The 72,089-nt window shown below is 37.0% G+C and overlaps 4 protein-coding genes and 1 pseudogene across 5 annotated transcripts; 3 read left to right on the forward strand and 2 right to left on the reverse strand.

Annotated features, from left to right (window-relative positions):
• Nucleotides 1-1,759: 1,759 nt before the first annotated feature.
• On the reverse strand, nt 1,760-3,173 carry LOC103437518 (HVA22-like protein e). 2 transcript variants are annotated; one of them, XM_008375995.4, is made up of 5 exons: nt 2,876-3,173; nt 2,758-2,784; nt 2,488-2,610; nt 2,207-2,411; nt 1,760-1,993 (listed from the first exon to the last, which is right to left on the reverse strand). In XM_008375995.4, exons 1-5 carry the CDS (start codon nt 2,920-2,922, stop codon nt 1,973-1,975), a joined length of 423 nt encoding a protein of 140 aa, XP_008374217.1. In that variant the 5' UTR covers nt 2,923-3,173; the 3' UTR covers nt 1,760-1,972. The 2 variants fall into 2 exon arrangements, with proteins under 2 accessions (XP_008374217.1, XP_008374219.1); XM_008375997.4 differs by having other exon boundaries at nt 1,760-1,984; nt 2,876-3,064.
• Nucleotides 3,174-4,951: 1,778 nt separating this feature from the next.
• LOC103437519 (palmitoyl-acyl carrier protein thioesterase, chloroplastic-like) lies at nt 4,952-7,500 on the forward strand. Its single transcript, XM_070823666.1, has 6 exons — nt 4,952-5,515; nt 5,742-5,875; nt 6,045-6,158; nt 6,263-6,440; nt 6,712-6,780; nt 7,075-7,500. The coding sequence occupies exons 1-6, from the start codon at nt 5,102-5,104 to the stop codon at nt 7,336-7,338; spliced, it is 1,173 nt and encodes a 390-aa protein (XP_070679767.1). The 5' UTR covers nt 4,952-5,101; the 3' UTR covers nt 7,339-7,500.
• A 17,441-nt stretch (nt 7,501-24,941) lies between these two features.
• On the reverse strand, nt 24,942-27,350 carry LOC103437526 (heavy metal-associated isoprenylated plant protein 7-like). The gene is made up of 5 exons (XM_029103820.2): nt 27,121-27,350; nt 26,723-26,993; nt 26,437-26,642; nt 26,227-26,314; nt 24,942-25,650 (listed from the first exon to the last, which is right to left on the reverse strand). The coding sequence occupies exons 1-5, from the start codon at nt 27,127-27,129 to the stop codon at nt 25,193-25,195; spliced, it is 1,032 nt and encodes a 343-aa protein (XP_028959653.2). The 5' UTR covers nt 27,130-27,350; the 3' UTR covers nt 24,942-25,192.
• Nucleotides 27,351-52,383: 25,033 nt separating this feature from the next.
• LOC103437586 (UDP-arabinopyranose mutase 1-like) lies at nt 52,384-59,333 on the forward strand (annotated as a pseudogene).
• A 773-nt stretch (nt 59,334-60,106) lies between these two features.
• On the forward strand, nt 60,107-61,047 carry LOC103437525 (probable WRKY transcription factor 43). Its single transcript, XM_008376006.4, has 2 exons — nt 60,107-60,403; nt 60,729-61,047. The coding sequence occupies exons 1-2, from the start codon at nt 60,138-60,140 to the stop codon at nt 60,913-60,915; spliced, it is 453 nt and encodes a 150-aa protein (XP_008374228.1). The 5' UTR covers nt 60,107-60,137; the 3' UTR covers nt 60,916-61,047.
• Nucleotides 61,048-72,089: the final 11,042 nt, after the last annotated feature.

Below are 72,089 nucleotides of genomic sequence, written 5' to 3' on the forward strand. Positions count from 1 at the left end.
TATATTCACATGTAGTGAAGGTCGCTTATAAATGATCGCGTTAAGTTTAATTCCTAGCATGAGTGACATGATGTCATAGTTGCAAGTGCTTTGTCAATGCTTATGATTTTCATTAAACGTAATAATCTTTGATTGTATCTCTGTTATGATGTCATGTAGAGAACTTTTGAAGAATGTTTTGGGTTGTCGAATGATGTCATCCAATCCAATAATACAAGGAAAATCTGAGGGTTAACTAGTGATGTCACGGTTAATTTGGGGCATTGTCGTTTATAATTCGATGAAAGAGTAACTGGAAATTGATTCATTTGCATACATGTCATGTGTGGAGAAAGAGCCTCTAGCTAGCTTATCATCCATCTAATTCAACCAAATTCTTCCAAAATCTGTCTTAAGTTTTAGTTACTTGTTTTTATTTTAAATTCATCCAAAACTCAATCCCCCTTTACTTTAATGTGTCTAATTAGTCAGAATCCGTTTTAGTTTGTGTTTTTAAGTGTTTTGATTCAAGTAAAAGTCAATTTTCGTCCAAAGTCATTCCTAGTGTCTAGTTTAAGTTTATTTGGTTGTTTTAAGTTGTTTTGAGTATTTTAAGTTTGCTTTGAGTCTTGTGAGTCTTGTTAAGTGTTTTTAAGTTTAGTTTTATGTTTTTGAGTCAGTTTAGATGTTATTAGCAAACCCTCATAATCCCCGGTCCAGAACGATCCCTACTTATACATATACTACAATTGTCAAAAGATGGTTTAATTTGTGTGTTAAGTTAATTTTCGCATCAATTGTTAGAGTTGGGGGATGATTAGTGACAGTGGCAAAGTCGAAAATTGTCTGGGCAAGGCCAAGGCTACCGAAAAAGTAGCCCCCTAGTAGCTGCCTCGCTGATCGGTCAAATCTAGGCGGAATTAAACGGAGCTAGGCGGCGCTACGAGGGGTAAAACTGGTTTATGTGAAAAACGGAATTTGAAAAGTTTAATTGCAAAACAGTGGATGCAATACTCGAAAATGATGAAGATGCAATGTGTAGAAATATGACACGTTCACCTTCTCGCCAACCGATGTTCTACAACTAAACTTTTTCAAATTCTGTTCTTCACATAAACCAGGTTATCCCCGCCTAATTCCACCCAGATCCGACCGACCAAAGAGGTTGCTGCTCGCATTTGGATTACTTTTCTGGCGAGATGAGGGACGACCACCCCTCCTTGCGCATCTGTAGCTTCGCCCGTGGTTGGTGGTAGCTATTGAGTAGAAGAGAGAAAAAGAGGACATTGTGTTTCATGAGGTTTGGTTAAGGCTGTTGGTTTTCTTAATATTTTTGTTTTTGTATCATTTATTTATTTTTTTTTAATTTACAATAAAAATTATATCCAAGTTGATACTGTTTAAATGAAAGCACGCTTAATAGGTGAGTCCCATTTTGTAACACTGTCGAATTAGATGTTAAGAGTCAAAACAACATTTACCACACTCGCATTTTAAGAACACGTTAATTACCAATTTCATAAAAAGATAAAATTAAAAAAAAAGTAAATAAACATTGAATTGATGGTAACCGAGTGTTTTTTAAAATATGGGCTAAGTTTATACCACATCAGCACATAACATTTAGTTAGATGATGAAATTGAGCAAAAAATTAAATTAATAGAAGTCAAAAACCGCTTAGTGTAAGAATCTCGTTACCCAATTCTTGTAACGTAAAATATACTTCAGCCAAGTAACTTGGTTGGTGGGTTACTCTCGGTTAAGTTGCATTAGCAAAGATTTGAACACAAATCATATATTACACACTAATTAATGATCAGTAATTACAGATGAAGAAGGAACACAAGAGCATCAAAGTCATCAACTTTAGAAGTTGAACATGGGTAGGGTTAAAAAGTTGAGTACAAAAGAAAACAAAGGGTGAAGAAGTTCCAGTCAATGCACCCATCCACACCAGTCAACTAGGGAAATTAGATTGCTTCTCTGCCTTTCTCAATAAGCCTCCTGCTCCCCCTAGCCATCAACCAAATCAAGGATTAATTAGCATAAATAATAGTAAACATCAATCTCAAAAGGTGTAAAAGAAGAAGAAAAAAAAGGCACAGTTGAGAATTAAAATGAAAATTCAATTTTCTCACTCCATATCTTTTTATGGGCTTTTAAATTGAATAAATCAAACGAGAATTAACGAATGAAATATTATGAAGCTTTGAATTTAGAACTCACATTCTTGGGGGTCAGGAACTGCATAAACTTCTTCTTTGCTTTGCCAGTGGGGGATGTCTTGCCGGATTTCGGATGGTCTTTCAACCCTCCATACTTTCTGACTTGATCTCTCACATATCTCTCATACAAGAAAGCTGCCCCCTTGAACTGTGGCAGCACCAACCATGCCACAAACACAAGCTTCACATCATACCAAATTGGTAACCTACAAAAATTCCATCCCCAACAAACTTAGTTTGTGGTATCTAATCTTGAGTTAAACTTTCTTGATTTGTTCTTACCACTCAAGAGCTGGTCGTAGCACCATCTCCATGAGAGTGAGGAAAGAGTAAATAATCCAATAAGCAAGCCACTGCTCATCATCTAGTTTGGATGTGCTCTCTATTGCTACCACTGATGCATATCTACAAATCATATATACACACACATACATGCACGTTATAACAAAAACCACATATTAAGAACAACAACTTCTTCGTCCCCTTATTGGGGTTCATCAAATTAATCAAAAGAAATAAACTTCAAGAGAGAGAGAGAGAGGATCTGCTTACAAAGGGTAAAGCAACGTCAACACTGGCCTGCAGAAGTTGTCAAGAAAATAGCGGGTCAGACAACTGCTCGACCCAAAAGAAGAAACACAAATCAACACAGGCAAGAAAAAAGTTTTACCCAGCAAGTGTGTGAAGTTGGGTAAGAAAGGTCCAAGCTTTTCCCATTTTTTCTTTGTGGGTTCCAACAAAAACACCAAGAAGTTGAAAACTGAAGCAAAAAACAAAATAGGGATTTAACTGGATTGGTTGCAGAAAAACGAGTCAGTGAGAAAAACGGTTTATTCAGTTGGGAAATCCAGAGTTAATTGAAACGAAGACAACTGGTTCTGCATTTATATACGATGGAAGTAAGGGGACACGTGGCAAGAGAAGAGCAAGTATCGGGTCCTGCCTTTAGCGTGTCGAAGTAGATTTCCAAAATACAAGATCCGAATCATCAAATTTTAATTTAATGGTTAAAAATTATTATAATTTAAAAAAAAATTATTAATTTTCTGTTTTAACCGTTAATCAAATTTCAAAACTACGGATCATCTAGTTCTTGAACTTGAGAGAGAGAGAGAGAGAGAGAGAGAGAGAGAGAGAGGGGGTATATTTCCCGCCGCCCAGTCCAGTACGGTGAGGTTAGTCAGGTGCGTGCGTGGCTGGAGGCCGTGGGGCTCTGCCGTTACATCAAATGACAAATGGCCTTGTTCTTTGCTCCAGACACAAGCCACGTGGTGGTGTTTTGTGGGTTTTCCGTAGTTTAATCGAGGTCGGTCACACGTGCCGGAGGATGAGGATCCAAATCTAATCAAGTGTTTAAATTTTCCCCCTTTTTTTTTCAGGGCCGGTTGAGGCATGAGACGGATCATCCAAGGTGGGGTCATGATTATATTTATCTTAGAATTATAGAGAAGCCAAGGTCCATCGATGATCATTATTGTGTCCCCATGTCGGTCGTCAATCGAGAAATTGGTTCCATACCAGTGTTAATGTGTTATCCCCTTTTACATTGGATCAGGAAATATATATTTTAAATAGGAAAACATACTCTGATTTCAAAACAAAAAATTTCTTAAAACGTATTACTATTCGCATACTTTATATTATCCCCTTTTAAGAAAGATGTGCAGAAAGTAAGAAAAAAATGTGCTGATAACAACACAACTCTTCTTAAAACTCAGCACCATGAATTTTAGGTCTAATACCAAAGGCTCTAATTTGCTACATTTATGGGTCACACTCGTATGATCTTTAGACATTATTCAACATCATGGCATTATCTTCAACCATCTTGAGGTGTTGGAAAGACTTGATTGAAACATCAAACCAACTCTATACCATAGTGGTGGAGATAAGTGTTGTTTTTGTACCACGGAGAATTCGAATCATGTCGGCTTCATAATCTAACAAATCTATCGTTTGACATAAAAAAAAAAAAAAAAAAACATCAAACCAACAACTTGGGAGCTAATTAAAGGACAACAAAGTATTCTCCTGCGAACCCATCGCTTCTCCTCGAGGATGCTTAATTTGAACTTGATACATAAATGAGAAACGTGAACATGAAGGCTTTCATTTATCCCACATGGAGGTCCAACAATCAACAAGCTTAGTGAAGCCTTCTCTCAAAAGGCACCAACATATGATGTCCAATTACACCATTGCAGGATTTCCAAAAAAAAATAAAATAAAATAAAATTACACCATTGCAGCCTTACCTTACCCAATATTTTGGGTTAACTCTTATTTGGGGTTTTGATGCCCAACTTGTATCACTATTGCAATTGAGCTTTATTGACGTGAAAATTTTATTACTTGACCGAAAGCATCTCCATCAAAGTCAAATACTCTTCATGACTAAAATTGGAAGACAGATTACCAACACAACGATTTCAAAGGCTTATTATTTAGAGGCATACCATTTTTAGAGCATATCATGATAGCAAGACCAAATTAAACAACATGATTAGTGGTAGAGTTACTTATTAATCCAAAATTACTATTGTCCAAATAATATATTATTAAAAACTCCCTTGTAAACATGCACAAAAACACCATTCAAAACATTAGCGTGCAAGCCACTGGTGCAAACTTGCCCATTTCTCCCCCACCCATAGAAGTGGTTGACCTAAAACTTTCAAGGACAAAATGTTCCCTTTTTAGCTTGATTCTTTGTCCTAAATTGTATAACTAAATATCCTATTCCTTTCAATTAATGGTTGCACCTAATACTAATATCTGACAATTTTTTCTTTGATCTTCCACAAGACCGTGCTAAAAGCTTCGCCACCCTCTTTTATCAAACTTGAACTTTGTTGGGTTTATTTGTTTCCAAAATATCTGATAACCCAAATCATCAATGGCAGCAAGAAGTAATAATATCGCCACGCTACGCCTCCCTGGGGACGTGTTCAAGGTGTGGAAGAAGAATGAGACGGGGACGAAATTAGGGTGTTATCCTTCAAGGCATGTAGCAATGATCACGAGAAAAAATGGAAACTTTGTGGTGAGGGCCGGTGCCGGTGGAACTCCTAGAAGCGTGCAGACAATCAATGGGAAGGTCAATGGTGTTCATGTGGCAGAGGCTAAATTATTTGGAAACAAGAATAGTATAGAGCTGATTAATGGTGACGGCGATTCACCTCCTCATTCCTCTTTGCATGGAAAGTTTGTGGAGGAGAGGTTTGTTTATAGGCAGACGTTTATTATTAGGTCGTATGAGATTGGACCTGACAAAACTGCCACCATGGAAACCCTAATGAATCTCCTCCAGGTGCATTTTTTTTAGTTTTTGCTTTAAGGAACAAAAAGTTTACTTATTATACAAATAATGACGTTTTGTCCTTAATTAATTTGGAGATATTAATCATGAATTATTTGGTTTTATATGCACCTTCATTGAACTTAGTAACCTTTACTGTACTTTCATTGAATTTAGTAACCTTTATTGTACTTTCATTGAACTTAGTAACCTTTATATGTATGGTTTATGGGGGCAGGAGACAGCTCTAAATCATGTGACAAGTTCCGGCCTTGCCGGAAATGGATTCGGGGCTACTCGTGAGATGAGCATCCGGAAGCTCATTTGGGTTGTCACACGGATTCACATTCAAGTACAGAGATATAGTTCCTGGTATGTGACCAATAATGATAAAATGGACTTGAGAAAATGTGGTTCCTCTACATTACTCATATGCCTGTATTGTAGAAATATGACATATGACTTTAAGCTTAACTGAACTTTATGTGTACAAGTTCAAACCTCTCACACAGGCCGATGTGCAAAAAATGCTATGTGACAGGGGAGATGTGGTCGAAATCGATACTTGGGTGGATGCAACAGGCAAAAACGGAATGCGAAGAGATTGGATTATCCGAGACTACCAAACTCAAGAAATCATTACCAGAGCTACAAGGTCTGTGATCTTTTGCTTACTGTAATTGAACCAATTATATTAACGTTTTATTCCAAGTTTAAATATCTTCTAATCACCTGATTTCGTACATTATCTTCATGCAGCACCTGGGTGATCATGAACAGAGAGACAAGAAGGCTGTCCAAGATACCTGATCAAGTCAGGCAAGAGGTGTTACCATTCTACCTAAACAGATTTGCAATTGCTACAGAGAAAAATGATAGCGAGAAAATCGACAAGCTCAACGACGATACTGCAGAGAGGATCACGTCAGGTCTAGCAGTAAGTAGAAAATTGACCAAAAAAAAAAAAAAAGCAGTAAGTAGAAATATTAGGTCAACAAACTTTTGAGTTTACATTTCATTTCATACAATAATTGTTTAGTATAATATTGGGAGCAACCTCTCCATAAATGAGGGTAAGGCTAGCCGACATTCACCTCTCCCAGACCCTGCGTAAAGCGGGAGCCTTGTGCACTGGGTACGACCTTTTTAATTGTTTAGTATAATAGATTTTTGATATTAATTAACTCCTTTGCCTGCAATTAATCCAGCCAAGATGGAGTGACATGGATGCCAACCAGCATGTTAACAATGTGAAATACATTGGATGGATTTTAGAGGTATTTCACTAAACCTAATGCACAAATCTTGAAATCACCGAAAGATAAGTTAAATAACACAAGCTAGTGGATGATGTTCTCTTGCGAAACTTGCCTAGCCAAACAAAAGCTTATGTTGTCAGACTGTGAATCTGGGTCACATATTCAAACAAGAACCCACTTGATCAATGGTTCAGATTCCTAGTGTGAAGTCTAGACAGAAAGTTTGGCAACAAAACATTTTGCATCTTTACCTTAACTACTTTGTTACATACATAATGAGTGTTTCTAACACACTTAATTTGGGTTTAGCAGAGTGTGCCCATCAATGTGTTAGGAGATTATGATCTCACAAGCATGACATTGGAGTATAGACGTGAATGTAGGCAATCAAATTTGCTAGAGTCCCTAACAAGTACAACATCAAGTTTGGCTGATGACTCCAACTTCAAGAACAACTCCATCAATCGTAGACCAGACCTAGAATACACACACCTTCTTCGGATGCAGGCCGATAAGGTGGAGATAATACGAGCACGAACAGAATGGAATAGGAAACAAAAGCATGAACTGCATTGACCTCAATATTTGCAGCAGTTTCAGTTTGTTACCCTCCACATCAATTTGTTTTCAAGCTTTTTGGCTTCCCATCTGGGTTTCCTTGATTTTTATCACTTTTTTTCTTTAGCGTGTTGTATTATACTATTATTCATCAGGCTGGAACAATATTTTACAAGTGCACTACATGTTTGACGGTGCAGTGCTTAGAGGGTTTTGTGCTTTGATAAATTATATAGTCCTTACAGGGAAAGATATTTGTTTGCATGTTTATGAGAAGCCTTAACTATTGAAGGGACATCAATGGATATAAGGCCCTAATCTGAATCTGATTAGTCAAGACTACCATTCGAGTTGAGCACAGAACCAACTCAATGATAAGGCCCAAATCTCCCATCTTACTTCCTTGCAAGGTTTGGGTTTAGAAGCCTAACAACTACTTAAAACAAGTGATTAAAATAAAACCTAAAACAACATACTATTAGTAATACAGCCCTAATTATATACATTCTTTCTTTCTTTCTTTTTTCTATGAAACGGGTTGAATATATGTACAGTGAGTATATCTTTCTTTTACTCGAGTAATGGTCTACAGTAATTAATTTAAATTAAGTGAATTTAACATGAGTGCATATGAAGAGCATATTGTTGCAGTCAATTTGTCTTAAACCCTAATCTGGCTATAAATTGAGTTCTGTTCTGGTTATCTTTGGGGCATGCAAGAGTTAAACCTAAACTCAACTTGGAAAATGATCGCGTTTGAGTTGGTTGGCTTTTTTTTTTCTTTTTTTTTGGACCAGTTTTGACCTATTTTTAACTCGCCTAATCGAGTTAAAGCTCACGTTGGGTTCGGCCGGGTTACCAAACCTATGTTACACCGCTAATCTGCAGTTGTTTCAATTGACGAAACAAAATGGTTTCTTTGATGAAGTATATATGACGGTAACGCAGACCAACCAACCAGGCAATCCTAAAACTTCAAAAGAAAAAGAAAGGTGGAAGAGGAACATGAGATGGAAAAAGAAGGTCAAGTAGTACTTCCAGTCGAGCAAAACCATTTTTCTTTTATGTTTCTCCAACTTTTGCACAACAAAAACCCTTTTTGCAAGCCAACCTCAAAAACGCTCCAACCAATTTTTCTTGATTCGTCAACAGAAATCTGGAGTCCTTCTGTCCACAATAAGAATACTCGGTCAAACTTTACAATCAATGAGCGCCAAGAAAATAAAATTATGATATTTTTGCAGCTTAAGTAACATGTGTATGTGAATATCCCTATACTTTGTAACATGTGATGACCAAGAATGATTAGAGAATTAATATTAACTCAATAATGTTCCCCACCTTCATCTTTATATATATATTTGGATTATCGATGACATTAAACAATTGATCAAATCGGTCATTATATTCCATTTGATTCCAGGATTATTATTTTACATGCAAGTTTTTAACCTTTTTCGAGCAAGGTGTTGTGGAAGTGGGCAGACAGGTGTTGTGGAAGTGGGCAGACAGTTCTGGAGTCGACAACTGCTTAACATATTTTAACAACGGATATATATTACGATATTAAACAAAACACTTAAAAATATAGTACTTTGCCCATCTTATAATTCTCGCTTTTTCTCCAAGGGACCCACCATTCGTAGAGCCACGCATCTTTTAAATAATTTAATGGAACACTTCGTATTCAGTCTTTAGTTGATAGAATTATTTGATTGAAATCTTGTTAAATTTTCGTTTCTGATTAAGGTCTACGGATTTTGTACACATCAACATTTTACTATTCACAAAGTTTCAATCATAGAGCATTGGTAAACAAGGATCTTGATCAGAAACTGAAATTCAATAAATCATAGAGTATTGGTAACCAGCTAGGACTGGATTCCAATTTCTCCTAATTTAATTGGGTTACCCTCTCTGTTGCATTAGATTTTTTTTATAGTCTAATAACCGATGCTCAACTTTGCTCAAAACATTAACTTTTTCTTTGAGGAGAGTAGACGAAGAAAGCAGGAATCTTAATCGAAGAGGGCCAAGTGTTCATGCACAAGTTTGAGATCGTGGATGTTTTTGCCGAGTTTGTTTGTACCATATATGATTGAGTACGAAATTATTGAATATTATACTTGAACTAACCCTAAATTGAGGGCCACTCAATAAGAGACTTCCTCCAGCTTGGAGACCAATCATGAACAAGAACACAACCACATTAAACATCTTCAATTCCGCATTGGCGAGCTCCGCGAAGTCCTCCAACTTCACCTCTGTAAAAGGAAAACCACTAATTACTCTCTTTTACAAGTAATTGTTAATTACTAATCACCACTAATTATCACTAACCAACCACTGTCCACGTGGCATCTAAATATACTTTGCTAATTTAAACATCGAAAATTCTCTTTGGCCAGTACTATGTCGTTGTCCTTCGATACTTATCTTCTTCTCCTTGCCAATCACTTAGTATCTTCATTTATTAACCACAGCACACCTGCGAATGTCAATTTTACCACATGTATTTTTTACAGCCAAAAGCGTTTATATTTGTGTTTGACAACAAATTTAAAAGAGTTTCTTGTTCCTAAAAGCGTTTTTTGAATAAGCATTTTTGAAGAAGGATCAAATGTAATTTTACTGTCACGCATTTAGATTATTAATTATTGTAAAGTTTAACAATGGTCAGTCCGTGAGAATAAATCTAGTATGTGTGGTAGCTGTTAAACATTTTACTACTTTATAGGGAAGTACATGCCTACAACTAGGTTCGGGGATACGTGACATTAAACGTATATACGATAGTGACAAGAATCCTAAGAACACCGACACAATATTCCTGCTTAATTAGTACGTGATTCAGATGATGTTGTCCTTCAAATCATGTTTTTGTCTAATAAGACATTTTACCTATGCTATTAATGTATTTTAAACTCGTTGGTCTCAGTCATTTTTTCGGAGAATGCTTTGATGCAATTAGCAACCAAATTATTAATGATGAACGATTATTCAAGGCATTTATCTACAACAGATCATTCAAACAAAATGCCGGGTGTGGTAATTTGAGAAATTTTAAGTAAAAGAATTCGGGTAATCATCAAGAGGATTGAGATTTGAGGAATACTAGCAATCTTTTAATTAAACAATTCTTATTCTACTTTACTAATTCTGGTCTCGTTCTACAATGTTGCACTATGACTAAAATCGTCTATTTATTAATTTATCATTTTAAAAGTAATTATTTATTATTGTGAAGAATATGAACTTCACATTGGCAAATGAGGGACATTGTATTTGTTTATAAATAATTAAGTTACTCACTAATGTCAATTGGTTTCATGGTGAATCTTAACTTTTTTTTTTATGATATCAGACCAATATGTCTCATGTATGAAGCTAAACAGGGCCGGCCTTGAGGGTAGCCCGAGTAGGCGACCGCCTAGGGCCCCCACTTCGGGAGGGGCCCCCAATTTTTTATTTATTTTTTATATATAGGGAAGTGCTATTGACACTCTAAAAATCTCATCATACATTCTTCACAAGTGTACTTTTCTTTCTAAATATAGAAAGTTTGGAATGTATAATGAGAATTTTAAAGTGCCAATCATACTTTTCTATATATATTTATATATATAATTTTGTAGTTTGAGTAAAATATCTAAATATGAAATTATAAATATTTTTTTGGAACTTGCCGTGCAGCGTTTTGGGTGGGGTGGGGGCCCAAAAATATTTCTTTTTAAATATGTGTGTATATATATAACATATATAAATATATTTTTAGAGTTTGAATTTAATAAAATATTTAAATATAAAAGCACATAATTGTCTTGAAACTTGGCGTACAAAGTGTCTTGGGTGGGGTGAAACTTCAGCACCAATTCAACTTTTTTTTTTGGGAATTTAACGCACAGCATACTGGTAGCAAGTCTGCGCTTGCGAATTGGTTCTTTCCCACTCCACTTACAGAGGTCAGGTACCCGATCAATGCTTCTCTTCTCTTCTGCTTCTTTTTTTATAATTTAATTTGTGAGTGATGTGTTTGTAAATATAATTAGGATTTTCGATTCTAGGGTTTATGATTTGTTTATTTTAATGCATATTGTTTATGCGAAATCAGAGTATTCAAACTTGTGGATGCACTTAATAAAGTGGTTAAATCCCTTCAAGAAGATAAATGGATTATGGGTGCACTTAACAAGGTTGGTTACTTTTGCTTCCTAACTAGTTTTGGTTCAAGATAATTCGAAGTTTCGATGTTGAATTTTACTGTATTTTTTATGCGCCTCGTTTTGTGTTGTGTCATTTGTATCAAACTTTTGTGTTGGGTAGTAGGTAAAATTTGAATTTTAGTTTGTTTCTTTGTCAATTTGTTGTTTACAGAATATTGAATTTTAGTTATATAAACTTAATTAATACATTTGCGTCTAAAAACACGAGACGAGTAATATTTAAGTAATGTTTGCATATCTTTCTTTTTTGGATATGAATTCTAATGATTTTTGATGTAGAAGTGAACTTTTTCATGTATTTAGCAAAATATTTTCTTATACATATAAATGTACAATGAGTTGGGTGTCAAAGAACTTTAGGGCCCCCACTCGAAGGCTCGCCTAGGGCCCCCATTTTCTCAGGGCCGGCCCTGAAGCTAAACAACCACATGTGTTCCACGTCATTCAATTCGTATTTACGTGCTAGACTTGAAAATTAGACGCACATAGTAAAAATAAAATTTCACATCATATAAAAGAGGAATCTTTTCACTTCAAATATTATCCTTTTCACTTAAATAAGCAAATTGTTCATCTGTTCAGAAAGGATAGGGTATGATCGCTGCTTTACATTCCAGTTTAACAACCTTAATTAATAGTATGTTTTAGTTATTAGATTCTGTATATAGGACTTGGATTGTCTGCCATTCCCATCTCATACCCTCCTCATGCCTTCATATTTTTGTGGTCATGGTTGAGCTATGTTAACATTTTATATTCCCATTATTTTTTATCTTATTATTTTGATAAAAAAATTAATATAAAATGTTAACGTGGTTTAACCGTGACCACAAAATATAGAACGGCATAAAAAGAGTATGTAAAAGGAAGGACAGACAATTCAACTCCCTGTATATAAGCATGCGTAGCAGTCTAATTCGTGTCCTTAGATTGTGAATTCAGTATTAAATCTTATTTTCCTCAAAAGTAATAAATAGATTGCGCCCATCGCATCACATCGCATCGCATCACATGGTCCACAATAGCGGGCTGGCTAAGTGGACGGGACACCTCTTAATAGCGTCACCACGTGAAGACAAATGTCACCGCTTGTGCGACTGTTGGACGCCATGGAAACGCACACTGGAACCCTTCTTCTGGGTTCTTCGTCCATGCGTGCAGAACCCCGACCGTCATTGTTTAACTGTGAACGTCGACAAGAGAAGGGTTGGACGAAGGGTGTATACTATGAAGAGATCGGCACATGAAATTTTTCTCACGTCATGAATGTTGGGGGATGCTCAGCACTATTTTATAGAATTGTCACGGGTCTATTATTTAACTATAGTTACTTATACATTAAATTGATATAAAAATAATAATTTTAAAAATATCTATTAACAAAAAAAATTTATTATCTGAAAAATGGTAAAGAGATAATTTGTTCTCTATCACAATATAATGTAATTTTACAAAATCCACACTAGTTGTATATAGTAAACACACACTAGAATTCATAGTGGTGAGCAAAAATACATTTCTGTACATATTACTGTTCATGCATGTATGTAGTATACTGTGTATGACCATTTTATTTATTTTCAAAATTATTTTGCGTAGCTGATGGTCAATGAAAAAGCTGTATATACTTTCACATAAGGCTGAGTAGCTATTATTACTCTCATACCCTCAGTCTCACTCTTCCATTAGCAGTTTACTTTTATGTATTTTAGTATGCATTTGTTTTTAGATCAATATATTGGTCATTTAAGAATGTACTTATACGATAGTCTTTGTAATTGTGTTCTCGTGTTTTAATGGAATCTATCACTTCTTGCAAAACTTCACTTGTCAAGTTTGAAATAAAATTGATGCAAATCGAGAGATAAAGGGCTAGTTTGATATTGCTCTATTTAAAAATAATTAAAAAAAAATGATTATGTTCTGCTGTGGGAATAAACATGTGTAAAATAAAGTTTGATATTGCTCTATTTAAAAATAATTAAAAAAAAATGATTATGTTCTGCTGTGGGAATAAACATGTGTAAAATAAAGTTGTGTTAGTGTTTGGTGAACTTTTTTTTTTTTTTTTGTAAAAGTCCTTATAACAAAAACTAGTGTCAGAGTATTTGGTAAATTTTTATATAAATTGGTGTGAATATGTTAAAGGACTAAAAAAGAGAGGGTATTTAATGTGATATATAATTGTCCAAGAGAATAATGTAGATGCAAAGATTGTAATTTTAAAAATATGTAAGTGTATATTTGCCATTAGAAAATTTCATTAAATAAGCATTGATCACTATGCTTTAAAAAAATAAAAAAATAAATTTTTTTTTTAGAAGCATGGTAGATCATGGTTCTGATTTTCTATACTTTCCTATTGTCATTGGCAACAATCTTTTAAAAAAGTGTTTTTTATTTTATTTTAATTTTTATTTTACCAAACACATTTGATGTTTTAAATTTTTCAATAAATTACTTTTTTTTGAAAAAACTACAATCTCAAACTAGTCCGGAATAGAGTGAAGATGAATTGCATGTCGGAAATTGGCAACAAAAAATGCTCTACAATTTGGGCTCCGTTGTCCCATTCGGGCCAGTAACTTGATGTTTCAAAGATAATAGCAGCACGAGTCCAACACATTGTTTTGCTATTCGGAATAAGTTATTTTGACCAAATTTTTAAAATTTATTATGTTTTATCAGCAGTTTAAGTCATTTAAGATATTAAATATATATATTTTTTGTTTAATTTTTTTTTTTTGGAACTCCTAGAGTCTAGGGGTAATTTATAAACTACGTATATGATGTTAGGTTTAATTGAAAATTAAAAAAAAATCTGGTTATAAACAGTCTATGAGTGAAATAAGACAACAAAGAGGACCACGAAAAATAAATAGAAAAAAAAAACAAAACAAAACCGTTCAAGCTTTTGGGTTTCACGTGGGCTGGCCAGTAAAATGTTGGGCCCATCAAGTGGACCCCTCACCAACCCATCATGCTCCAAGTTCCCAATCCATCCATGCGAATAAGACACAGCGCTACACCACGCGCTTAGCGTACGTCTGGGTTCCAATTGGGGATGTAATAACCTAATAACGAAATATTCTAACCCCATCACGGTGAGGCTGCAGCTGCAGAACTACAGTCTTCAGTTTATGGGCTGCTTCGTATGACAGAGAGCGGTGGCCCCCATAGCTCCAATTGCTTTATATGCATTACGTAATGGAAAGAGATCCTCTCTAGATATTTTTCACCAATATCATCGGATCAAGTGATTCGAACCTTTAAAATTTCATCCAACGATCCATTTATTTTGATTTCTCAAAAACTATAATAATTTTTGGCCGTTTAATGAAATTTTCAAGTCCCGGATCACTTGATTTAATGACCTTGTTGGAAGAGATCCTCTTTCTGACCAAAAAATAGAATTTCATCCAACGATCCACCTGTTTTGATTCTATAATGATCTCTTTGACCAAAAAAATGAATTTTTTTGAATTTTTTTTAATGGAGCAATTATTTTATTTTGATTTTGGTTCTAATTTGATAAAAGAATATTATCACTTAAAATTTATTTTTTTTAACAAATAATATATTAATTTACTCTAAATATATTTAAACTATGATTTTTCGTGCAAATGCAATACTCTTAAAAAACTAAACTACAAATCAATTACAGCTTAAATTTTAAGATGGATTGTTTTATGTAACATTATTAGTCTAAACTACACAAACAGAAAAAGGAATATTTTAACTTGGGGACAACGAGTTGAAAAACAAAATCCTATTAAATTTATTTATTTTATTAAATTTTATTACAGAAGAAGAGTTTGAAATTATCATAATAATTTTAAAAAATAGGTAATTTCCAATCCTAAATATATAGTTAAATACCTAACATCCTCTTCACTAAGATGTTGGATCGCATGCAAAGATAATCAATTATTTAATTGCATGATACATTTTTTATATTGAATAATTACTCAACATACGTAAAATATTATGGATGTCTAATCAACAATATTCTTAAATAGTTTTCATCACGGATGATTAAAACAATATTGTCCATATAATCTTTACGTTGAAATTTCTGGCTTACTATTCCAAAGTTGAAAATGTTTGTACCTACACGTTATTTATACGGTGTGAGAATCGATATTACAGATGTACAACCCCATAAAGTCTTAACAAACTGTTAATTATAAAAAATAAAACAAATCAAATAATTGAGGTGCATGCATGTAGTTCCAAATTCAAATAGTATGAAACCTGCTTGTTAATTTGCTAGCAGCCAATTCATGTTCATCCGCTTTCTTGAAATACACGAATCTTTTATAGAAAGTGATGTTACTGTTATCCGATGTTGCAGTGCATGATTCTTTGCAGATGTCGTCGTCTTGATTGATTGCCTGAGTTGAAAGGCATCGTTATAAACTTTGTAGTGAAGATATACAAAGTTTTCATGTGAAAGGAGATAGAGGAGGTTTATTTAACTTGAATGTGAAGGATTGGATATGCCCTTCTTCGTATGCATCGCTTGTTACAGTAAGATAAGTACAAAGAAAAGTGGATTAACATGTCAACTCTCGATTTGGTCCCTCAGTTATTATATGAATGAAAAATTAAGTCTCTAATTTACTTTTTCTTGAAAAAAAATAGGTCCTCAACTCATAAAACATATAAATCTTATCTATACTATTAGATTCAAAGATATTCTCTCTAGTTTTTTAACATTTTAAGTTACATGTCTTGCATGTAAGACTCTTCAGAAGATAATACATTATTTTCTCGCCCATAAGACCGTTAGATATATTACAACTCTAAATGACAATTTAAATACATTATTATTATTATTTTTTAAATAAGTCCTTATAAAAACTACCCAACAATTCTCAAGAGTGTATCACATGCAAGTCACATGAAATAAATTGTATGAAAAAATAGATAAAATAACTTCATTTCTAATATTAAGAATAAATTAACAATTTTTTTATAAGTTTAAGGACGTCCTTAAAAAAAGACTTTAATTTATCGAGAGTGGTGATTCAAGGACTACGTTATTTTTTTTTTAATAAACGATATTATCTACACTAAAAAGCATGGGGTAGACTAAGCCTCACAATGGACTAGCAATCATGTAATTCAAATTCGTTTTTAGCGAGAATCGAACCTAATAGGATCTCTCACTTACAAGTGAAAAGGAATATCACTAAACCGTAGTACTATATGACTATCAGACATTAATTTTAAAAATTAAAAACTCAAAACTATCAAAAAGTAAGAGACAAACTCTCTAAATTATAATAAAATAATACAAAAGATAACAATCCTAAATGCACAAGTAACAAGATTAACACCTACCACAACAATATATAGGCTTACAAGAAATTCTGATTGAAGACAAAACGTGAAAATAACAAACTTCTAAATCTCCTCAAAAGTTAAAAATACCTAGTTTAACAATCAAATTTGACTTAAATAGTACATGTGTCACATTACAAAAGTGAGCTTGATTAGTGACGCCACTATCCTCAAACTCGGAAGATAATTGTATCTTAAGGGCTAAATTTGAGTTTGAAATATAAATATGTAATGCTCAATTTTGTTGCCGGTTTGTATTGTTTCGTTGTCCATTCTGTCGTTTGTTCTACAGTTTCTTCCCACGCAGAGAACTGAGGCAGTAAATTGAAGTGCACACATGATGATTATATATACACACGGCGCCACATATAGTAGTACATAATACGTAGCAATACCAATGTATAAAGTTATTACGTAGACTCCAACACGCAAGTCCCAAGCCCATGCTTGATGCTCTCTCTCTCTGTGAGCGTTGTACCATGTTGACCACTTTCCTCCCATCTCTCTCAATAAGATAATAAGATAAGAGGAAGAAATTGCGGCGTTTAGTGAAAATTACAAAATGTGAATCAATCTGCATCATTCATCATCATGATCAGATTCATCACTGATGATCATCCAGTAAATAAGTACAATAAATACTCGAGCTCACCACATCAATGCAGATCAGTCAGTACCCACAAACTTTCTGACACAAAATTTATCAAATCTAATCTTTTTTTCTTTCCTTTCTCTTCCTTCAGAGGTCTGGTAAAGAAAATAAAATTTAGCAGTGACTGCACCCAGTGACTAAAGTGTAAAAAAGTTATGGCAAAGGATTATGAGTGCCCCACTAATGTCCTTGGTTGGTAGTTGCCCGTAGTTTGTGTTGCATACTTGAGATAGAAGTCCGAAATGTCATGGGTTTTAGATTAAAACCAAGATACACCCATTTGGAAATATGCTTTTCTAGTAACCACTTCATTCTTCATTATAAGACCTAAATTCTTTTAAATAAAAATGTAAGTGCTTCGTGAAAAAAAAAAACACTTTGATTCTTAGAAATTGATGTTGAGAGCATGAAGCCAATATTAAGAAACTAAGAGATTTTGCATGTGTTTATAAGTAACTGGGTTACTCTCTATATAACTAATGAGTTTTATGGTGAAACCTCAACTATCTACATGGTATCAGAGCCTAGTTGTCCCATGCGTGGAGCCTTACGGTCATACGTGTTCCACATCACCCAATTTGTGTTGTTCGCGTGTTAGACTTGAAAATTCGCCACACGAGAGGAAGCATGTTGAGCATAAATCTCACATCGGAGAAATAAGAAATCTTGCATATGCTTATAAGTAATTTGATTATCCACATATAGCAAATTAGTTTTATAGTAAAATCACAACTTTATTTAAAAAGCAAATGCCTTTCGGAACACAAAAATGCTTTTAGTTTACTTTATCAAGCATAATCAGAAGTATTTGTAACTTTATAATAATCTAAAAGCACTTTTAGTTATTTTATAGGCACTTCAATCATACACTTTCATCACATCAAAAAATTCATAAATTTATACTCTATTAGTTTTTATCCATCTCCAATTCACTTCTAGATTTATTTGAACAAAAGAATGTATAATTACTTTTCGTTTGTACACAATTGTTGCCATACCAACTATGGTTGTCCAGAATCCCAAGTTTTTTGTTTAATCATTACCTGTTGAAATTAAGGGGTGATTAGTGAGATTTCAGTTGGCAACCGGTAGGATAATCTACCTAATCTTACCCACTAGCTTCCAGCTTTCCACCGCCAGAATTGGTGCCTACATTGAAATTTCTTTTGCGTACCGAAAGGCTTGGATAGTTTGTGAAAGCGAGTGTGTGGTTAATTAGGTTGGGTGCATGCAAAATAATATCCAGGAAATGAGTTGTCCATGAACTCTAATACAGAATATCTTGTTTGGCACCGCAAGAAAAGGGAAAGAAAAGACAAAGAAAGCAACCACAAAGTGCTTCCCATGTTGAGATTATGATGTACTTGGAGGGAAAGGGAAATAGGGACCTTATCTTTCTGAGAGAATGGGAAATTACATAAGTTTGTACTAGGGCTTCAAAGAAATAAACACATGCATTCCTTATCATGAGCAAATGAAGAAGCATGGGATAATAAGGACATATCTTACTCTAAGAAGTAGAATTCAAGTTTTACTATGAGCATGTTCTTATGTAATTATGTTGACGTCTCATTTGAGCGATCAATTCAGGTTTGAATTTGCAATAATTATATATGATCCGAGAATGGTATACGTACGTATCTTATAATCTAATAATGATTACGTGCATTTTATAATCTAATAATGATTAGGAACATGCTTTTGTGGGCTCAACTTCAATTAGGTCCAACAGCTTCTCTCTTGGTATCTTTGAAAACCCTACGTAAAGAAACAAAAACAAAGAACCTGTAGCTGGAATGATGAAATTAGCATGTGAGGTGTGGAATCTGATGTGCAGAATACATAAACCAGTCATGTACACAAACTTTTTGAAAAGGGCGAGCTGCAGACCGTCCTATAATCTAATATTAACCATGATTAAACTGTATTAGCAGTGTTGGTACACCCCTCGACATGCTACTTTCAACCTTCACTATCACTAATACCAAAAGGCATTGCATGTGCTAATATCCTTATATTATATATCGACCACCATATATAGTACTAGTATGATTGTTATGCATCATATCACTGAATCCCTATTTGTATTATTTGGTCCAATGTGCCTCCACCCATGTCCTTATTTCACTTTTATTGGCAAACTTTGTAAGATTTTAGGACAGTAATTACTAATTTGGGGTACTGGTAATTTCTTTAGCTTCTTTTCTCATTACAAAGAAAACCCTTTTTTTTGTTTAACAAAAGTTTAGGGAGAGGTGAGGCTATCCCATCTTAGGTCAAGACATACTATAAGTTTATTTGAGGACTTACAGAAGGGTCTATGTCCTCTTTGTTGGTTTTTACAGATTCGCCCACCAATACAAAACTACTGACAGTGGGACTCGAACCTTGATGGGGCGACACAGTATTGGGTTTGAAATGTTTTTCAATAATGGTAACATTATAAAGGGTGTACATGTGAAATGTGTCTTTTAACATTCTAAAAGCACATATACGAATAATTAAACAAATGATTTTTCTTGTGTGGAATTATACTAGGGCACTTCTTTTGACGTTGTTCCGAGCCTCAAAAATCTCAAGACCGGCACTGCATCTTAACTGACCTCTCCACAATAGTTTGAGTACGAGTGATACATACTTATATATAGGAATCAGACACCCAGAGTTTGATAATATAACAATACTGCTACACTAGTGTGAGTTTAAAGCCTATTAGTTTATAAGAATAACACTCATGAGTTTAATATATTGTAGTACACTCACTTCTTCCGATCTACTGTGAAAGAGCTTAACTTACATAGATGGTATTTCAACTCTATAAGAAAAATGGTTAAACTAGATGATTTAGATCGTACAAATAGCAGCATTTGGTTAAAGCTGAAGATTATAGACTTGAGTGCTAAACCCATGGAGAATTGTCTCATTTATCAGACTATATTCCAAACTAAGTTTAAGCAGTGGGTTGGCCTGGACTGTTAACTATATAATATGGAAAGCCAAATATATGGCAGGAAAAGGTACCCAGAAACCGCTCATTGGAACACGGTTTCTTCTGCCCCAACTATGAATTAAATTTAAGTAGGAATTATTAGGATTGGAAATTTTGAGGAAAGTGTGGTCTTCTAAAAGTGGCAATTTCAAGATTTAGGTGAAAAATAATTGTATAGATTTTGAGGAAAACTAGATGAGATCAAGAAAGGTGAAAAGGGGTAAAAATTAAATTCTTAGAAAAATGAAAAAGAAAGGTAGATGCAGAAGAAGGGGAAAAATTAAAAAAATGATTTTCTTTCGATTCATTTGATCTGTACCAAAAAACAAGATTTAGGTGAAAAATAATGTATAGATTTTGAGGAAAACTAGATGAGATCAAGAAAGGTGAAAAGGGGTAAAAATTAAATTCTTAGAAAAATGAAAAAGAAAGGTAGATGCAGAAGAAGGGGAAAAATAAAAAAATTGATTTTCGATTCATTTGATCTGAACCCAAAAATTAAGAGAATTATGTGAGAAGTAAAAATAGGTGTGTGGATAACACAACCCAAATAAATTGAAATAAAGGAGGCTAAGGTAAAACCATAGATTTAAATATCGATATTATCGGCGAAATATCTCCGATAATATCGATTTTTCGGGGAATGGATATTTAAATAGGTATCCGTGTGATTTTCGTCAAAATATCGCGATATTATCGATAATATCGCGATATTTTGGAAATATCGCGACATTTTTTGGAACTGTGCAATCGGACTCCGAGAAGAACGCCGGAGAAGAACGCCGGAGATGGTGTGCCTATTCCCGAGCCGATTTCGTCCCAAAAACCTTGCAAAAACACGATTTTTAACATCAATTTCACATATAAAGTTCAGATTTCACGCATGCAAGAGGTAATCAACATAGGGTTTAGTCGGATCTCACCTTAAAACTTGGGTGTGCCTGGGTGTGGGTGCGATCGGGGAAGCCGAGCTTCCTCTGCGCGTCGCCATGCTTCCCAGAGACGGAGGAGAGGGAGGGAGAAGGAGGGAGGGTGGTGGAGATGCTGCGCTGGCATCAGGGTGGACGGATTTGGGTGTGCCTGGGTGTGGGTGCGATCGGGGAAGCCGAGCTTCCTCTGCGCGTCGCCATGCTTCCCAGAGACGGAGGAGAGGGAGGGAGAGTTCAGGAGGGTGAGAGTTCAGGAGGAGAGGGAGGGAGAGTTCGAGAGAGAGATGGAGTTGAGAACTCTGAGAGAGTGAGGGGTCCGAGAGGGACTCGGGAAAAGAGAGAGAGATAGGGTGAGGGTTAGTGGGCTGCCACGTGGCAGCGTGACAGAGAGTGAGAATCAAGATGAAGGGTCCAGATTAGATTAGGATAAAGGACTCAATTGCACAATTTATATAATTTCAGAAAAGAGTGAAAATATAAATTAATCTGGGGGTCTATATTAGATTAGGATAAAGGACTCAATTTCAGGGAAAAAGTGAAAATATATAATTTCAGGGAAATAGTAGAAGTTGTATTTATTGGTTAGGCATATGGAAATGCAAAAAATTGTTTTTCTAATGATTCTAATCAATTTCAAGAAAAATAATGAATTTATAAGGGTAAGATGAGTCTATAAAAGTGATATAATGAGTCTATAAGAGTGTCGGTCAGTTAGACAATTTAGATTTTTTTAATCATTTTTGCCAATTGGCTTGTTATCGCCTTTTTTTATTATCAAATTGGATTATTATTCATTCAATTGGATTATTATCAAATTGGATTATTATTCATCACCATGTTTTATATTAGGATTATTTTTTTATGAAATTGGATTATTATTCATTAAATTGGATTATTATGAAATTGGATTATTATTCATTAAATTGGATAACTACTCTTCACAATACACTCACTATACACATAGAGATGATGAAGATAGTGAAAATTTTGAACCTCATAGGAACTCTATGTGGTACTAAGTCACTTATGTATCTTACCATGCAATGTATAAAGTGTAAAATATTGTACTAATTCATTATATATAAATGATTATGGTGTGTTTAGACTTCTTTCATTAATTACTACATATTTTCTACACTCACAATGTTTGTTAGCTCGCTATATAATCAACTTGATAATGTTAAATCCATCATGCAATGCATTTCTTTCCAATTTTTTGTGATAAACTAATAGATAATTGACTAAATAAACATCCTACAAAGTTTCAATAAAAATTTCCAAGTTTTTCTTACAATTTCCGTGGTTTCCATGTAATTTTTATCGATATCGATATTTTACCGATATTTCCATCGATATATCCGTGTTTTCGGACTACCGATATTTCCGATATTACCGATATTTTCTTCCTTGGGTAAAACTAAAAGGTAAAAACCACGTACGGCTTCAATTTGTCATAGAAATTCACCATAACAAATAAGGCGCAGAAAAGCACAAGTGATTGGCAAATGGAATTTATATAAGATTGGGCTTAGATTGAAATCAATTTTGTCATTTTGGATTGTAGTTTATGCTAAATTCAAAACCTAGTATTTTTCGAGGGCTATAAAAAATCGTTGGATTCACTTCAAATTTGGACCACCAAATCATTACAAACCCTAGCCATGTCCTTAAACATCAACCCTATGCATTAAAAAAAATTGTTATTGCCAGTGTCAAATAATGACTGTTTGTCTCAACTAACATGGATCCTCTTAATTCTTTTCTCTCTTTTATTACCCTAGCCATGTCCTTAAACATCAACCCTATGCATTAAAAAAAATTGTTATTGCCAGTGTCAAATAATGACTGTTTGTCTCAACTAACATGGATCCTCTTAATTCTTTTCTCTCTTTTATTTATTTATTAATCATGGTCAATGCAGAATCGCACATTTCACAACCACTGTAAGTGCTAATATAGGAAACCCTAGGAGTCTTTGCTTCATTCATTTCAATCACTTTTGAACCCTCCTACAACCACCACCCAAATCCACTTGTTTAAGTAGTGAATGAGAAGCTATTTTGTACTACGATCCGGTGGTTTATTCTTCACTGGTAAGTAAGAGGTTTTAGGTTCGTCAAAGACGAATTTGAACCACGTAATTGCTAGTCTATTGTGAGGTTTAGCCCACTCTCTTCCCCTTAATGTAAATAATATTATTTGTTAAAAAAGAAAAAGTGAATGAGAATACATGTACCCCAAGAAATTCCAAGAAAATCGTTTCTCCGTATTTTTACAATGAGAAAATTGAAGTACACGTCCCTAGACTGTCTTAAGTGAGCTTTCCGTTTTTTTTTCTTTCCAAAATTAGTAATTAGTCAATAAACTCGTCACAATATAAAGTAGTAGTGGTTTTCTGAGTGACAATGTTAGAACTTCTGTTTAAAATAAGGAAATTGTTATCAACACTCTAAAAATCTCATTATACATTTCTTACAAGTGTATTTTTCTTTTTAAATATAGAAAATTTGAAGTGTGAAATGAGATTTTTTGGAGTGCTAATAACAATTTCCTAAAATAAAAAATGTTGAGAGACCAATAGAAGATGGAAGCTGCTCTACGAAAGTTCAAGGTTCTAAAAGACGTTAGACGCTAGTCGGACGATAAGCTAAGGCCTAGCGCCTAGGTGGCTAGGCGGTTGCCTAGGCGGATTTAACTAAATCCATTATATTTCATGTAAATAAGTGTATGTTTATATTTAAAATATATATAATTTCATCATAAACTACAAAATAGAATGACACATATATTATGAAGTATTGAAATATAATGAAAACATGGGAAACAAGCATATAATGTGTGCTAATTTAAGTATTCAGTAAGTCTCTTACAATTTATTGAAAAAAATAAAAAGCTAAATGAAAGTTATCTATTTTCTGCCTAGGTGAGTTGCAACCTAGGCGGGTCTGGGTGGGCTAGGCAGTCTAGGCGAACACCTCAGCAGGTTTAGGTGTCATTTCTTAATTTTCAAACACCTAGGCATTAATCGGGCTGGTGGCCAGCCGCCTAGCGCCACGCCTAGACGGAATCTAGGTGGCCCTAGGCGGAGATTTTTAGAATAATGCGAAAGTCATCCAGAAGGACAATAATGAGTTATCCAAAAGGACAATAATGAATTCAGAGACCGACCTCACAAAATTTTAATTTAGAAATCAAAATTCCAAGTTCAAGAACCATACTTTAATTTTCTCTTTTACGATTTATATGCACATAGTGTAGAATTCTAAAAGAAAGGGTGTTAAAATCAGTTGCTAGCCAACTCCAAAATTTAGCATGACGAGAAAGATTTCCATTCTTTAGCAGGAAAGATATGTGGCCATAAAACAGCAATTAAGTAGAACATAATTAACTGGGCTGTAAAATTGTAGAAACACCTATTTCTTTCATATTTTGGATCAAAAAGATCGATATAAAAAAGCACAAAGATTTATAAACACATGTCATTATACTATGATATAATTGTTATTATTTTATTCTTTTTCATATTTATATACGTAACAAGTTACCAACAAAAAAGGAAAAGGAAAATAAAATGCAGCAGCCTAACAAAATTCCACAGCTTATCTCTGTAGATAGATGATATAGTTCACTCCAGAGCAAGAAAGATAACACAGTAACACATGAACAGGACATGGTACTTGACAATCGAACATCTTTTCCCATATTCCCATTCTACCCTTGACATCGCTACTTTTTACATGATAGAGCAGGCATTAGGGTTCTCATCACTGAAGATCTGAGGTGGGTGGGCATACAATTCCATGTCATACCTTGGTGGGTGATAATAGTACTCATTCTTCTGCATCAGCTCCACCACCTTAGTCTCTTCTGTGGCAGCTCCTTCCGGTGCACCACCAGCTGCCGCGGCGGCTGCAGCTTCATTGTTGTCGGCTTTATTTTCCTTGTTCTCTTCTGCTTTTGCTTCATCACCACCACCACCATCTTTGCCTTTCTTCTCTTTGTCATCACCTTCCTCACCACCTTTCTTCTCATCTTTGGCTTCTTCTTTCTCTTTCTTCTCCGGTTCTTGCTTCACGATCGCCGCGTGCTTCCCGGTTCTTTTATGTACATAATCAATTAGCTTAGCCGGATCAAACACACCATTCACTGTCACCTCTGAGCTCTTAAGATCCGCTTCGGCAGATTCCACTCCTGAATAAAAATGACACAATAGAAAAGCACACAAATATGATTAATCAGAAAATCGCTCGAGTAAAAAATAAGTATTTTTTTGAAGCCGACGAAAATCAGAAAATAAATAAAAGTTGGGATTGGTGGGATTTGGTCTTGGAAAGGAATTGAATTGACTTTAATTGGACCTGATTTTTGTTAAATCTTGAACATAATTTATTATATTATTGAAGAGGAAGAATGTATTGACAATGAAAGATTGGTCATTGGTGAGAGAATAATTATTTTTTAAGAGATTCACAAATATAGAAAAGTGATTTTCTTTTCAATATTTTTCTCTCTTTTTATTTTTTATTTTTTTTATTTTTTATTTTTATAGAGGTTGCCGATTGCATTGCACGGCTAATAAAAGATCAGGACCGTTAATTGCCAATGCATTCATAGTTCAAGTTTTCCATTTTTTTTATTGTGGAAAGGTGGAAAATGCATGAACCCAAATCTGAAAAGGGATCAAAGAAATAATTACCTTTTTCTTTTTCTTTTTCGGGTTTTGTATTTTCTCTGAAAAAAGAAAAAGAAAATAAAAATCGAACACACCTTTCATTCTCAGAATGCGTTTCTTGATTTCTTGTGCACAGGCGTCGCAATGCATGTGAACTTTCAGCACCACAATGATGACTTGAGGCTGCAAAAAATAAAAAATAAATAAATAAACCCAATAAATTCAAAAAAAATAAAAAAATCAATTAAAATGGCAATGGAAAAAAATATTATGAAAAATAATTAATCTTTGAGTGAGACGAGCACCTCCTCTTTCTTTTCTTCTGGCTTAGGCTTCTCTTTCTCCTCCGCCTTCTTCTCCTCCTCCGTCGGCGGTTTTGGGATTGGAGACAGCAGCTCCACCTGCCGGTGGCTCTTCCTCTGAACTCTTTCAAGAACCTTAATTGGATCAGCCTTCTCTCCCTTCACAACCACCTTGTGAGTTTTGCAATCTGTGCTCACATCTTCCACCCCTGAAAATTAATATCAAAATTAAGTAAACATCAACCCAATAACATTAATACAAAAACAAACCAAATATGAAAATCCAAACCTTGAAATCCTTTGAGGCACCGCTTCACCTTGCGAGCACACCCTTCACAATGCATATAAACTTTGAGCACAATTTCTTGAGGTGGCGGCGGAGGCGGAGGAGCGGCGGCGGCGTCCTCACCCTCCTTGGCATCTACTTTCCCATCTTTTCCCTCCTCGGCTTTCTTCTCCTCCTTCTTTTCCTCGGCAGCTTCAGGCTTCTTCTCTCCCTCTTTCTTCACCTCCTCGTGCTTCTTCTCCTCCATTTTCTTCTCCTCAGGCTTCTTCTCCTCCTAAACCAACACAAACCCAAATACAAGCACAAACCCAATAAACAAAAGATGCAAACTTTGAGAGAAACAAATCATATACAAAAAGAAGAATATCAAATCAGAAAAATGATTATTAAGGTTGTAGGACCTCCCCCATTGGTTTAGTTCACTTGTCAAGTTTTACTCTGTTTTTAATCGCTCTCTCTCCTCTCTCTCGAGTGCCGAGTGGGATGCGGGCTCATCTTTCCCGGTATTTATGATAAATGAAAGGGCAGTCTCTCTTTGTACTTTGTATTAAACTTCGAGTTACATCTCTATATTTTGTATTAAACTTTGAGTTACATATTTGGATCCATCAGATCTGAAGCCGAAAGCCACTCGGTTCTCTCTCATCATCCAATTTTCTAACCCCCGCGACGTGGCATTTTCGGAAGGCCACGTGTGCCCTCTGTTCAATTTTTTTTTTGGGCATTTCTGGAATTTTCTACCACTTGCTTCTGCTGCTTAATTTTCTTTTGCTCTTGTTCCTTTCGCTCGACTGTATTTGTCTGGACCTGGAGTTAATAGAATGGTGGGCGTGAACTTCATAGTGTTAGCGAGTATGAATGAGCGAGCGAGTGGAATTCAAAATATGGTAGAAATTATTTGACAATCACTTACAAGTCAAACGTCTAAGTAAACTCGAGGGTTCGATAACGAAAACTTAATTGGTAACGTCTGGGTATACAACTCGTCTTAATACTTATTTACATAACTTTAATGATTACAATGGTATTATTTGTCAGAGTATACACAAACTAACAACAATGTGTACAAGTAAGCTTGGGTGTTGACCTGATAAAGTTTGATTTGATAACAAGTAAATAGTTCATTCTGAATACTTATTTCTTCGTAATTTGACTACTTGTAAGGCATGCACATAAGAAAAAAGTAAAACACCCTAACCTTTTTTTGGCGTTGACTGCCAAGTAAATTTAGGTGTTGCACCAATTAAGATTGGATTAGGTAACAAGTAATATCTAAGTTTACAATTCATTTTTTAGTAGGTAACTTCGTAATACAGTATCCGTTGAATCTCGACAGTCCTTATCTATCTTGGTTATTTAAGGCTCCTAATTTAAACAGTTGATTCAATGGTTTGCCAGCTTAAAAGTTGGATTTAGTCCAACGGCTAGTATTAGATTATTGGATGATTATGTGACTTATGTTAATTGTGAGCGTTAATTTATTCTTCTCTGATAACCGGTCAAAAAATTGGTTGGTTTCTGACCTGTTTTCTATTTTATTTCCTCTAAATAGTAAATTTTATTAATTTCGTAAAGAAAATATTGTAAAATTACAGCCTTGTCATATGATGCAGCATTGTTGATCCCAGCTAGGTCAAAAATGGAAAATGATCTGCACAACACTTGGGCAGTGGGCAGGCCACGTGAGGCACTGTATTGGCAAATGCATGGCAGGCTGGTAAAGTCCCACTTAAATTTGATATTTATTACTTATATCTGTGGATTTCTAACTTCTAAGTTAGGAAAATTATCAATGTAAAAGTTTGATGAAATTCAAAAACAATAATATTTAGGTACTCAAGAAACGCACCTTATATACTCAATTTTTTTGTTGTGGTTCAATAATATTTTAACACAAGTTTTTAAGAATAAAAAAAAAAATAATAGACATGCTATTTAATTTTTCTTGAACTTTAAAAGACAAGAAAAACATAACATTTTTAATTAGGTCAAATTAAAAAATAAATATATGAAAAACTGACTAACGAGTACCTAAGTATTATCCATTTAAAAATCATAAGTACAGTCTGTATACATCATTCAACAAATGTCAAAAGTTTTGATAATATATGAGATAATAATTATTAGAAGAGCCCCCCGCAAACTTTTAGGAATTTTCATTACCAAGTACACCAATCAAGTTATAGGTTTCAGTAGGGTATCACAAATTGTAATCATGTCAGGAGCGATCCAGTCGCATGAATTTGATTTGTGAGAGAAAAACTTCTCCAATTCCATGGAGAGATTTTTAGTGTATGCAGAATATTGGACGGAATACCACATATCATTATATAATTGAAATGATACTTAAAAAAAAAAACATTTCCTCCAATTGTATAATGGCATGCGGTATTTTACCCCACGATTCGGCACACTGAAAAGACTCTCCATTCCATGGGTCAAGAGTGTGCTTTATGTGCATGTTAATTTGGAGGAAGTAATCTAATTTTAGGAATTATATATGGGTCCATGTTAATTGTGTAACTAGTTAGGTTTTCACATAAGTCAAACTCAATGTAACTTGCATTTACAACATGAGATTAATGAATGCATTTTCAACTAATTTTAAAACAACTTATTGTTGGTGATCACTCGAAGAGGTATCTGAATTAACAAAAATTCAATTGTATTTAGTAGCAAAGAGGGAGTATTGAACATTTTTTCAGTCAACCTAGCTAAATTCATATTAACGTGTTTTTGTACGAATCCAGTTGTATTTTTTTTTTATAGAATTTTTAATTTGAAAGGATTAAATTTAGAATTCATATATGGAAATATTTAGGTGGGACAATAAGGAGATAACAATAATAAAGACGTTGAATTCTATAAAACAAAGTTAGTTGATAAACCTAACGTTAATTAACACCTCCTCATAATTATTTTGAAGAATAAGATCAAGTGTTTCGGTTAATGGTTCCCCTTCCTCCACAACCAAACCAACAACCAACATGCCTTGCATGTTATGTTGCATTTTTCAGTTTTTCTTCTAATTACATATGCATGCAATTGCATGCTGAGTGTTAATTTGCTGGGACCACCGGGCCTAGGGAGGTGTCCTGCAGTACGAGATATTTGGCCCACCTGTAGATACGTGGCAAGGTATAAACCCTAAGAGCTTGAATTGAACCAACTATCATGACTGTTCAAACACTTGCTAAAGTTTGAGAGCATGCAATACTGGAGGCTACAAAAACAACATCTCTTGAATTAGCTAAAGGCGTCTTAAGCATGAGTTAACCACCACCTCAAAATTCAATTGTTTTATATAAAAGAAAGAACGTATGAAAAGGAAATGGATAAGGAAAACCAAAAGATAATGTTGTTTTGGTACGTTGCTTCGGTTCTTCTTGTTTATTGAAAATGTGACTTTATCCTTTTAAATTTAAATTTTTTTACATAAAATTCACAATAATATATTTTTCTAACATAAACCCATGACTCTCCACCTAAGCAAATTACCTAATTGAGATTGTGCGCCATATTTAATATTATTTGGATTCCCCAAATTACCCACAATTAAGTCATTATAGCATTTTATGTTGATATCAAAATTAAAATGGAAAGCTTTTTTATTTTCTTGTAACGTGTGTAATGACTTTGAAATTTTAATTGACGTAGGAATAAAAATTCAAAACGTTTTGAATTCAACAATAAATTTTCAGATTAATGTACCCTATTGATTTAATAAAAACCATGTTTTTGTTTTCTTTAAAACAAAAAGGGTAAAAAATGAAGTGTCTAGTATGTTTTGTTTTATTTTTCGAATATCAATGTACCTATTTTTTTGGTTTTGAAAAGATTAGTGTACCTACTTAGTACTAATAGTTTTGGTCATTTTGAAAAATAATGCACCTGTTATCAAAATTTTGAATCTAGAAAATATAGGTAAATTAGTATAAGATTTCATACATGTTTATCATGGATCCTGAGCCTCTATTAGGTGGCATATTGTTAATATTTCTCATTTAAATTAGTGAATCTACAAAATATAAGTAAATTAGTATAATATTTCATACATGTTTATAATGCATTCCCAGCCTCTATTAGTAGGCATATTATCGATATTTCTCATATAAATATACTTATTAACCATACTATTGATATTTCTCAGATAAATATACTTATTATTTAATCTACAAAATATAGGTAAATTTGTTGGTATAATATATTAATAGTATAGGGGCTTGTTGCTCATCATAATTAGGGTGAGTTATGATAACCTTTATTGACTTAATTAAGGAGTTGTGGGATAAGTTGTAAATATATTGTAATAATAGGTCACTTATTTGCCTACGTGTCAGTTTATTTGAAAATTGGATTCTACTTGGAGATTTAAATTTATGTGGGTTTTTGTTTATGAAATGCAACTTGTCCGGACTATCTAAAGAACCCTTTTGTTTATGCATGTAGTTTTTGCTTGTTTGGTGAGAAAGTAACGGAATAGGATTTTGATGTGATAAAATGGAGGGTGAAACAATAGAACCAACTAGCTCCATCGAGTTCTAACCGAGAAATTAAAACAACAAATTGAACAATTTTAAAAAGGCATTCAATATATATAGGAATATGCCGGTTATTCTTTTCACTAAGGCTCTTCATTAGCCTCGTCATTGACTCAATTAATCTGGAATCTATTAGGAAAAGTATTTTCCATTGATTAAATGAATAACATTACACTTTGGGTATTTATACAAGAGCTGTTAAAGCTAACAGAAAATAAAACCTCCAAAACTAACTGAGATTTCTTATCCTCTTAAGTAATATCTCTTGTAAGTCTAATTACTTTTTTGTCCTTAATATCCCCCCCCCCCCCCCCCAAAAAAAAAACTAAACTGTGGAACTCACAGTTGAAGTTTGTGTCTCAGAAGCAAGAACCTGGACTTGGATAGAGACTTGGTACAAATATCAGCTATTTGACCCTGTGTACAAATAAAATGCACATAGACTTGATTGGCCAAAACCTTTTCACGAATGTAATGATAATCGATCTCAACATGCTTGGTCCCGAGTATGAAAGATAGGATTCTTGGCTAAGTAGATTGCAGAGACATTATCACACCGTAACTGTGGAGAACAAGGCAGATGATAAGCAATATCAACAAGTAATTTGCATATCCAAGTAATTTCAGCAGCTGTATTTGCAAGGGATCGATATTCATCTTCGGTTGATGATCTAGCAACAGTTGGTTGCTTCTTAGCACGTGAATTCCTAAAAAATATGTAGTAACCACCAATGGATCTTATGTCCCAAGAACACCCTGCCTAATCAACATATGAAAAAGCTTGAATAGAAAGAGCTTTGGAACACTTGGAGAACTATAAACCAAGATCAAGGGAACCATTGAGATATCTGAAGATGCGTTTAACAACTTGCATGTGTGAAACTCGAGGACTGTGCATGAACTGAGACACCAAATTGACTACAAAACTGAGATCAGGTCTTGTCTAGGTTAGATATTGAAGAGCTCAAACTAATGATCGATATTCAGAAGCATTTTCAAGAAGATGAGATGAGTCATCAAGCTTGGTTATACTAAAGGGAGTGCTGCAAGGTTTAGCTCCTTCCATTTTTGCTTTTGTTAAGAGATCCAAGATGTACTTGGTTTGAGATATAAAGAAACATGAGGAAGATCTTTTGACTTCAATGCCAAGAAAATAATGAAGTGCTCCAAGATCCTTAATGGGAAATAGAGCACTGAGTTGTGCTATAACTTCTTGATAAGCTGGAAGGGATGAACCGGTTACCAATATGTCATCAACATAAACTAGGATGAATACCAAAGTGGGAGATCTCTTCACAAACAAGGAATGATTACTTTGAGAATCTGTGAACCCAAGAGAGTGCAAAGCATTATGAAGCTTGTCATACCAAGCTCGAGGAGCTTGTTTTAAACCATAGAAGGATTTGTGAAGTTGACAAACATGATAGGGTTTATCTGGATCTTCAAAGCTAGGTGGTTGTTGCATAAACACTGATTCAATAAGTGTCACATGTAAAAAAGCATTGCTGACATCTAATTGATTTAGGAACCAATCAAATTGAGCTACAAGAGTGAGAATGAGTCTAATGGTGACAGGTTTTGCAACTGGACTGAAGGTTTCAATGTAGGCCAAGCCCTCTTGTTGGTGAAACCCTTTTGCTACCAATCGAGCTTTATACCTGTTAATGGAGCCATCTGGTTTTCGTTTTAGCATAAAAACCCATTTACATCCCACAAGATTGTGAGAAAAAGAAGGGGGTACAAAAGACCAAGTACCAGTATTAGGCGTGCATTAAACTCCTTTTGCATTACTGTGTGCCAATGAGAATGTTTTGAAGCTTGTAAGTAGGTTGTAGAGACATAGTCAACTGCAAAATGAGAAGGAATAAGGTGTTAAGTTGCAGGTAGGGCTTTATGTTTGAAAATGCCTAACTTGGATTGTGTTTGCATTGGGTGAATATTGATAGGAAAGGAAAACTGTGAAGAGGGTGAATGTATTGCAGGAGTTGATAAGGTTGCAAAATTTGATGGATCTGATGTGGGAATGGAATTGGATGTGAAGACAGTATTTGAGGGAGCTAGTGGAATTATAGGTTTAGATATAGGTACAGGGTTTGGGGGACAGTATGAAAAGTTAGGGAAGATGGAATAAGAGATTGGGATAATGGTGAGGCAACATGTTGTGATAGTAAAGGTTGCAAGGTATGAAAGGGAAATGTCAACTCATCAAATAGCACATGCCTTGAGATATACATTATGTGAATAGCTAGATGTAGACACAAATAGCCCTTGTGATTTAAGCTATACCCCAAGAAGACACAGGGCTTGCTTTTGGTATCCAATTAGGAAGTTGTATATGGCTTTAACCAAGGGAAACAACTGCAGCCAAAAACCTTGAGTGATTTATAATATGGACTTTCTTGAAGAGAGACTGCCAAGGAGAAGATCTAGAAATAGTGGGTAATCTGTTGATAAGGTAAACTGAGGTAGCAAAAGCTTCAACCCAATAAGCACGAGGCACCTTAGATGTTGTCAAAAGTGTTCGAGCAATCTCAACTATATGCCTGTGCTTGCATTCTGCACACCCATTTTGCTCTGGCATGTGAGGATAAGTAAGCTGATGTTGAATTCCATGTGCATCTAAGAACTTAGAGAAAGCAATACTCATAAATTCTCCACCAGAATCAGACCTTAGTGCAACAATTTTAGTACTAAGAGAATTTTCAACAAGTGATTTCCATTGCATAAAAGTAGAGAGTACATCAGATTTACACTTTAAGGGATAGAACCAACAATATATGGTATAGTCATCTATGAAAATGACATAATACTGAAAGCCATGGTGAGAAACTACTGTGATGGTCCCCAAACATCCGTATGGACAAGTTTTAAAAGCTTGCTTGTAGTACAAGTAGAACTAGAAAATGGAAGTTTAGAACATTTCCCTATTGCACAATATGAACAAAAAGTTTTATTTGATCCATTAACAACAGAAATACAAGATTGAGAGTTCAACGTATTTATGATCTTAACATAAGGGTGGCCCAATCTTTGATGCCAAAGATGCATTGAAGCTTTGACAGTTGCAGTGAATGCTTGATGAGAATTAGCATAAGAGGATAATGAATGAAAATGACAGAAGCCATGTTTAACTGGACCTTTAAAAAGCATCATCCCCAAAGAAAGATCCTTCACAGTGAAGTGAAAAGGATAAAGATGCATGGAACACCAATTGTCAAGGAGAAATTGATTTGCAGATAAAAGATTATGCTTTAAATCAGGGACATGTAAGACATGTTTCAGAGCAAAAGTATTATGTGAAGTATGTAAAGATGATGAACCTGAGTGGAGAATAGGTAAACCTTTGCCATCTCCAATATATACTTGCTTATGACCATTGTATGCTTCTGGATTCTGAAGATTTGCATAGGAGTTCGTCATATGCGAGCTTGCACCAGAGTCAACAATCCAAGTAGGTGTCGAATTGGAAGTGCTGGTAACCGTAGCATAATGAGAAGATTTACCACTGTAATTTTGATCCATGCAATGAGGACAATCACAAGCTTTATGATCGAGTTGGCGATAGATTTGGCAAGAAATCTTTCTATTTGAAGAGTAAGTATTGCGAGCTCTGCGATTGAATCTTTGATTGTTGTTACGAGAATAGTTGTTCCTGCCATTATTTTTGAATCTGTAGTTACCATGAGTTTGATAATTACCTCGATTGTGACTATGATAATTGCGTTCCACAAGGCGACCTTGATTGTTGAAATTTGGAACATGCTGAGCAACAAAGGCTTTAGTATTAGGGTTTGCAGGTAAGGGAAAAATACTAGCAAAGGAATTATATGCTTGAAAAAGGGTAGCTGAAGTAGTTTTCTTCTGATTTGTGAGTTGAATCTCTTTGCTGAGAAGTAACCCATGCAATTCATCAATAGTCGTGGATCCAATGCGAAACTGAATAGCGTCCACAAAAAGAGTCAAATTCAGGGGGTAATCCATGGAGAGTGATTGAGATGAGTTCGGAATTGTCAACTAGAGCGCCGACACTAACAAGTGCATCTGCGATTTCTTCAATTTTCTGGAGATATTGAGTAGTAGCTATGTCACATTTAACAAGACTGCGAAGACGAGATCGAAGCTCATGAATGTGAGATTGAGAAGCAGTCGCGAGTCGCAATTCTAGTTTTGCCCAAAGCTCTCGAGCAGAGGTCACACCAACCGTGTAAGGGATGAGAGAGTAAAAAAATGTTGAATTGATCCAGATAAGAATGTTTTGATCATTCTCAAACCCGGTAACATAGGTTGGATTGAGAGTTGCAGTTCAATTTCTTAACGAATCAAGAAGAAATTTGGGCGGCACCGCCATAGTGTTGTTGATGAGTCTAGTGAGATTGTAACGACGGAAGATCGAAGCAAACAAAGCTCCATGTTAGGTAATTTGTAGTGGTGAGCTTGATTGGACCCATAGATCCAATATTCTGGATCGTGATTGAAGTAGAAATCGCAGAATTAGGGTTGGAAATTGCATCAGGAATTGGATGAATTTGAGAATCTGATCTTGAAGAATGAGATGCAGAGGTCGCCATAGCTGTAAGAAGAAGAAGATATCGCGATCAAGAGCTTGGAAGCGATCGATTAATCGGAGAAGATGAAGAAGATTAGGAGGTGCAGAGAGAAGCAGGAAAAGAGGATCGAAGAATTGTCGTGAGACTATAGGCGGTTGATACCATATTAGGAAAAGTATTTTCCATTGATTAAATGAATAACATTACACTTTGGGTATTTATACAAGAGCTGTTTAAGCTAATAGAAAATAAAACCTCCAAAACTAACTAAGATTCCTTATCCTCTAAGTAATATCTCTTGTAGGTGTAATTACAATTTTGTCCTTATTAGAATCAATTCTGTAATTATTGTATGTACTATAGAAATGTAATTTTAAATTTTAATTGTAATTAATATTTTGTACTAATGAATACGAGCAGCCATATTTCTACTTATAGTATCCAAATATTAATTCCTTCAATTGTGTCGTTGTGTGGATTATGTTAATTTCATAACGGTCCGTATGTAGCTCAATTGATACGAATGAGATCAAACCTAACAATAAAATTGTTTAGACACACAAGTTATCAATGTTTGGTTGAAGTTGAGGTTTTACTTTAAAAACAACTGGCAGTATAGAGAGAGTAATTTAACTCCTTGTAAGGACTTTTAAAGTCTTTTAATTATTCGATCGAGGATTTACACTTTCAATACGTATTCTCACGTGTAAATTCACACTCTCGATGCTATAAATAGTAACCATCCTAATTTTAATTTATAGATGCTTTGATATTTTCCCCATGTTAAGTTCGTCCACAGTCCACACCATAAAAGACCAAAGTTTGGAATCGTATATCTTAAAAACTGAGTAGATTAACTAAAATAGTATCCATATTGTGATAAGATTAGTGTTAATCAAATAAATAAGACTATACCAAATAGTAAGGGAACGATTCAAAGGGTGGGCAATAAAGTTGACTTGGATGGCACAAAATGGTGTGGTGACGAGATATGTTATTCGAGAATCGATATGGGAATTATTTAGAGGAGACATTTGGCTTAGCTTTTTAAAAAGATGTGTTTTGTGATGTGTTTTAGTGCAAATTTGATGTGACTCTGATTTGATAGTGCATACGTTTGTGCCTGCAGACTATTGACGTTGATATAGCTTAGCTAGCTAATTGCTTTGTTAAGTTCTAAGATTGGAGGAGAACGTTTAAAATCCTAACCTTAAACTAATTGTCTCCAATTTTTACAGTAGAAATGATAATCAATTTTGTGGAGAGTATTTTTTTTTAAGGTAATAGAATTTATTAAGAAACAATTAAGAACGTACATAGGACATGCACGTCAAACGTAACCACGAGGTCACCCACGCTAAAAAAAACACCTCACAAATTCACAATTACAAACTCATCACGTATACAATACAATTTCCTAACCATCACGAAGGTCCACATTTAACCAACAAGAAAGATAACAACCTTGCAAGTCGTAGAACCACTGCAACAACATCATGAGGAAAAGATTGCACCACCTTTGATCTTGCAATTGTAAGCAAAGAAGCATTGCTATGAGTTACTTCTAACAAATGTAGAGCTTCTTCCTTGTATTCCTTTGTGTTAGAGTATAATGTTGTATGGTTGAGATCTTGCCATTTGTAATTAGATTAGGTGGTTTGTTAGATTAGTTAGTTTGTTAGGAAGTCTAATAGAGTGACTAGTTCACTATAAATACATACTTTTGTAATTACTTCAACATTAAGTAAACAATTTAGAAACCTCTTTTACCTTCTTACTTCTCTCTTTGTTCTCTGCTACTCTCTCTCTCATAACTATGGTTTCTATTTCTTCATATTAACATGGTATCAAGAGCTAAAGAAGCTTAATCGCAAAATTTCTTCGATCCTTTGTTCTTTGCTTCCGCTATCTACGATCTCTCTGGGATTTTTCCTCTGTGATTTCCTCAAATTGGCATTTATTTGAGGCTTGTAAGTTTCTTCCTGTACCTCCCTGTGTCCAAGTTCTGACTACTGCTGCTACTGTTCCTGCACTCATCCTCTGGCAAATCTCTTTCTTCTCGATGCCCATAATTTGTTTTTTAGGGATCTTGCTTCCGTTTCTGACTGACCATAAGGTATTGGTTGAGTCTTCTCTATTTTTCTGGGCATCTCCGATTGCCTATATCTACATTCTACATTCAACAAAGTTTGGCATACCAAGTGTTTGATCTTTTGCCTCAGTTAAATTTTCTGTAATTTCTTAACATGGTCGCTGCAAATTAGTTGCAAATCTTGCAATCACCAATTACTAGCTTGATTTCTTCGGTCTCTACATCCGTTTTTGTCAAGTTGGATGAGACCAATTACCTTCAATGGCATTTTCTGTTGCAGTTGATGCTTGAGGGCCATGGCATTATGGGATTCGTTGACAGATCAAATTTGTGTCCTCCTTAGTCTGTAGCAACCTCTGCACATTCTGTACTCACAAATGGGCCATCTGCTAGCCATGAATCAGATGAGTTTAAAGCATGGAAATCACAAGATTATGCTTTGATGTTGCTACTTACTGCAACTCTCTCTTCATCCGTTATTTCCTGTGTAATTGGTAGCAAGAGTTCTCGAGAGATGTGAGTTCGTCTTCAAAACCAGTTTTTCTTACCAAGTATAAAAAGTAGTATAATCAAGCTACAAAATGATCTTTACAACATGAAGAAAGGATCAGATTCAATTTCTCAATATCTTCGAAGGCTTAAAAAAGCAAGGGATGGACTTTATGTTCTTGGTGTCACATTTGATGATGAAGACTTTGTGATCATTGCATTGAATGGACTACCTGCAAAATACAACACATTCAACTGTGTAATCCGGGGGCGTGAGAGTGTCATTTCACCCAAGGACTTTCGTGCATAATTGCTCGCTGAGGAAGCCATTATGGATTGTGCTTCTGTGACACCCCTTATGTCTGATGTGGTAACTCAATATGGTAACTATGAAACACAAGGTTCTTTTCTTTCTCTCTCTAGCTCTCAGTTGCATGCTGGTTTTAATGATGGTTATCATGCTCAATACAAGTTTAGTTCATGCCAGTCAAGCTATGACAATATTGTTGATGGTTATAATAGTGTACAAAAACTTTCGATTCAAGAATCGTGGTAAAAGGAGGTTCCATTACGATAATGGTGCAACCTAAAAGTCTTTTCCTCATTTTTCACCTGGAATTCTTGGCTCCCCTCCATCTCCATATCATTGCCACTTGAAATTACTACATGTCAAATTTGTTCACAAAAGAGCCATCTTGCTACCCATTGTTCTGCTCAAATTACCAACTCATCAATTACTCGAGATACGAACTTGCAAGATCAGCTTCGAGTTTTTGATTCAATGGATTCCGTCGAGCAGGACTATGTTATGGTCAATTCCACAATGAAAATTGAGGAGCAGGCATCTAGTTTTAGTGCAAAAAGTTCACAAACTAGCGAATCAGCTAAATTACCAACATCTTGTGATTCAACTCCATTACTGGAAGTGCAAAGACTATCTATATTGCACCCTTCTACTAGGCTCCATCTGGTACATCAATTTGCAAAGGTTCTTATAGACATGTCACAGGAAAAGTATAATGCAGGATCCTTTCTTGAATTTTTTGTTCAACTTGTTGTTTTGGCCATATGGGAGAAATATATTCAAACTGTTGCACATTAATTCAGAGGATATTATGTGTCTTGCTTATGCAATGGTGGCGATATATTTGATATTCAATTGGGCTACCATATGGGCATTTGTGATAAGGGAGGTGGCACCAACAACCTCACTCTCCAACTGCAGGGAATACCACACTAATGTTCTTTGACAACATGATGAAATACTACATTTGTGATTATACTGCTTCAACCTCATGATTGGGCGCCCCAATCTTGAGTTTGAGGGGGGATGTTAGAGTATAATGTTGTATGGATGAGATCTTGCCATTTGTAATTAGATTAGGTGGTTTGTTAGATTAGTTAGTTTGTTAGGAAGTCTGTTAGAATGACTAGTTCACTATAAATACATACTCTTGTAATTACTTCAACATTAAGTAAACAATTCAGAAACCTCTTTTACCTTCTTACTTCTCTCTCTGTTCTTTGTTACTCTCTCTCTCATTACTATGGTTTCTATTTCTTCATATTAACACTTTGACATGCACACAAACCAAAATCTAAACAAATGGAATCTGACCCAGCTATAACTCCAGCAATAATAGGCTTTGGAGAATGAAAAGACGTATGTATAAAGTATAATACTCATTTCTTATGAACGGTTGGAATCCGAAAATAAATAGGCACATAGTGGCCATATTTTAGTAGCCAAGGTAAAACCAAAAGCTAACTTTAACTCTAAATGATAGCCGCTACTTAAAGATCTGAGTTTAATTCGTATGCCATAGCCATCACAAATGCTCTCCTCAACAAAGTAAAAAAGCGACCACAACAACGAAAACTCTTTTTGCCACAGTTAAAGAGCAACTTTAACTAGGAAAAAAAAAACATGAAAAAAAATAGAACAGCTAAGAGAGATTGTTGTCGATGGCGACTGAGGAATTTTTTTCTCTAGATAGCGGCTCTTTTCACATGAATAAGAGCTTGTTTGGAAGTGCTTTTAAAATGACTGAAAGTGCTTATGGTTAAAATATTTTTGGAAACAATCCTTAGTAAAAATACTAGTAAATCCTGGAAGAGCACTTAAAGTGTTTTCTGGAAGAACCACATAACTGGTGCTTCTTGTATAAAGCACTTAAAGTGTTTTTAGAACCCAAAAATATTTTATCTAAAAGCGCTTTTAGTCATTTAAAAAATACAACCAAACGAGCCCTAATTTTATGGAGAGTCATTATATGAAATGAAACATATACATCTCTTTTTTTTCATGTATCATCTTCAATCTTTTCTTATACACCTTTCTTAATTTGTTGTGTTTAGATTTCAGGCAATCATGATGAACAAACAGTTCCACCAACAAAATAAAAATACCACATACACCCTCCAGTTTCCCACTAACACCGAGGGAGTAACGCATCTTGACAAAAAATAAAAGTATCAAACGATAACCTTAATGCATAAGTGAATTGAAATTCACCAAAAATATGAGAACAACTCAAAGTTTATTGAAATGAATAATATGAAAGATAACAAACCCTAGTACCGTAATGGTTTGTTTATATAATGTCTCTAGCCCTAGACTTTCTAAGAGAACAAAAATGAGAAACAAATTAAGAAAATAACAATATACCGAAAATATTACAATATCTTAAATTTGCAAAACTTGAATTTTACTTTTAAATTTGTGCCTTTCAAGTTGATCTTCGATCCACTCTACCATCTCATCTACATCAAAAGAGTCTACGTACTAGAATCAATCATCTACACAAAACCTTATTGTAAATTAAATGTGAACTTTACATGCATCAAACAACTCATAATCTTTATGAAGACGACGTAACCTAGCACATCTCTTATTGACAACTCTGACCAGATTGTATCTGGCCAGCAATAACTCAGTTCAGCTTTTGCTTCCTTGGTTCTCCTTCTATATCCATTACTTTCCATTTTTCAACAATGTCATTGGATGGTTAGACGAATATGGGGTATGACTTGTGTCACAATTCACAAATGGCTGGCCATAATTCCATGTCTTTTTGGATGACGGGTACATATACAATGCCTAGGTACATATATATAGGTAGAGACCCCAGTCGGATATCCACAGATAGACCTACATACTGCATGGCTGGCCCTAATTTCCTTGTACATTTGGACATGCATGAATATGATTAGGCAGAGGGAGGACCTACTGCGTCTTTTAACACAAAACCATGTTACCATTGTCCGTTGAAACGGGGATCGTCTTTTGCCATGTGAGTTTGTCTAACATTATTATAAGCACTACTCTTTAAAATATCACGATCAAATTATACAACACCTTGCTAGCTAGCTAGTAGCTTAGTTTTTTTTATGTTTTCAATAAATAGTTTCTCCAATGTATATATAAGTTGTTCTTTCATTTGAATGCCACGTTCGAATGACATGTCATAATCAATGGCGGTTTTTTGAGAAGTGAAACGTGCAATTGCACGGGCCCCAAATTTAAAAGGGCTCCAAAAAAATTTTGCCATCTAATATTTATACGTTTTGCCAAAATCACCCACATGTATTATATATTTCCTTACCCACTTTTTCTTGAAATTTTAATAACATAATTTTCCTTTTATAAAATACTTCTAAGCCCTAATAAAAAACCATAAGAATAAAATGAAAAAGAAAATAGAAAAAAAATGAAGAGCCCAAAACCTCTAATCTTCCTTCCCCTCTACTCTCTCTTTCACCCGCTACTCTCTCTTCCCTTCTTTCCAAATCATTTTATCCCTATGACTGATAGCTACGGGAAAGATTTGCAACGGATATGGTGAGGGGCTTCAATTTTTTACAATAATCTCCAAAAGTTTGAAATCTCATAGTTCTTGATATCGATGGTCTTTATATTTGTATCTAGTAAGGGGAGAGAGAAAGAGAGAAGAAGAGAAAGGGAGAAAAAAATTTGGGCAGGGCGAGGAGAGAAAGTGCATTGGTGAGTTTGGTTGCTTTTGGCTAATGAGTTGCAATGCTACGACGCTATATGACTGTTGAATTTGTGCTTTTTTCTTCATTCAGTTTTTGTTTTAAATTTTAAAAATAAGAATATTTTAGGACTAACAGTGGGCGGGAAATGAGGATTATGTTTCTTGCACTTTTTGTGGTGGGCGGTGATATAATATGGGTGGAGAAGTAAGACAAATGTATAAAAATTTGGAGTGAACTATGAGATATTTGGAGTGTCAATAACACTTTTTTTTTATAATTTTATTATATAATAATGCTATATATTCAAGTGGAACTTTATAATTAGAGCTTTTGAAGCTTTTTTTTCCTTGTTTGGTCGTTTAAGATTAAACTGATTTTGATTATTTAGTGAAGGTTATGTTTGTAACTCTTTTTACTTATTGTTTAAAGACATTTTGTAAACTTATAATCAGTGTATCCTAAAGTTTGTTTCTTTTTTTTAACAAACTGTATTATCTCACTAAAGGGGAGGGGTTGGGCTAAGTCTCACAATGAGCTAGCAATAATGTGGTTCAAATTCACATTTGGCGAGAATTAAACCTAAGACCTCTCACTTACAAATGAAGAGAAATACCACTATAAGTAGTACTAAGTGGCAGCACTGGCGGATCCATTAAGAAGGGGTCAGCTGACCCCCCGAACTTCGGTGAACGTCCATAGATACCTTAGGTGCCAATCCTCCAAACTTCGGTGAATGTCCATGGATACCTTGAGTGCTACCCTTTTAAAGATTAGAGTTGGCTTCATACATGCCTTCCAACCAACTTCAGGCCTACCAAAACCTGATGAATGTCCATGAATACCTTGGGTGATGCCCCTTACATACATTAACAGGTGTGTAGTATGCATTTCCAAATAACTTCAGGCCTACTAAGACTCGATGAAATGGCGATAACATGCTATTTCTGGTATAAAAAAATTTGCGCGCTGCACGCACTATTCTTACTGACCCCCCTAATATTATTTCCTTGATCCACCACTGAATAGCAATCCTAAAGTTTGTTTTGATTTAAGTTATTTGTTTTTAGCATCAATACATTGTCCTATTTGTTTTTTTTTTTTTATGAAAAATTACGATCTTAAGAAGGGACCTTTTTAAAAAAAATTGTACAAGCCCCTGAAATCTCATAAACAACCTTGGTCATAATCTTTCTTATCTTTTGGACATGTAGAAGACAAATAATATATGCCCAACCAAATAATTATTAGAAACCAACCATCCTCAACCCTTTCTCTATCCCCGACTCTTTCCCCCCAAAACCAAACCCTAATTGAAATTTCAAGCGTGCGCCGCCCTTACTCTGACTTAGGTTGGTGGCTGCCTCTTCTTTCATCTCCTCATCTTAGCCTCTCTCTCACATTCCCAACACCTCTATTTCTCGTCCCCTTTCTCACACTTCCTTCAACCATCTCCCCTCCCCGACCCTTTTTTATGGCTAATCTTTGTCTTCTCCTTTCAAAGGTGCTACCCAACACATCCTCTCCTCCATCTTCAACCACTTTTCATGGCTTTATTGGAACCTTTGCCTGTTAGAACCCAAATCTCAAACCCTAACTTAAACCTTAACTATTGCACATAGAAGAGAAGGAAGGAGGAAGATAGAAGGAGTAGAGCTCCAATATTTTTGTATCGATTTGTTTTGTAAAATTATGTTCTAACTTTTACATCCAAAGCATGAGCTTATATATAAGTTTCCACTAAAATAAATTGCCAGCTGGCAATAACTAATCACTCCCTAATACTCATATTTAGTCTGCTATTACATCACTAATTGTGATCGAAATATAGGATCATAACAATACTTCCCCCTTGAAGAACAACCTTGTCCTCAAGGTTGAAAATTGAAAAACTTATTTGAACGAGCAGATGAGTCTTGCAATAGAAGGGAAGATGCAGAGACTGCAAATACAATCTGTAGGTACCTCACAACTTGAGGAGATGAGCCTGACAACACCCCTGAACTGGTTATGGAAGCTCCCCACAACTTGGTAAGTGAGCACTTGTTACCTGTAGCTTCTTCATAAATTTTAACCCACGATATCATTTTAATTTCCATGCTAGTTGCCAAAAAACATTTAGCAGCATCAAATGGAAAGAATGGGCCAACTCTCAGGGAACCTGCCAAAAGATTTTCAACCAATGCAGCTACTATAGCAATTGGACCATTGCTAAGAATTATAGCCTTAGAGATGGTTCTGAGCTTGATATCCTCAAGAGCAGGACGAGTAGTCTGATTGAGAAGAGACTGCCGAAGATTAACTATCCTCTTCTTAGGTCCAACACACCATTCATTGCTCCGAATGTAGCCATCCTTCACCCCGCCATAGTAGGGGAAGCCACCCATGGGAGTGATGTCTTTCTCAGTCATCTTCCCCTCGTGGAAGCACATCTCATAGCTTTTTTCAATGATATTGGGACCACCTAATGTCTGATTGTCGTAAAACTCCATTTTCTAAAATAAGCTGATGGATGGGACTAGCCTATATTGGATATTGAAAACTGCAATTCTTTCTGAATCATTGAAATCATTAAACTTTAAACCGTCATAAGCAACACCAATATTATGCATGGAAGATTTAGAGGACCTGAGTAAACACAAAGCTTCAACCATGTCCTTCATCACCTCTGTTAAGGTGTATAGTTGGCATTTGAATACATAAGGTGGCTGAGTAGTATCAAGTTCCAAAAATTTAAACAGCTCATTTTGCCAACTTACACTTACGGTAAGACAAATATGCAAAGACCATGCAAAGATAAATATGATGGACATCCTTCCTGAAGAACAGGCAAAGAAATAACACCAGCATCAACCAAATGAAATAACACCAGCAGCAACCAATACTTTGCAGATACGTCCATAATCGTACAACCATGCATAAACACTAGCACCATCAACTCTTAGATTTGGCCTGAATACTATTACCTCTTCACTACCAAAAGTGAGCATCTGAATACATCTGCCGGTTTTCTTATGATGCAACTCTAGCTCTACCAAAATCCATCTTTTACCAATCACATAAGAAAAAACTTGATGACTAACACAATGCTGCTCAGGTACAGTCACATATGGTGTTGTCCGAGATTTCCATTGCTCCTTGAAATGCATTCCATAAACCAAGAAAAATAAGATTGAAGCAGTAATTGTTCCATCCTGCAAAAGAATCTTGAAGTCAATCTCTAAATTCAAGAGACTTGTTAGACTGTTGGTAACCATGGAAATGATTTCCTTGATTTTGAAAGGATCATTTCGATATTTATGGCTGAGCATTGCAAACACTTCCTCTTCTTGTCTGAAATGTCCATCTTGAAGCCCTTTCAAGTTAGCATATTTTTCCAAGAGCCTGATCATGGTTGTATCGGAGAACGAGTGCACCAACAAGAGCACAATTTGACCAAAAACATGATTGTTACATGCTTCTGTAATATTTGTAACAAGTTCCAGACCCTTGTAGCAGACCACTTCCTGAGACAACGCAGGGTTTAGAGTGTTAGAAAAGATCTGGAGCCTGTTATCATTCTTACTTTTCTGAACAAATATCGATACATATAGGTCCTTCCCTTTACTGATTGTATCATTCAGAGCACTAGCAGCAGCCACAGTTGAGTCCTCTTTGTCAAAATGAACAAACCTAAAACCCTTTCTCTTCCCATTTTCTTCTACTACCTTGAAAGAGAAGAGAATACAGGGCCTCTCCATCAACCATATTGCATAATTCCTCTTATTGAACTTGTTCCTCTGATTGAAGACAACCCTTTGATAAGATATATTGTCACAAGGATCAGTTAGAGTGTGACACCAACCCGGTTGCTGGAAAATCTGGTCATTAGCTACGCAATTAGGAAAGAAAATAGCATCAAGATGTATATCAACCCTATGACACAATTCCTGATTCAATTTCGATAACAAGCTGGTGAAAATAAAATAGTCAAGCTAGGAAATGGCCTTGATTGTGAACGCACAGATGTGTAACAGTGATAAGCAGAAGAACTACTTGATTGCATTGATATGACCCAAAGTCCCATTCTCCTCAGTAAAACTAGCTGCAAGATCTTTAGGTAAATAACGACAAACAAGTACAACAATATCCAAAGCTTCTAGGTTGTTACTCAATGACATATTCTCCCTAGTATGCCTCTTAAACATATCATCAAACAGATGCAATGCATATAAATTTTTCTTCACAAATTTACCCACAAGATACCAATTAACCCATCCAAATTTATCTTTTAGGTATCCACCATAGTAAGCAGTCAAAAGAGAAGGGAATTTAGCCTCCGGAGTTGCTGAAATGATACTCAAATTAAGAACTACCTCAGGTCCATTTTTCGTAGTATCAGAGAACGAGTGCTCATGGAGTAGCCGCGGAGCAGAGGTCATCGTTGAAGCATGAATCCCTGTTTTCAATCTCAGAAGCAAAACTGTAGCTACAGCGGAGTTCTTCGAGTGTGGCTTGAAGGCCGAAGTTGCAAGTGCTTGCAACAACGGTGAAGATGAGAGCAGCAATGAAGCTTAGACTGCTGACGGACTAAGCTGCGATTGGGCTCCTTCAGCACAGATTGGGCTCCGAGTTAGATGGGTCAGATTAATTACAGGAGAACCATAATGATCGCCCGCAAGAGGGTCGGAGATACCTTCCTCGACACCTCGAAAGAACATGTCACGACAAAATTATGTAAGAGAGTCGGCGAATGCCTGGTCGATCGTAGCGGTGATGAGGGAAGGTAAAGCAGTGACGCAAGCCTCCAAGGAAGCAAGACGGGATTCCAAGGCAGCGTCGCAAGTAGCAGCGGATTGGCGGGTGTGCACAGAAGGGAATCCAGGAATCGATATGGGTGATACCATTATTAGAACCCAAATCTCAAACCCTAACTCAAACCTTAACTATTGCACATAGAAGAGAATGAAAGAGGAAGATAGAAGGAGCAAAGCTCCAATATTTTTGTATTGATTTGTTTTGTAAAATTTTGTTCTAACTTTTACATCCAAAGCATGAGCTTATATATAAGCTTCCACTAAAACAAATTGCCAACTGGCAATAACTAATCACTCCCTAATACTCATATTTAGTCTACTATTACATCACTAATTGTGATCGAAATATAGGATCATAACATCGCCCAAAGTGGAATATGCCCTCCTCCTAAGACCTTGTCCTTTGATTTGGAGCTAGATTTATTATTTTGGGGTGGTTCTTAGCTATTAGTGGGTCGAATCCGCCTTGATTTCCTCTAAACCATAGTGGTGATAACTTCAATCGACTTGTTTGTGTAGTTGCACTGCTTTACGCTCTGAGATTAGATGGTTGATCACCTTTGGGTGATCGAATTTGAAGATTTCGCCTCCCTAGGCAACGAGACTTGGTGTTTGCGGGTGACCAGATCTTTCATTTTCGCCATCTTAGGCATTCAAAAATGGGGGCCCTGCTGTTGTGTGCCTCGATCTAATGGCTGATTGCCTTAGTGATCAAACTTGATATTCGCGTTGCCCTCAACAACATGATCTAACGCTTATATTTCCTTTTGTGACCAAATCTGTTTATTTCGCTGCCTTAGTCATGTCAGTTATGGTGGTCCCGCCGTGTCGAGTTTCAGATTGGTTGAGCGGTCTGGTAGTTGTGGATTGATGAGCTAACTGGTGAGTCTATTCTAGGCGTAGGGTAGTTTTGTTGTCTCGCCTGCTACTGTTGTGGGTGTGTTATAAATGATAATGATGGCTAGATGTGATTTTTACCTTAGCAACGAGTTATGTGGTTTTGTCTACCAACGATGACTTTATGTGGTTTTGATTGTCCACAATGACTTTATGTGGCCTTGCATATAGGTGGCTCTAAAAAAAATGACAATACCTCACACGATTCACTCATTTATAGCATTGCAAGAAAATGCTACCATCAAGTGCCCCAACACATATAAAGTAATATTGTTAATGCATGTGAACCACATTATAGGCCAGTTTGAGGTTGTTTTGCTTCAGTTGAATTGATATATTTTTCAAGAAAATAATGGATAAGATTGGGCTCCAACGTTCAGGAAATAGCATAACTCTTCCCGAGGCCCCGCCGACGTCTCCGGACTCCCTAACGTTGCTTTCAACCACCACGTCCCGGTTCAAGAATTTTAACCCGATTCCCTTTTGAAGTTCGCACAAGACTCGCTATCAGATGGGCTTTCCCCGTCTCTTAGGATCGACTAACCCATGTGCTCTCAAGAGTCTCAACTCTTTTGGCCCGAAAACTTCATCTTATTAGGGGTTTTTTTTTTCTTTAGAATATTTTCATAGTAACTATCACATTATTTGTCACATCTATATATGTAAATTCAATTCTTTAGCTAAAGAATACTAGCGAGATTCTTGTTATTTTTTTCTCTATTTCAGTCCTCTTTATCTTGCAATGTTAAATGATGATGTAAATTGTCTATTTTATAGGTCACCTTTTAAAGATCAAATATGTCAAGAATTAACTAAATCTAAAATATTATTCAATAAATAGACAAATTATGTTATTTACTTACATATATTAAAATTTTGACCATTTCTGATTTAGTTGATATTTAAAGGCTGAACTAGAAAGTCGACCATAAGATGAGAAAAAGAATCAAGAAGTTTGAACAAGAAAGTCCAACTAAGACGGTCAGTAGGATCCACTCATTACATGACATTTGCGTACAATTGATACATACTGTATAATGTTATGCAAATGTTCAAAAATCCAATGCATCGAGATTTTCAGAGACTAAATTCGTACCGGTAATAAGTTAATAACACAGCTTTTTAAAGATGCTGAATGGCAATGTGTTCGAGGAAAGCCTAACAAATATTACTGTAATGCATGTGTTGGAGGAGATTGCAAATGTATATGGTTACATGCATGCACCAATCTATATTGTGAGTTAAACAGGTAAGGTATTGGAGATTCTACAAAACACAAGCTTTTACGTACCCATAACAGACAGACATGATGATGCACCATCTCATCAAAGTACTTGATTGTTCACTAAAAATTTAAACAAAATTCGGATGTGATTCATTGCCCATACCCATGCTCCATGCATGGAACTTAGATCTTCACCGGATTTCTCTGTCCGGAACTATTGAATTCAGAGATTTGGACCACTCAGTTTAAATTAGACTCCCCTATTTGTCCATTCCATTTCCACCACACACAAACAAGCGTTTGGATCTCTCTCTTCCTTAAACGACCTGGATCTCTAGATCTGCTGGCTCCGGACTTCGAGATCCGAAGAGGATCTCCGTATCCATGCATGAATAGTGAATACCTACCATTGTGATCTATTGTCTACAATCCTTGTAACATAGAATCTCCTATAAAAACAACACTTTTTCAACATGTATGTGTGTGTATATATTATGTCTTTTACTCATAAAATCAATCTAATTGGACAAATTTAACTTAAATGTTACTTCGTCCCTTAAGGAATGAAATGCTGAGGTAGCAAGAAAATTCGGTTTTTGCCTTTGTCTTGTCGTTTGGAGATTCGCTAAGAAAGCTTAATATGATAACCTACCATGGGTTAAGAAAATCCAGTTATTAATTTTCTGTAGCAAATGGTAGCTTTATAGTCTTGTTTACCCTTGTAACTATTAGCCCGATTCACATCGTGAGTCGTGGCTACTCAGTTTTTTTTTTTTTTTTTTTGGTCGAAAGAGTCGTGAGTACTCAGTTTAGTTTATGAAAATTTTGTATTCTTCAACTTTTACCATTGTAAGATAATCTCCAACCCTTGGCCTAAAACCTAAAATTTTTAGCCCAGAAACAGTTTTTCTGCTCCAACCCTTCTAGCCTAAAATTTTAGCCCCAAATTATTAAAGAATGAATTTAGTCTAATTTTTTTCTTAAATTAACATTTTTTTAAAATAAATTATGAAGACTATTGTAAATTAATTTTATGAACATTTTAATCTAAAAATATTTAAATTCCGATAAATATTGAAAAAAATCACTAAATCGATACATGAAACTCATGAAACACTATGGAAAAATATGAAAATCATGATAGAACAAATTTGGAAATGGGAAGAAATGGTAGAAACAAATATTGGAAGAATTGTAGGAGAAAAATGAGGTTTTTGTGGATATTTGAACAAATACATAGGTATTTATAGAGTGTTTTTTTGGTGAATTTTGAGTTAAATAAATTTTTGTAATTATTTTAGCCGTTGGATTTAAATTTCAACCGTTAACTTTTTGTTTACCGTTAGATTTGATTATATTCGATCTCAACCGTTGGATTCAATGTATTTTAAAATTAGATTTTTTTATAAAATAAAATTTGAATCTAGACCATTGGATCAACCAACGGTCCAAATATATCAGTCGTTGGGCTCTTGATGGTGGTCGACAACTTCCTTGACAGTGGGTCCCACCATGTCGAGCGCTCAAGGCTTCAGCTTGCGTGGGGAGAGTGGCGCACGTCCACGGGCAGAGACTGAGCTGGGTTTGGGCGAGTCCACGTGCATCTAGGCTAAATCATGGATGATATTTAGCCCTCTTTTGAATTTTAGCTTTTAGCCCACATTTTTAGCTTGGGTTAGGTTGGGTTTTGGGGGAGAAAAAAAGCTAAAATTTAACTTTTAGCCCAAGGTTGGGTTTGATTTAAAGGGCAAAAACCTCTAATAGCGCTGTTAGTATTCACTTTGGTCGAGTAATGTAAGAGTTGAAGACTATAGCTTAAGAATTTATTAAGACACTATTGGGTTGTTGGAAAACCATTTTTATTTTTGTTGGAAAACTTAGAACCCTATGTAGAAGACAACCAATACTACTCAATGTACATTGTTGCAATGGGGTTATGAATTTGTAAGCTCCCTTATTAACTTTATTTGGGCCCATGCCCTTCAACAAGTGACTTTCGGTTTTTTGATGTCTTCTTTTTTTATTTAGGCTTTTCATTGCAAAGCATTTTTGAAATTAACCTCTTATCATTTTGTGAAGATGAAGATCGACTAATATCATCTTTAAAATTGACTATTGCATATCAATGTCGTCATTCTGTTTTAAATTCCGCTTTATTAGAATTAACATGTTTAGGTTTTTTTTCGATGTACTTGATTGTATTCTACGAGCATCGTTGAAGTAAATGGATTCATATGTGTGTTTACTTATCGATTTTATAACTTTTTTTTTGCACTGGATTCATAGTACCATAATATGTGTAGTAGCTCAAGTAACTTCATCAGCTGAAATTAGGGGTGCGCTTTCCTTCTCTAACGCAAAACGTAACTTATTTAGTTGTCCATTAATTCAAATAATGATCTTAGAATCCATTGTATAGAGGAGTCTTTTCTTTATTAGCGAGCGAAGTATGTAGACCATGTGAGAAAGAGGTAGAGTAGTCAAGCATGGGTTTATAGACTGTAGACCCATTATGTGTGCATGGTTTTTGAAACTAAAGAAGTTGCACGCAACGAGGTGTTTATTCATTTTTCTTTGTTTTTCTCTTCATATAATAAGTTAGTTTGACCATAAAACCATACACGTGTGATTAACATGTTTGATTACATAGTTGAATGACATGTTGATATTTCATCGATTGGTAACTCCACGTGATTTTGTAATAGGATATCGTCACAGTAACAAAAATGATATATGCAAGTTTTTATCTACAGCCAAGTTTATTTCGTGTTTTTTTTTTCAAGTAGTGAATTGCCACGTGTTAGCTCGAACATTAACGGTTGCCTATCAGTTGTAACTCATATACTTCTATTGTCACGAGAAAATATATGTCCTAAAAGGCACAAATAGAAAACGCTCCCACCATACTAGCCTGGTTGAAGAGTTTAATGTAACCTCCACTCTTTTCATTCACCTTTTCAACCAAACCCTACGCTCCTCCCTACTATAAATTCTCCATCCCCTCCATTAAAATTACAGACCATCAAACCTCTTTCTTTTTGCCCTAAATATTCTCAGAGATGGAGCAGCTGCGTGATCTGAAACCTTGATTTCTTGGAGATGTGGAGGCCTTTCTTCCAGCCTACCACCTCATCATCGTCCAAGATGGCGACCCCTCCAACACCATCGCCATCCCTGATGGCTTCGACTACGAGCTCTACAACCGCAAGGATGTGAACAAGGTCCTAGGTCCCAAGGCTAGCTGCATTTCTTTCAAGGACTCCGCTTGTCATTGCTTCGGTTTCTTGGTTTCCAAGAAAAATTACATCTTCACCATCGATGACGATTGCTTTGTAAGTCTTGCGCTCCTTAACAATGTTCCTCTCCGTGATTTATCAAATGACGTGTTTGTATTCATTTAACGATATATTGTATTAACTTTTTTGTTGTTGAGAATTAAAGGTGGCGAAGGAGCCTAGTGGGAAGCAGATAAATGCTTTGGCACAGCACATTAAGAACCTGCTGACACCTTCAACTCCATTTTTCTTCAACACTCTCTACGACCCGTTTGCAAACGGGGCAGACTTTGTTCGCGGGTATCCGTTTAGCTTAAGAGAAGGTGTGCCCACTGCTATTTGTCACGGCCTTTGGCTCAATATCCCTGACTATGATGCCCCAACTCAGCTAGTCAAGCCTCTTGAGCGCAACACCAGGTTACCATAACCCATCCATTTTCATGCATTCAAATATTTCAATCTCTTAGATTTAATTTAGATTTTAGAGACATAAAATTAACTACATTTTTTATGGCAATTGGCCATTTACCACAGCGGTAGAAAGGTGTTGAGCCCTTGCATGACGGCATAAGTTCAAACTCTGTCGGTAGCTAATTTAACATCTAATCTAACAAAATCTATCATTTGACAAAAAAAAAAAAACTACATTATTGATGCATTTTTAAATATGAATTAATCCAACATAAAATAATAGGGCTTATTTTAAAAAAAAATGTATCAACAATGCTTTTGATCGATTTTATGTCTAAATAACAACATTACTGATTAGATTTTGGATTTGGTTTAAAATAATTGAGGATTGAGTTTTTTTAGCTCATGTGGGTATGTGGATGCTGTGATGACGATCCCCAAAGGCACCCTTTTCCAAATGTGTGGGATGAACCTGGCTTTCAATAGGGAGGTGATAGGCCCAGCCATGTACTTTGGGCTCATGGGTGATGGCCAACCCGTTTGTAGATATTATGACATGTGGGCTGGCTGGTGTGCCAAGGTAAATCAATCCCATCTCATTTTAGTCTTTTGAGTTTTGACATGTTTTTATTTATACAAACGATATATTTACATTAACAGGGTTGAAGAATAAATTAATATAAAAAATATGTTTTAACTTTTTAAACTCAAGACATCTCACTTGTAAATGAAGAGATCACTAAATTGTAATACTAAATGATAAATCTTGACATGTTTATTTAACAAATAATTTAACTCATAAACATGGGAAGTAAAAAAATGTGAACTGCATCAACTGCTCACACACTTGATCCTTTTTTCCATTTTTTTTTGGAGATTATGAAAACTGAATTTAAGGTAGGACTCACATATTTCTTGCTAATTCTTGTGTGTTAATAAACGTTGGAGTTAGGAATTGGAATGACCTTCTTCTTCTTAATTATACTCCTCGTTGATAATTAATAAATAAACATGCATTAGTGTTTGAGATAAAAGTGTTTAGGGTTTGAATTGTGTGTTTATTCTTCTCTCTAGGAGGTAAATATATAGTTGTACAATATCTCACATAACAGGGAATAAGAATCCCAATTATACAAGGAATAAATTATAGGATTACATTCCTAAACTAAATGGTTGACTCACACTAACACTCCCCCTCAAGTTGGTGCATAGATGTCTCATAAGCCCAACTTGTCAAGTGAGTCTTGAAACACCCTTGCTGAAACTGCATGAGTTAACACATCTGCTAATTGTTCTTCAGACCTCACGTATGGAATATCAATCAATTTGACATCTAACTTCTCTTTGATGAAGTGTCTATCTACCTACACATGCTTTGTACGATCATGTTGAACGGGATTATTGGCTATTTCTCTCGTAGCTTGATTGTCGCAATATAATAACATAGCTCCCTGAGGCTTGAACCCAATCTCAATGAGAAGAATCCTGAGCCATAAAAATTCACAAATTCCATGTGCCATCCCTCTTTACTCTACCTCGGCCATGGATCTAGCCACTACATTTTGCTTCTTGCTTCTCCAAGTTACCATATTTCCTGCTACGAATGTGAAGTAGCCTGATGTGGAGCAACGATTCCTGCCCAATCAGCATAAGTATACCCTTTTACCTCCATATGTCCATGCTTCCTGAAGATCAGTCCTCTACCCGGTGTACCTTTCAGATAACTCAGTATACGCATCACTGCTGCCATGTGATCCTAACTAGGAGCATGCATGAACTGACTTACAACACTAACTGCATACGCAATGTCCGGACGTGTAAGTCATAAGAAAATCAACCGTCATACTAATCTCTGATATCTTTCTTTATTGGTAGGGACTTGATCATGGTATATCGCCATGTGATGAGTCTGCACAATGGGAGTTTCAACTGGCTTACAAGCCAACATTCCAGTTTCAGAGAGAAGATCAAGAACATACTTCCGCTGAGACAAGTAAATACCATCACGAGAATGAGCAACTTCAATGCCCAAGAAGTATTTCAAGCCTTCTAGATCCTTCATCTCAAATTATAATGAAAGATACCCATGCAGCCTTTTTATCTCTTCTGTGTCATCACCAGTAACTACCATATCATCCACATAGATAATCAACAAAGTAACTTTACCTCCCATGTGTTTGATGGTATGGTCCGCATTTCCCTGTTTATAGCCGTACTTTTTCATTGCTTCAGTGAACCTTCCAAACCATGCTCTGCGTGATTGTTTGAGTCCGTAGAGAGCCTTTCGGAGTCTACATACTTTCCCTGGTTCATTCGGTGTTTCATATCATGGTGGAAGATCCATGTATACTTCTTCTTCTAGATCTCCATGTAAGAAAGCATTCTTCACATCGAACTGTTTCAAAGGCCAGTCCAGGTTAGCTACTAAAGATTAAATGACTCGAAAAGTATTCATTTTTGCGACCGGAGCAAACGTTTCTTGGTAGTCAACCCCACATGTTTGTGTGTACCCTTTAGCTACCAATCTTGCCTTGTATCTGTCAATGGATCCATCCGCCTTGTGCTTTATGGTGAACACCCATTTACATCCCACTGGTCTCTTCCCTTATGGTAGTGACACTACATTCCACGTTCCGTTTCTTTGTAAGGCTTCCATTTCTACTCTCTTGGCTTCTACCCAATGGGGATCTCGTAAAGCCTCTTCCACTTTTGTTGGAATTTTATTCCCCACCATTTGATTCACCATGGCTTGGTACTTGGGTGATAGTCGATGAGTGGACACATACTGTGCAATTGCATATCTCACTTTTCCTTCCGGAGAAAACCTATCATGGTGGTTTTCCATGGTTTTGCCTAGGAGGTAAAGTATAGGAATTTTCAACAATATCTGGAGTATGAGAACGTACCTCTTGGATATCCATAGGGACATGAGCATGTACTAGTGGAGGAGAATGAGGGTTATTTTCTGTTTGCACAGTCTCAGTATCACTCGCGGCATTACCTTCTACTGAATCCATAAATGGTGTAGGCCTACTATTTGACGATGCATGAGCTATCTCTCGGTCAGGGGTTTCACGATCAAGATCCACTAGGCTTTGGCTTGTTGTATCACGACCCGCTAGTAAGGCACGATCATGTGGGTTGCTCATAACACCTAAGTCTTCAGTCTCGATCTCGCCTGTATTACTAGGACCATGCCAACTGTCTCGTTCATGTGGAACATCAAACCAACTATAATCTTTGTCTTTACTATTCAACTCCCCCTGAAGAGTACCGTGGGTTTAATCAGAGATGAAAAACATCTCGGTTTCAGAAAACGTGACATCCATGGTGACGTAGAAATGCTTAGTAGGTGGGTGGTAACATCGATATCCCTTCTGTTGGCTATTAACTCCCAGAAATACACAACGAATAGCACACGGATCTAATTTACTCCGTTGATTCTTGTGAAGATGCACATAAGTCACACATCCAAATATGTGAGGTGATAAGTGAAGAGAAGATGGTAGAGTGACATAATTCGTCAAGACTTCCATGGGAGTTTGGAAGTTGTGAACTCGAGATGGCATTCGATTAAGAAGATAAATGGAATACGTAATTGCATCCGCCTAATAGGCATGAGGAGCATGAGCCTCAATTAGAAGAGCCCGTGTAGTTTCCAAGATATGTATGTTCTTACGTACTGCCACACCATTTTGTTGAGGAGTTTGAGGACAAGTAGTCTCATGAAGTATGCCATGCTCTGCGAAAAATTGTGATAGTTCAGAATTAAGATATTCTCCACCATTATCGGATCTCAGGACTTTGATAGGAAGAGAAAATTGATTTCCAATCATCCGATAAAACTCTTGAAAAATTTGCCCAACGTCACTCTTCTGTTTCATGGTATAGAGCCAAGTCATTTTGGTGCAATCATCTACAAAGGTAACAAACCACCGAATATCGTGGCCCGTCGCTATTGGTGAAGGACCTCATACATCGAAGTGAATTAACTCAAAGGGCACTGATCTTTTATTGAGACTCAAATGGTAAGAAGTACGATGACTTTTTGCAAGAATGCAATCCTGATACTGAAAATCAGAGTCTTAAACGCCATTAAATAAAGACGGAAGTAATTTTCTTAATAACCAAAAGATGCATGTCCTAGTCGACGATGCCATAACCAGATTCTCTTAACCTTGTTGTTGTGACCACTGCTCACTTGGTTGACTCGGCCCGATACCACATTATCCACATAATATAACCATCCTCTTAGTACCACGTCCAAAGATCACCCGTGTCTGGATATTCTGTAGTAGGCAAAAAGTGGGAAACATGAGTACAAAACACAGTCTATTTGTTCCGTAACTTGACCAACAGAATCGACAATGAAGGAACAAGAAGAGTGTTATGCAGAGATAGAGAGGGAGTAAGTGCGATGGAACCCGCTCCTGTAACTGGAGCAATTTCATCGTTTGCTATGATAAGATTCTCCTTGGGTGGCACGGTTAAGTGGTGAAACAAGGATTCATCATATGTCATATGATCCGTAGCCCCGGAGTCAATTATCCAACCAGAATCTCGTTTAGTGGATGTTGTGAATGCAGTACCAATTTTACTTGGATCATCGGATTGTTCTTGGGACGAAATCAAATTCAATAATGAAAGCTACGGGCCCAGATTGTTTGGCTCCGGGTCTAATTCCTGGTGGTTTTTCGTTGGTGGGTTAAGTGGGTCGGTTCCATCAATGTTGCTAACACCAGTACCTGCTGGTGGATTTGAATTGTTTTGGGCTTCAAAACTCAGCAGCCCATTTTTCGAGTTTCCTCCATGCGGTGCAACAGAGCTCCTGACAGACGCGTATGAGGTGGGCATCGATCCCACGAGGGAGAACATGACTTGGCTGTCTGCCATTAAAGCAGCAAGTTGTTGGTTTCAATTTTGATATTCTGGGTTTAGGACTTGGATTGCCGGAAAGGTTTCTTACTTCGAAGCCTTTGAATCTGGTGGTTTTTTTTTCCTTTTTGGATTATGATAAAGTGAGGTTTCTTGCTTCGAATCCTTTTGAACTTGAATTCTGGTTGCTGGTTGCAGACAGCAGCCAACAATGGAATCCTCGAGTTAGCAGTGGGTGAACTTAGGGTTTAGAGGAAGAGACAGGCCGAAACCTGCTATGATGCAAGATAAAAGTGTTTAGGGTTTGAATTGTGTGTTTATTCTTCTCTCTATGAGGTAAATATATAGTTGTACAATATTTCACATAACAGGAAATAAGAATCCCAATTATACAAGGAATCAATTATAGGATTACATTCCTAACTAAATGGTTGACTCACGCCAACAGTTTGGAGGAATTCTAGGCTTTTAGAGGCCACACAAGCGTAGTTGAATGTGAGTCATTAATGCATATAAGTCTTTTTATGCTTCAAAAACTCTCAGTCACCTAGGCGTGAACGGACGACTGATCTTAGCATGATTTTCATTAGCCATTTTGACGTCATTATGTGACATACATCCATTTGCATAAGACCTTGGACAATGATATATGTTTCTTTTTTAGGTGATATGTGACCATTTAGGTCTAGGGGTTAAGACAGGACTGCCATGGCATAGCAAGGCGAGCAATCCACTCGTGAACTTGAAGAAAGAGTACAAAGGGATTTACTGGCAGGAAGATATGATTCCATTTTTCCAACAGATTGTGCTCCCAAAAGAGTGCAAAACTGTCCAAGATTGCTGCATTGAGCTTGCCAACAAGGTCAACGAAAAGCTTGGCCCTCTTGATCCCTACTTTGAGAAGCTTGGGGATGCCATGGTTACTTGGATTGAAGCCTCGAATGAGCTCAACCCACCACCACAAACAGCCAACTAACTTGGCTCAATCAAATGGTTTTATATGAAAAATCATCCAAATTGCCAAATTTACTATTGAGTTGTTATGAACTTTTACTGCATTAGTAAGGTAGTGATTTTCATATTTCTCATTTTATTGTACTAAAATTGTTCTTACAAAGTTGTTTCAGCTAAAAGAGCATACCTTCGTGCGTTGTTAGAAATTTTCATAATTATTTAAGACTATGACTTCACACTCTAGTTTTCTTCTCCTCGATCTACTCAATCCGTTATTTGTACCTCAATTCTCTAAGAGATTTTTTTTTTTTTTTACAGTGTGTCGGAAACACGTATCGGTACACGAAGCGTCATAATACAATTGTTTGAAATTTTTTTTTTTCAAGTGTCCAACCAATTAGATTATTACACTTTATATATCAAACCGTGATTCCGACATACTGAAAATTAAATTCTCATCTAAGAGGAGTGCGAATATCTCTTTCCTTGTTAGCATCTAATGTAGCAATCTTTTTTACAGGTGGGCTGGTGATGGTTGTTTAGATTGGTCTAAAGTTTCTCTTACTCTTCATTTTCACCACGGAAGTAATATTTCTTTACTTTACTGCTGAGTTAAGAACAATTCCATTCTCTTAAGAATTGCCCAAAATTCTCATGCAACATGGATTTTTAGCTTTCCAATCTCAAGTGACAACCAAGTGAAATTAAACTTTTACTTGGTCCCTATCCAAGATAATGACTAGGGTTTGAGGGTGAGGAATTTTATGACCATAAGTTACATAACATATCATATTCAAATTCCTTAAAGTTGGTATTGTTACATCCCGGCCCGGGCCCCCACCACATCCCGGGCTCGACTCTGCCGTAGCACGATATTATCCGCTTTGGGCCCCGGCCACGCCCTCACGGTTTTTTTTCTGGGAACTCACACGAAAACTTTCTAGTAGGTCACCCATCTTGAAATTGCTCTCGCGCGAACTCACTTAACTTCGGAGTTCCGATAGAACCCGAAACCAGTGAGCTCCCAAAAGGTCTCGTGCTAGGAAAAGATGAGAATATACATATAAGGCTTACAGGATCCACTTTCCTAAACGATGTGGGATGTTACAGGTATGATCAGAAAGAAAAATTACACGCGTGACAAAAACACCATTTGAGTATGACATAAAAGAATACGTGCCGACATAACTTTCCTTCATATTTTAGTGACAATGTACGTTGGCTCTGGCCACTGAGCCGCCCACAGTGTTCTACATGTTTCACGTTTTAATGTCAGAATAAATACGTATACACTACACTTCTAGTCATAAATTTTCCTCTCAGATGGATCACAACAACCAAATATTCTTCCTTGGTTCATCAGCATCCTCATCAGCTTCTCCTGTTTTTTCATCGAGTCAGTCAAGTTTTCCACTTTGTCTCGGTGACAGAAATGCAGGCATGATGAAGTCAGGAAGAAAAGAAGGTGATAAGGTGAACAAGAAGCAGAAATATGCATTTCAAACAAGGAGCCAGGTTGACATACTTGACGACGGGTACCGGTGGCGAAAATACGGGCAAAAAGTTGTTAAGAACAATAAGTTTCCTAGGTTAGTAGCACTATCTCCTGGCTATTATCAAATAATTTTTTAATTTTGAATTTTCTTGGGAATTTGGTATTATAACCTGAATTTATCAGGTTTTTTGATATCTTGGTTCTTTATATTTGCTCTAGTACGGAATATACTGGATATTATATTTGTAGATTTTATACCTAAAATGGTAAAAAAAAACGTCTAGTTCGTACTATTTTTCGGTTACGAAAGTACTCTAGTTAAATGGTTTACCTAATGCTTGAAAATTCCTTAATTCTTTATTATGTGTTCTTCGTCTTGTTCTGCCTGTAACTGGATTTTTGTTTGACTATTTATGCAGAAGTTACTATAAGTGTACGCATCAAGGGTGCATGGTGAAGAAACAAATCCAACGCCTTTCGAAGGACGAAGGGATTGTGGTAACGACATACGATGGAATCCATACGCATCGGATTGATGAGTATTCTGCCGAAAATCTTGAGCAGATAATTAGGCATATGCAAGCATCTACTGTGCCTAATAATTAAAGCTTCTGGAGATATTTCCACCATGTAACATATAGTTTGTAGGGTCTTCCCATGAAGATCGTTTTTAAGGACCCTTGTTTTTATGCTCAAATTTACTTTATAAGATAAATCTGCTCACTCTACTTTAGAAAATTACCATTTTCTGGATTCTAAATATTATTTTCACTACACGACTGCTAAAAAAAGATATGAAAATTCACTTCATAATAGTGATTGGAAAAAGAAAAAAAAACAAAGGCTCATCGATATCCATGGAGAAGACGATCAAACAAAATAGCGAAAACGAACTAAGATGATTGAGAGACCAAATGATGGTTAGACCAGTTGGCCAGAGCATTGTGTGCACCCTTTGCAGCTAAATTTGATTCTCCCTCCCCATAGATAATAGTAGTTTAGAATATCGCTCGTCAGAAAAACCAAGATGATTGAGAGACACAACATCATGTTGGGACTAGTATCACCTCGTTTTCATTTCCATATCCAGCAAAGCCTCTGATAAAGCAAATTCCAAATACAATTGAAGCAACAGCAACCACACGCATCGCCATAACAATGCACCTTCCTCCATTATTTCCACCTTCATTTCTATCAACCTTTTTCACTCCTTCCTCCATCTTCAAATTCTCATCAGCCAAAGAAGAAGAAGAACCCAAAGATTTCGCTCTTGAGCACCGCTGAAAACAAACGCCAATCTCTTTGCTCTTACCGGACTCATCGTCACCATCCTCACCATCAGAACTACCATCAAAAGACACTGATCTCACCTCACTCTCTTGAGCCAAACCATTACTCCAACCACCACACCATGTCCCCTCCTCTTTTCCTCCAAAACCCATCTCCCTTTCGCAATCCTCCGCCTCGAAAAGCCTCCTCCCCTTCAACCTGCCGCTCTCAATGGCAGCCCTTCTCTCTCTCCTTATCTCCTCCACCGCCCAATCATTACTCGTCACCTTCCACTCTCCTCCCTCAGAAGGAGAAACCCTATGATGTTGAAGTGAACACATGAGATGCCTTGGAGAAGAATCAAGCAGTTGGTCAAGATTTTTCACCATTGAAAACTTTGAGGAGTAATTTGTTGAGTGTCTTCTCTTGGTTTTAGGGTTTGAGTTTTTGTAAGAGTCCCAGTCCTGCTGCAGACTCATGAACTGCTTCTGCAGTTTGGCCACTAATCTCTCCTCTTTTTCTTCTGCTTGGTGAGTTTTCATGGTGGGGTCTTCCTTCATGGTGGGGTCCGCTGAAAATTATAAACTGTTTTGTTTTTGAATTCTTTTGATTGATTAGTGTGAAGGGATAATCTGGATTAGAGAGAATTTGGTGGGTTAATTTTGAATTTAAAAGTTGGTCAAAAATGATTTAACTTGGATGAGAACTGCCCACGTTCTAATTATCATTTGTGAGTTTTGATCTTACAGTACACTACTGTTAATCTGGACCGTTAAATCACTAATCAGGTTTTACAGCTTCCCTTTTGTGGTCTTAGGATCCGATTCTTTCTGTTTTCTTTTTTGCTTTTAATTACTTTTATTGCAGTAGATTTATCTCACTCACGCTTTTAATGTAGATAATATCATTTGTAAAAAATATTTATAAAAAAAAAAAAAAAACAAAAATACTGTTAGGCTGTTAGCTCTTGCTCAAGTAGCAGAGGGCATCCCAAGTTTGATTCCCGCTCAGTTATCAAAAAACGAAAAAAAAATTATCCTTTCGTGAAAAAGAGGAAACATTTCTCAAAAATATAGAAACAAAAGATTTTTAGTTTGGAAGTAAATCACGCTAGTGCAAAAATAGTCTTTCTAAAATGTCAATAACAACTGCTAGTTAAATCTTTTTAAAATAGTCTTTTTGAATAGCAGTTGCTTGATCACGAAAAACTCTCAATTTTGAATAGCAATTTTCTTGTGAATTTGATGATGAAAAATTGTTACAGGCTTACAGTAATATTCTTAACCAAACAATTTTTCGTGTTTTTCCAAAAAAAAAAAACAATTTTTCGTGATCAAATTCACAAGAAAATTGTTATTCAAAATTGAGAGTTTTGTCTAACCGCACATTTTTAGTTAAATCTCAATCATTCACTCATGCAAAAACATGTGAATTTCCATCAAATGTAACACAACAACACAACAACAACAACAACAACAACAACAAAGCCTTTTCCCACTAAGTGGGGTCGGCTATATGAATCCTAGAACGCCATTGCGCTCGGTTTTGTGTCATGTCCTCCGTTAGATCCAAGTACTCTAAGTCTTTTCTTAGAGTCTCTTCCAAAGTTTTCTTAGGTCTTCCTCTACCCCTTTGGCCCTGAACCTCTGTCCCGTAGTCACATCTTCGAACCGGAGCGTCAGTCGGCCTTCTTTGCACATGTCCAAATCATCGGAGCCGATTTTCTCTCATCTTTCCTACAATTTCGGCTACTCCTACTTTACCTCGGATATCCTCATTCCCAATCTTATCCTTTCTCGTGTGCCCACACATCCCACGAAGCATCCTCATCTCCGCTACACCCATTTTGTGTACGTGTTGATGCTTCACCGCCCAACATTCTGTGCCATACAACATCGCTGGCCTTATTGCCGTCCTATAAAATTTTCCCTTGAGCTTCAGTGGCCTACGACGGTCACACAACACGCCGGATGCACTCTTACACTTCATCCATCCAGCTCGTATTCTATGGTTGAGATCTCCATCTAATTCTCCGTTCTCTTGCAAGATAGATCCTACGTAGCGAAAACGGTCGCTTTTTGTGATCTTCGCTAGATTGCTCCGTTCATTAGTGTGGATAAGTATATAAATGGATAGAGATAGGAAAGCAAACACAAGATGTACGTGGTTCACCCAGATTGGCTACGTCCACGGAATAGAAGAGTTCTCATTAATTGTGAAGGGTTTACCCAAGTACATAGGTTCAAGCTCTCCTTTAGTGAGTACAAGTGAATGATTTAGTACAAATGACATTAGGAAATATTGTGGGAGAATGATCTCGTAATCACGAAACTTCTAAGTATCGGAGTGTGGTGTCGTCTTGGCTTGCCTTATCTGTCTCATAGGTAGATGTGACATCTTCTCTGGAAGTACTCTTCCTCCATCCAGGGGTGGTATCTTTAACTGGTGGAGATGCACAAGGTAATGTATCAATTTCACTTGAAGCTTACTTGTAGTCTCAGGCTTGGTCAAGCGCGATACAAACCATGTAGTAGGAGTCCCCCAAGTCGCCGAGCTAGGGGGTCTGCTGAAAGAGGTGACAGACAAGGTAAGCAATCAGAGCTCCGACTGATTGTTCACCTTCTCCCCATCTTGCAGCAGCATGAAGGATAAAGAGAAGAAAAATGAGAAGAGATGATATGAGATACTTTTGCTTTTGAAGAAGTAACTTTCCACAGGCTTATTCTTGAACTGAGCTGGAGGGTTTTCTGGTTTCCTCCAGAGTATAAGGCCGACTGAAGAATTTGAGGGTCAAAACAAGTCCATCAAATCTAGAGTACGTTCCACCCTGCTGATATGGGATACTTTTGCTTTTGACAGAGTAATGGGTGTATCGGCACGTGTGCTGTTACGCTTGTCTCCACATGCTTCCTTGTATCCTTCGCACTTGCCCTATCTGTTCCTCAAGCAGATGCGGAATCTTCCCTGGAAACATAAGATGTTGAAGATGAGTACTCGAGAGCAATGCCAGGTAAGTAATCAGGTAAGGGGTTCCAGGCAGTCAGTTCCTGGCTGGAAGCTTGATCCAAGTGCTGACTGATTGCTCTCTTTCTCCTTGTCTTGTAGGTAAAAACAAGGCCAAAGGAAAAGACAGGGAAAAAGCATGATATGGGATACTCTTGCTTTTAACCCTGATGATATGAGATATTCTTGCTCTAGTATAGCTTGTTTGCAGAGGTATTATCGGGGGGAAAGAAAGCTGAATATTTCGAAAGGCTTCGTTGGGAGTGCCCTCTTAGATATGATGAAGGGTTGAGCATTTTTGCAGGTCTGCCTGTCCGTTGGGGATGGAGGTCGACATATATAGGAGTCTCCCTAACAACAAGTAGTAATGCTATTCCTTTACCCTGCTTGGTCATAGCACGGTAGTGGGAGCTGCCAGTTTCACATGTTTTAACTCTGTCAGAGCACTTTGAAAAAGTGGTCTGTGGTATCTGGCTCTCGAGATTCGGAGAACGATGCCTCTTCGATTTTTGAGAAAGCAATCATGCTGGGGGTCTGGCTCTCGAGATTTGTAGAGCAGTGTCTCTTCGATTTTTGAGGAAGTAATCATGTTGGGAGTCTGGCTCTCGAGATTCGGAGGGCAGTGCCTCTTCGATTTTGGAGCAAGCAATCCTGTTGGGAGTGTTGTCTCGAATGTGAGTAAAGGTTGGGCATGTTTGCTAGTCTACCTTGCCACGAAGCACAAAGGTTGACACACAGAGACTTTCCGATTATCCAGCAATGGTACTGTTCCTTTACCCTCTCTTCGCTTTTGAGAAAGTAGTCATGTTGGGAGTCTGGCTCTCGAGATTCGGAGGACGGTGCCTCTTCGATTTTGGAGCAAGCAATCTTGTTGGGAGTTTTTTCTCGAAAGTGAGTAAAGGTTGGGCATGTTTGCTAGTCTACCTTGCCACGAAGCACAGAGGTTGACACACAGGGACTTTCCAATTATCCAGCAGTGGTACTGTTCCTTTACCCTTGTGGGTAATAATATGGTAGCTAGACCTTCAAAATTTATGTGTCTAAACTTTGTTAGTGCTGTTTCTTTGCTATTCTTTTACCTTTCTTGGTCAGAGCGATGTAGTGGGAGCTGCAAGCTTCACGTGCTCAACTTTGGCAGAGAACTTTGGCAAAGTTATCTGTGGTACCCATGAGCTATTGTTGCGTGTGGGAAGTGGGTGATTGAACAGTAAGATTCATGTGTTTTCTACTTCACCAGAAGTCTTCGACAGAATGCCCATAATTTCTGCAAAGCTGAGTGTGCGTGTGACAGGTGCTGACAAGGCTAGAAAAGTAGGTGCCTCTTCGATTTCTGAGATCGGCCCTCGTGGTCTCTGAGCAGCCCAGCTTTTGAGAAAGCGAGCGCCTCTTCGATTGATTCGGAGAACGATGCCTCATCGATTTTTGAGAAAGCAATCATGCTGGGGGTCTGGCTCTCGAAGATTCGGGGAGCAGTGTCTCTTCGATTTTTGAGAAAGTAATCACGTTGGGAGTCTGGCTCTCGAGATTCGGAGGGCGGTGCCTCTTCGATTTTGGAGCAAGCAATCTTGTTGGGAGTGTTTTCTCGAATGTGAGTAAAGGTTGGGCATGTTTGCTAGTCTACCTTGCCACGAAGCACAGAGGTTGACACACAGGGACTTTCCAATTATCCAGCAATGGTACTGTTCCTTTACCCTCTCTTCGATTTTTAAGAAAGTAGTCATGTTGGGAGTCTGGCTCTCGAGATTCGGAGGACGGTGCCTCTTCGATTTTGGAGCAAGCAATCTTATTGGGAGTGTTTTCTCGAATGTGAGTAAAGGTTGGGCATGTTTGCTAGTCTACCTTGCCACGAAGCACAGAGGTTGACACACAGGGACTTTCCAATTATCCAGCAGTGGTACTGTTCCTTTACCCTTGTGGGTAATAATATGGTAGCTAGACCTTCAAAATTTATGGGTCTAAACTTTGTTAGTGCTGTTTCTTTGCTATTCTTTTACCCTTCTTGGTCAGAGCGATGTAGTGGGAGCTGCAAGCTTCACGTGCTCAACTTTGGCAGAGAACTTTGGCAAAGTTATCTGTGGTACCCATGAGTTATTGTTGCGTGTGGGAAGTGGGTGATTGAACAGTAAGATTCATGTGTTTTCTACTTCCCCAGAAGTCTTCGACAGAATGCCCATAATTTCTGCAAAGCTGAGTGTGCGTGTGACGGGTGCTGACAAGGCTGGAAAAGTAGGTGCCTCTTCGATTTCTGAGATCGGCCCTCGTGGTCTCTGGGGAGCCCAGCTTTTGAGAAAGCGAGCGCCTCTTCGATTTCTGAGATCGGCCTTCGTGGTCTTTGAGCAGCCCAACTTTTGAGAAAGCAAACGCCTCTTCGATTTCTGAGATCAACCCTCATGATCTCTAAGCAGCCCAGCTTTTGAGAAAGCAAACGCCTCTTCGATTTCTGAGCAGGCGCCTCTTCGATTTCCGAAGCTCCGTCGAGTGCAGATTTTTATAGAGGCTGACATTAAGTTCCAAAGCACACTTGAATCTCCACCAGTAGAAGCTTCATTCTTGCACTTCTAAGATCTTGATTTGTCCGACCTCTTCTCTCTTCACACCTTTGAAAATGTCTGGCCCCTCCGACCGTCGTTTTGACTTGAACCTTGTTGAAGAGGCAGCCCCGCCTTCTCCAGACAACATATGGCGCCCATCCTTCGTCTCCCCTACTGGTCCTCTTACCGTTGGGGATTCCGTGATGAAGAATGATATGACCGCTGCGGTGGTGGCCAGGAACCTTCTCACTCCCAAAGATAACAGACTACTTTCCAAACGGTCTGATGAGTTAGCTGTTAAGGATTCGCTGGCTCTCAGTGTTCAGTGTGCAGGTTCTGTGTCTAATATGGCCCAACGCCTATTTGCTCGAACCCGCCAAGTTGAATCCTTGGCGGCTGAAGTGATGAGTCTCAAACAGGAGATTAGAGGGCTCAAGCATGAGAATAAACAGTTGCACCGGCTCGCACATGACTATGCTACAAACATGAAGAGGAAGCTTGACCAGATGAAGGAAACTGATGGTCAGGTTTTACTTGATCATCAGAGATTTGTGGGTTTGTTTCAAAGGCATTTATTGCCTTCGTCTTCTGGGGCTGTACCGCGTAATGAAGCTCCGAATGATCAACCTCTGATGCCTCCTCCTTCTAGGGTTCTGTCCAGTACTGAGGCTCCAAATGATCCCCCTCCGGTGCCTTCTCTTTCTGGGGCTCTACCGACTGCTGAGACTTCTCCTAAGCAACCTTTGTGAAGGCTCCGTCTTGTGTGTTTATTTTGGCTCATGTATATGTACATATTTGTAGCTGATCGGGGATATCAATAAATAAGCTTTCCTTCATTTCAACGTATTGTGTTAAATACACCAAAGCCTTCTTCGCTAAGTTCTTTGAATTTTCTTTTGTTGAAGCTTGTATGTTGAAGCTTTCTGAGTGGAGCATGTAGGTTGGGGTAGTGTTCCCTTAATTTCCCGAGTGAGGAAAACTTCTCGATTGGAGACTTGGAAAATCCAAGTCACTGAGTGGGATCGGCTATATGAATCTTAGAACGCCATTGTGCTCGATCCTGTGTCATGTCCTCCGTTAGATCCAAGTACTCTAAGTCTTTTCTTAGAGTCTCTTCCAAAGTTTTCCTAGGTCTTCCTCTACCCCTTCGGCCCTGAACCTCTGTCCCATAGTCGCATCTTCTAATCGGAGCGTCAGTAGGCCTTCTTTGCACATGTCCAAACCACCGTAACCGATTTTCTCTCATCTTTCCTTCAATTTCGGCTACTCCTACTTTACCCCGGATATCCTCATTCCTAATCTTATCCTTTCTCGTGTGCCCACACATCCAACGAAGCATCCTCATCTCCGCTACACCCATTTTGTGTACGTGTTGATGTTTCACCGCCCAACATTCTGTGCCATACAGCATCGCCGGCCTTATTGCCGTCCTATAAAATTTTCCCTTGAGCTTCAATGGCATACGGCGGTCACACAACACACCGGATGCACTCTTCCACTTCATCCATCCAGCTTGTATTCTATGGTTGAGATCTCCATCTAATTCTCCGTTCTTTTGCAAGATAGATCCTAGGTAACGAAAACGGTCGCTTTTTGGTATTTCTTGATCTCCGATCCTCACCCCTAACTCGTTTTGGCCTCCATTTGCACTGAACTTGCACTCCATATATTCTGTCTTTGATCGGCTTAGGCGAAGACCTTTAGATTCCAACACTTCTCTCCAAAGGTTAAGCTTTGCATTTACCCCTTCCTGAGTTTCATCTATCAACACTATATCGTCTGCGAAAAGCATACACCAAGGAATATCATCTTGAATATGTCCTGTTAACTCATCCATTACCAACGCAAAAAGGTAAGGACTTAAGGATGAGCCTTGATGTAATCCTACAGTTATGGGGAAGCTTTCGGTTTGTCCTTCATGAGTTCTTACGGCAGTCTTTGCTCCTTCATACATATCCTTTATAGCTTGGATATATGCTACTCGTACTCCTTTCTTCTCTAAAATCCTCCAAAGAATGTCTCTTGGGACCCTATCATACGCTTTTTCCAAATCTATAAAGACCATGTGTAAATCCTTTTTCCCATCTCTATATCTTTCCATCAATCTTCGTAAGAGATAGATTGCCTCCATGGTTGAGCGCCCTGGCATGAACCCGAATTGGTTGTCCGAAACCCGTGTCTCTTGCCTCAATCTATGCTCAATGACTCTCTCCCAGAGCTTCATTGTATGACTCATTAGCTTAATACCCCTATAGTTCATGCAATTTTGTACGTCGCCCTTGTTCTTGTAGATAGGCACCAAAGTGCTCGTTCGCCACTCATTTGGCATCTTCTTCGTTTTCAAAATCCTATTGAAAAGGTCAGTGAGCCATGTTATACCTGTCTCTCCCAAAAGTTTCCACACTTCGATTGGCAGCGGGATATTTCGTGTCTTTCTCAAGATCAACTCTCTATTGCAGCCTATTATACCAAGTTGAAGAGTCTGTGGGACGAGTTGTCTTCTTACAGTGATTCATCTTCATGCACATGCGGTGCTCAAAATGAAAGGAACAGGTTGATGCAGTTTCTTATGGGACTCAATGATTCATATAGTGCTATTCGAGGACAAATCCTCTTGATGAATCCCTTGCCTACTGTACGTCAAGCTTACTCCTCAATATCACAAGAGGAGAAACAACGCTCTTTGAGCCTTTCTCGCACCACCACTGCAACAGCAGCCATGGCAGTTCGCCAGGGCCACCACTCCAAGTCCGCAGGTTCCTCCACTCGAAAACCCATGCATTGTACGCATTGCGATCAAGATTACCACACTATTGATACTTGCTACCAGTTGCATGGGTACCCACCTGGGCATCGTCTTCATAAGACCAACAAATCCAATCCACGTGGTGGGAATCGCTCCAAGCGAGACACTGGCTCTTCGTCAGCCAACATAGTTTCCTCAGAAGGACCTTCTATACAAGAAATGCAGTCCGTGATGTCAGGTTTATCAGATTCTCAGTTTCAGCAAATTCTCAGTATCATGAATGGGAAGGATGTATCCGCTACCCCTCAAGCCAATGCTACCACCCTTACCAAAGGTTTGTCAAAAAATCATTCGCATCTCCATCGATGGATCATCGATAGTGGTGCGACAGACCACATCACCTCTTCACCGAAACTGCTTACTAATGGTGTGAAAAATGATAATATGTTGCCAGTTTTATTGCCAAGTGGAGAACAAGCACCTATTGCATTAACCGGAGATTTATCTTTGAATTCTACCTTCTTACTCCGAGATGTGTTGTGTGTGCCTACTTTTAATGTAGATTTGATGTCAGTGAGTCGAATTACTGGAGGATTAAATTGTTCCGTCACTTTTTTTTCCACTTGGTGTATTTTGCAGGATCTGACCACGAAGAGAACGATTGGTTTGGGTAAGCAGCGAGGAGGACTTTACTATTTGGTGGCGTTGGCTCCTGTCCAAGATGGCACTTCGAGACGTTTCTGTAACATGGTCCTATCACCTACAGAGTTGTGGCATCGTCGTTTAGGTCATTTGTCATCATCTAGATTAGATTTCATGTCCAAAACTATGTTACACTTTCCTTTCCAGTCAAATAATGCTTGTGATGTTTGTCCATTAGCCAAGCAAAGTCGTTTACCTTTTGGTGTTAGTACCATTGCAACCCAGAAACCCTTTGCTTTAATTCACTGTGATATTTGGGGTCCTTATAAAATTGCCTCCACTTGTGGCGCCAAATATTTTTTAACCATAGTCGATGATTATTCTCGTTTCACATGGATCTTTCTTATGCAACACAAAAATGAGACTCAACATCTCCTTAAGAATTTTTTCTCTTATGTTCGTACTCAATTTGATACACTTGTTTGTCAAATCCGTGTTGACAATGGAGGTGAATTTTTTTCCCTTCGTGATTTTTTCCAAGAACACGGTGTCGTATACCAACACTCTTGTGTTTATACGCCCCAACAAAATGGGGTTGTAGAACGCAAGCATCGTCACATTCTTGAGACAGCACGTAGTTTGCGTTTCCAAGCCCACCTACCACTTCGTTTTTGGGGTGAATGTGTGCTCACGGCCGTCCACCTTATTAATCGTCTTCCTACCAAAATTCTTTCCAACACTACACCTTTTGCACGTCTCTATTCCAAATCACCCACCTATTCCCACCTACGAGTCTTTGGATGTCTTGCCTATGCCACCAACACTCACGTTTCTCATAAGTTTGCTCCCCGTGCCCATAAGTGTGTTTTTCTAGGATATCCTGTTGGTCAAAAAGCCTATAAGCTTTACGACCTCACCACCCATAAGTTTATTACCAGTCGTGATGTCATTTTCCACGAACATATTTTCCCTTACCAAAATCACTCCACCTCCGATGACCAACTTCCCCTTCCCGGACCTGTCTTACCTCAACCCCTTCCTGACTACACTGTTCTCTCTACAACTCCTTCCGCGTCCACCATTTCTCCCGTGTTACCTGTTGAGTCTTCTACTCGTCCACCTACAGAGTCCGATGCTCCAACTCTCTCAGTCCCTGCTACTGCCATAACAGCGCTCCCAGCGCCCGTACCCCCCGCACCTTCTGTGCCTGTGCTTCGTCGCTCTGACCGACGCTCTACTCCTCCAACTCGCTTCAGTGATTATGTTTGCCCTACTTTGCCTTCTTCCCAACCAATCGATTCTTACTCTTCGTCGCCAGGTCCTACCACCGGTACCAGGTATCCTCTCGCTAATTTCCTCACTTATCATCGTTTCTCACCCCAACAACAATCTTTCCTTGCTTCTATTAGTCAGCAGGTTGAACCCCACACTTATGCTCAGGCTGCCCTTCATCCCCATTGGCAAGCTGCCATGGACTCTGAATTGCATGCTTTGGAGGACACTAATACTTGGACAGTCACTACTCTCCCTGCCGGGAAAACTCCCATTGGTTGTCGTTGGGTGTATAAGATCAAACATCGTTCTGATGG

This window comes from Malus domestica, chromosome 06 (genome assembly GCF_042453785.1).
Source record: "Malus domestica chromosome 06, GDT2T_hap1".
In the NCBI taxonomy this organism is placed as follows: Eukaryota; Viridiplantae; Streptophyta; class Magnoliopsida; order Rosales; family Rosaceae; genus Malus; species Malus domestica.

Bases quoted from the DNA above. Each gene is read 5' to 3' on its own strand.
- LOC103437518 (XM_008375995.4), bottom strand. From the start codon at position 2,922: ATGGGAAAAGCTTGGACCTTTCTTACCCAACTTCACACACTTGCTGG. The intron at 2,785-2,875 runs GTAAAACTTTTT...CAACTTCTGCAG, and splicing joins CAACTTCACACACTTGCTGG to GCCAGTGTTGACGTTGCTTT. The intron at 2,412-2,487 runs GTAAGAACAAAT...GAATTTTTGTAG, and splicing joins CTACGACCAGCTCTTGAGTG to GTTACCAATTTGGTATGATG.
- LOC103437519 (XM_070823666.1), top strand. From the start codon at position 5,102: ATGGCAGCAAGAAGTAATAATATCGCCACGCTACGCCTCCCTGGGGAC. The intron at 6,159-6,262 runs GTCTGTGATCTT...ATCTTCATGCAG, and splicing joins ATCATTACCAGAGCTACAAG to CACCTGGGTGATCATGAACA. The intron at 6,781-7,074 runs GTATTTCACTAA...TGGGTTTAGCAG, and splicing joins ACATTGGATGGATTTTAGAG to AGTGTGCCCATCAATGTGTT.
- LOC103437526 (XM_029103820.2), bottom strand. The intron at 26,315-26,436 runs GTGCTCGTCTCA...TATTTTTTGCAG, and splicing joins CAGAAGAAAAGAAAGAGGAG to CCTCAAGTCATCATTGTGGT. The intron at 25,651-26,226 runs GTGTGTTCGATT...ATTTTTATTCAG, and splicing joins ACGCATTCTGAGAATGAAAG to GAGTGGAATCTGCCGAAGCG.
- LOC103437525 (XM_008376006.4), top strand. From the start codon at position 60,138: ATGGATCACAACAACCAAATATTCTTCCTTGGTTCATCAGCATCCTCA. The intron at 60,404-60,728 runs GTTAGTAGCACT...CTATTTATGCAG, and splicing joins AAGAACAATAAGTTTCCTAG to AAGTTACTATAAGTGTACGC.